The 72,089-nt window shown below is 37.1% G+C and overlaps 2 protein-coding genes across 6 annotated transcripts; one reads left to right on the forward strand and one right to left on the reverse strand.

Moving 5' to 3' along the window:
- Positions 1-21,885: 21,885 nt before the first annotated feature.
- Positions 21,886-36,617, forward strand: LOC133853683 (formyltetrahydrofolate deformylase 1, mitochondrial-like). Of its 2 annotated transcripts, none has more exons than XR_009896703.1 (8): positions 21,886-22,109; positions 22,412-22,524; positions 23,137-23,287; positions 33,711-33,784; positions 33,874-34,033; positions 34,353-34,477; positions 34,560-34,646; positions 36,214-36,353. XR_009896703.1 is itself a non-coding variant. In XM_062289685.1 (8 exons), the coding sequence occupies exons 1-8, from the start codon at positions 21,960-21,962 to the stop codon at positions 36,358-36,360; spliced, it is 981 nt and encodes a 326-aa protein (XP_062145669.1). In that variant the 5' UTR covers positions 21,888-21,959; the 3' UTR covers positions 36,361-36,617. The 2 variants fall into 2 exon arrangements, 1 of the variants encoding a protein (XP_062145669.1); XM_062289685.1 differs by having other exon boundaries at positions 21,888-22,109; positions 34,353-34,451; positions 36,214-36,617.
- Positions 36,618-37,059: 442 nt separating this feature from the next.
- Positions 37,060-46,345, reverse strand: LOC133853789 (VAN3-binding protein-like). Of its 4 annotated transcripts, none has more exons than XM_062289816.1 (7): positions 46,063-46,345; positions 39,679-39,981; positions 38,969-39,347; positions 38,464-38,640; positions 38,088-38,137; positions 37,936-37,993; positions 37,060-37,529 (listed from the first exon to the last, which is right to left on the reverse strand). In XM_062289816.1, the coding sequence occupies exons 2-7, from the start codon at positions 39,940-39,942 to the stop codon at positions 37,300-37,302; spliced, it is 1,158 nt and encodes a 385-aa protein (XP_062145800.1). In that variant the 5' UTR covers positions 39,943-39,981; positions 46,063-46,345; the 3' UTR covers positions 37,060-37,299. The 4 variants fall into 4 exon arrangements, with proteins under 4 accessions (XP_062145800.1, XP_062145799.1, XP_062145801.1 ...); XM_062289815.1 differs by lacking the exon at positions 46,063-46,345 and adding an exon at positions 40,081-40,439; XM_062289817.1 differs by lacking the exon at positions 46,063-46,345 and having other exon boundaries at positions 38,464-38,622; positions 39,679-40,073.
- Between the last annotated feature and the right edge of the window lie 25,744 nt (positions 46,346-72,089).

The following is a 72,089-nucleotide window of genomic DNA, read 5'->3' on the forward strand; positions in this document are numbered from 1 at the left end:
GATGGTGGAAGTCTAAGAAGGGAAATGCTAAAGAGGAGACTCTCATCCCCCCCTTGTCACCCTCTTTTCCTTAACAAAATTGGTTTTTATTAAAAAGTTGTCTCTGATGTGACATCAGAGACAACTTTTTAATAAAAATCAATTTTTTTATTATAAAAGGGTGATAAGGGGGGGATGAGGGGAGGATGTGTAGAAGCTCTCGTCTAAGAAAGGACTCTTAGGAATAGAGTTGGGACATGGGGTTGCTATCCCTTGGGATAGGTTTGTAGAGGAATTCAATGGGCGTTTCTTTCCAAGGGCACAAAGGCAGATACGGGCCATCGAATTCCAGAATCCGGTGCAAGGCACAATGACGGTAGAGCAATATTCCTCTAGGTTTATTGAACTAGCGAGGTTTGGCCTCAACCTAATCCCAGATGAAGAATCGAAGGCGGAACGTTTTGAAAATGGCCTTAATCCTCGTGTTAAGGAGAGAGTTATGTGTCATGAAATCAGAAACTTTGTCAAGTTGGTCGATATAGCATCGATTGCCGAACGAGGAATGCGCCAATCATCCGCCGCTTACGAACTGAAGAGGCGAGCAGCATCGCAGGTGTCATACCCATCCAAACGACCTGCACTTGGTACTGGAAGCAGGCCAGCTGAGAAGAGGAATTTCCCTCCAACAGCAGGGAATCATGCGACTTCATGCCATAAGTGCGGGAAGGTGCATGTTGGAGAGTGCAAGGCTAGCGAACCAAACTGCTTCAGGTGTGGTCAATTTGGCCACTTCAAGAGGAATTGTCCACTGGATGCCCCAGAAGGATCCTGACCCCCAGGAAACAACTTTCCACCAAGGCGACCCGCCCAAGCAAGGGTGTATACCTTAACTTCGGTTGAGGTAGACAAAGAAGAAGAACGAGGTGTTAACGATGTTGTGACAGGTACCATCTTTTTGTTTGGTATCCTTGCGTGTACCTTTTTTGATTCAGGAGCTACACATTCATTCATTTCTGAAGCATACATTAAATTATGTCATGTTAGCACTCAACCTTTAGTACAAAGTCTTACGGTTGAAACCCTTGGAGGAAAGAAAGTCGTATGTGATAAAATGGTAGAGAACTGTCCAATCAATATAAAAGGAAGGAACCTACCCATCAATCTATCAGTGTTTAAATCTCTAGGATATGATGTAATCCTAGGCATGGACTGGTTGTCAAAGTATTATGCGAGTATAAACTGTAGAGAGAAGGTAGTCGTTTTTCAATTGCCAGGTGTTGAAAGATTTAAATTCAACGGATCTTGTACGTGAGCCACTCCACTGCTACTTTCCGCAATACAAGCTACAAGGAATATACGACAAGGAGCATCAGTGTTCTTAGCTTATGTAACTGCAAAACCAGAAGCTGAGTGTACATTGGAAAATATTCCAGTGGCGTGCGATTACCCAGACGTGTTTGCTGAGGTTGTGACAGGATTGCCACCTGATCGTGAGATTGAGTTTACCATCGATTTGATCCCGGGAACTCAGTCCATTCACAAAGCACGTTATCGCATGGCGCCCGCCGAGTTGAAAGAGCTAAAGAAACAACTCCAAGAACTTTTGGACAGAGGATTCATACGCCCAAGCGTATCACCGTGGGGAGCACCGGTATTGTTTGTCAAGAAGAAAGATGGGACTATGCAACTATGCATAGACTACCGGGAGCTAAACCGCATTACCATAAAGAATAAATATCCTCTGCCAAGGATTGACGACTTGTTCGACCAATTAAAGGAAGCCAAAGTATTCTCAAAAATCGACCTTCGATCGGGATACCATCAACTTAAGGTAAAGGAAGAAGATGTGCAAAAAAGGGCGATTCGAACGAGGTATGGTCATTACGAATTCCGAGTCATGCCTTTTGGGGTGACTAACGCACCGTCGGTATTTATGGATCTAATGAATCGTGTTTTCCATATGTACCTCGATTTGTTCGTAGTTGTGTTTATTGATGATATTTTAATTTACTCAACTAATCATCAAGAGCACGGAGAGCATTTGAAAACAGTACTAAATGTTCTAAGGGAAAAGCAGTTATTTGCCAAACTCAAGAAGTGCGAATTTTGGATGGAGAAAGTTTCATTCTTAGGGCACGTTATCTCAAAAGATGGAATAGCAGTTGATCCTAGCAAAGTTGAGGCTATCGTCAACTGGGAGCGGCCAACCAACGTCCATGAAATCCGCAGCTTTCTTGGATTGGCAGGTTACTACCGAAGATTTGTAGAAGGTTTTTCCAATCTTTCCGGCCCTTTGACCGCCCTCACTAAAAAGAATGCTCATTTTCAACGGAATGATAAGTGCGAAGCAAGCTTTCAAGAGCTGAAAAAAAGGTTAGTAACTGCATCTGTCCTTGTTCTGCCAAGAGAGTCTGAGAAATTCGTAGTTTTTAGTGATGCCTCTCTTAAAGGACTAGGGTGCGTACTCATGCAGCAAGATAAAGTTATAGCTTACGCCTCTAGACAGTTGAAGGACCACGAGAGAAACTATCCTACTTATGACCTTGAACTAGCTGCTGTAGTTTTTGCTTTAAAAATTTGGAGACATTATCTTTTTCGTGAGAAGGTAGAAATTTATACTGATCATCAAAGTCTAAAATATATCTTCTCGCAAAAAGAATTGAATATGAGGCAACGTAGGTGGATAGAATTGTTAAAAGACTACAACTGCTATATTCTATACCATCCAGGGAAAGCAAATGTAGTCGCAGACGCTTTGAGTAGGAAATCGCTGGGTGCATCAACGAACTCAACGCCTACCCCTAATCAACTCGCCAAGCAATTGGGAATGATCCAGCTGGATGTGGCGCCAAGCGTGAAGGATGCCATCCTAGTAGCTCTTATTATCCGTCCGTTAACTGCTGACAGAATTAAGATTGCTCAGGAGAACGACCTAGGGTTGCAACAATTGATGGAGAAGACGAGCCAGGGTAAAGCTCTAGGTTTCTATTTCATAGAGATGACCTTTCAAGGACAGGTGATGCCAGAACTGTTATACCCAATGATGCAGAATTGAGAAGAGACATACTCAACGAAGCACATAAAATTAGGTACACTGTACACCCAGGAAGCACGAAAATGTACCAGGATTTGAAAAAGGGATTTTGGTGGCAGGGAATAAAGCATGATATCGCAGAATATGTAGCGCAATGCCCCACTTGTCAGCAAGTGAAGGCAGAACACCAAAGACCAGCCGGTCCACTCCAACCTCTCAACGTGCCAGAATGGAAATGGGATCAAATTGCAATGGACTTCGTTGTAGGTTTGCCAAAAACACTCAATGGGCATGATGATATTTGGGTCGTTATTGACAGACTTACGAAAAGTGCTCATTTCATCCCTATCAAAATTACCGACCCTGTTCCTAAGCTGGCAGAATTATATATAAAAGAGATTGTCAGACTGCATGGAATACCTGCTTCTATTGTATCTGACCGTGATGCGCGATTCACCTCTCGTTTTTGGCAATGTTTACAAGATGCAATGGGGACAAAGCTAACTCTTAGCACGGCATACCATCCTCAAACCGATGGCCAATCGGAAAGAACCATTCAAATTTTGGAAGATATGTTGAGACTTTGCGTGTTGGACTTTAAAGGTAAATGGATTCAATATTTACCGTTAGTTGAGTTTGCCTATAACAATAGTTTTCAGGCAACTATTGGAATGGCTCCATACGAAGCGCTCTATGGACGGAAATGCAGATCACCACTATATTGGGATGAAGTTGGGGAAAGACAGCTAGTCCGGAGATAATCTAGGATACTAAAGACAAAATTACCCTAATTCGAAAGCGGATGTTGGCCGCACAAAGTCACCAAAAGAGTTATGCTGATACACGACGACGCAAGCTAGAATTCGAAGTTGGTGACCAAGTATTCCTGAAGGTATCACCAATGAAGGGAGTCATGCGGTTTGGTAAAAAGGGAAAGCTAAGTCCAAGGTATGTCGGTCCCTTTTTAGTGACGGAGGTCGTAGGTCCGGTCGCCAATAGAGTTGAATTACCATCTAACCTAGCCGGTGTACATGACGTATTCCATGTTTCCACGCTACGAAAATACGTGCAAGACCCGTTACACGTGTAGACTTTGAACCCTTACAAGTTCAAGCGGATTTGAAATATGAAGAGAAGCCGGTGCAGATCTTGGATCGAAAAGTACAACAACTGAGGACAAAGACAATACCACTAGTAAAAGTTCTATGGCAGAACCATGAAGTAGAAGAAGCTTCTTGGGAGTTAGAACAAGAGATAAGGAGCAAATACCCGTACCTATTCCCATGAGCCACTTTGAAGTAGGTATGTTTAATACTTTCGTGATTTATGACGTAGTATTTTTAATTAAATAACTTTTACGGTAGTAATTGTGTTTAAAATAGTTTGCGAGTAGTAGCTGTGAATACATATTGTAGTCGGTATGTCGAGCCCATAAATAGATCATGGTACTATATAAAACCAAATACCCAGGTAAAGATAGTATTATTTGAAAAACATTATTTTCTTACACCCTTTTTGATAATTGTCAAATATCATGGAGTAACATAAAGTTGAAAACTCTGTACATCAAACCATACCTCAAGATCAACCAGAGAGAGAGTTACCTCAGTCCTCCACTAAGCCATGTCTCATTGACTTTGAAGATAATTAAGGTAAGTAACATCTCTGCTTGAAATTTTTCTTACTTAGTGTAAATTTTTTCTTTTAGCATAAATTAGTTTACAAATTTCGGGGACGAAATTCCGATAAGATGGGTAGGATGTAACGCCCAGTAATTTCAAGCTCTTAAGAAATCATTGATATTGTTGAGGAGACAATATCCACATGTTTTTATAAGCAAACCTAAAGTTGTTTTGAAAAATTAAAAGATCAAAACCTAAAAACCCTTAAAAACCTAAAAGTAACATTTAAGCTTTAAACTTTGATTAAACCGAAAACAGGTCAAACAGACTCAGATTTAGATAATTCAAAAACCATTGTGCTTACAAAAGAAAGATCTACCATGTGGCAAAAGTTAGTAAAAAGTCCACCAGTTGACTTTTTGACTCGAGCCTAAATAACCCAACTGTCGATATTAAACGAAAAACTGTCAAGAAAAATATCTCCATGCTTCTAGAAACATTTATGTATAAAAAACAAGAGTAATGATGAAAGGATAGGATATCTCAAGAGTAATCATGACAAGAAAGAAAAAATCAATAAAGCAAGTGTGAATGCAGAAAATGGATAAAAGATATTTTGGCTTTATAGACAGAAACTTTGACTTGATTGGAACTAAGTCAAAACGAACTCGAAATGGGACGAACCAAAAAGAGAAAATGTTTGTCATGAAGTCCTCTATCTACCCTCAAAATTTCACATCAATCGGAGTAGGTTTGACCATTGAAATAATTCTCGGAGTAGGCTGCCCTCTAGTTGGACAAAAATTCTAAAATCCAAATTTGCAAGACATTATCCAATAAGCTAATTCTTTTATTACATTTTGGACTTAAATACCCCCGCTTTCCTCCTATAAATAAGCATGCAAGGCCCTTTTTTTTTTTCCACACAAATCCTAGACAACTTTCAAGAAAGCTTTTGCTTTGGTTTTCTCTCCCTTTTTCTCTCCTTCTACCACACAACCACTTTAGTGTTCTTGAAGTTATTTTTCTCTCCAAATCAAATTGGTGAGTAAATCTTGACACCTCTTCCTTACTATTTGATTTCATTTGTATTTATTACTACGGAGTTGGTTTAACAACCCCCGTATTTATTTACTTGTTTATTTATTGCGTTACTACGGAGTTGGTTTAACAAATCTCGTATTTATTTACTTGTTTATTTATTGCGTTACTACGGAATTGGTTTAACAACCCCCGTATTTATTTTATTTAAAATGCAATCCTACAAAGTGGCTGTGCCGCTAATTTCCCTATCCCTTTACATATTTATCTTAGCGTTTGCATTCCTACAAAAGACTTATAAGTAATTACCTTTTAATTGATAACTAAAAACGATGAGTAAAGTGATGTAAAAATGTTCACAATTTTAATATTGGAAAAATGACTGATGTATATATCATCTTCTTTGTATATATTTGTTACAGAAAATGAGCTAAGAAACTACACCAAGGAGAGTAAGTGTGGATGTACTTACTGAGGAATGATTCTATGTTTCATTAGGACTGTGTGGTGTGTGTTTATTGCATGTGGTTGTTCATGCATTGCATATTGTGTCCAATTAATATAACGGCTGAGGTGATAGCCATCAACAAGCTGATGTAGTAGCAAGTGGAAGGAAGGCTAGTCAGTGGACCTAGGGGTTCAGAGTGACCCAGAGGTGTCCGAAGTCCTAATATATAACTAATGCTGGGACCGGTAGGATTCCAGTGCAAACAGGTAAGACTTTAAGTGTGAGGCAAAGGACATGAACGGGTTTTGATACCTAAGAACGAGGGGTCTGAAGTAAGATGATCATAAAACACCAAATTAAATGGTTACTACGATGCACATTCATACAACCTTTGCATTTATATTATTTATGAACTGTTATTAATCTGATGGTAACTTAGTTATGAAAATGGATGACTCACTTGTTTGTCTATGTAAATATGATGACGTCATATTTGCATAGTTACTGATGCAGATCTGGAGAATGAAGGCATGGACCCATATGCCAGTTTTGATGGTTTTTGAAACCATCAACGAACTATCATGTGCTAGCTTAGAAATTACTAGTTGCGCTTATATGTATTTTGTTTTATGGCATGTAAATATTTATAACAATGTCATGTTTGACATGTTTTATGTTATATGCTTATGTGCCGCCTGTGGCACTAATTTTGATGAACCTAGTGTGCATATAGGATGTAAAGATAAACCTAAGTAACTTTTAATAAACGTATCGAGGTATTTCAGTCAGCTCTAAATGTGTTATGCTATCAATTCCTAAGGCTTTAGAAAGGAAAAAATATATTCTGCTGCAAGAGTTTATCTCTGATGTAGTAATGTCACGTGGAAACCGGAGGTTTCTGCTTACGAATTTGCAGGCTCAAATTCGGGGCGTTACAGACAATGTCCATTTTACTTGAAGACTCTGAATAGAACCGATAATCCTGTTAAAAAGCAACTGTTACATAAAGTGTTTTTGTCAACTAGAATGTTACCAGTATAAAATACTAACAAACTCCCCCTTTGGTCATTCTGGAAAAAAAAAAAACACTTGACCAGTTTGGAAATACATTCCCAGTCCAAAACACAAAATACTCCCATTTATTGTCTCAAAATGACAAAGGGTAAACATAGTATCAGAGAAAACCACAATTACTAAAATTCAAAACAACAAGAATAATAGTAAAGTGTCTCAACAAAAGCTCAAATCAACATAAGTGGAAACCAAAAAACCTCAAGATATCACATTTCCAGAATTTGAGCCACCTCAGCTTCTTGCTCCTGAAGCGATAAAACCATAGACTGAAAATTTTTAGTCACTTGAGTCTTCTAACCCGAAACTGATCATCCGCCGAAAGAAATCCTCTAGACAAGTGGTTTGCAAGATGATAAAGAAGATTCACCACTGAATCTCTAACTGGTGCAGATCTAGAGGAAAAGGTTACGGAAGACTCTTTATGAGCAGGGGAATGAGCTCATCTAAAATTTGAGATCTCTAAAACATATGATTTCAACACTGGTCTATTTTCCAAAGAGCCCTCTGTCTGACACTATGCTGGAAGCCACTGGACAACATATTCCAAAAAATATTTAAATAGAAATCTATCCAAAAATAACACGACAATGAACCCAAATGAAAATAAATATTAGATCTTGTTAGTTTCAAACATAATGTGGTATTATGATGGCTATCTATTGGATGTATAAAGAAATACAAAAGTAGATATAGCAATCCAAAAGGCACAAATTAGTAATATCCATCCAACATAAAGACAGAAAAATATATTCATGCACAATCTCTCAAATCATAATCAATTAAAGATTCCAATATTCTAAAAAGAACCAAAGCTTAAGAGAATAAGGAAAGTCAAAGGAAATACCTGGGAATGAGAAAAGATGTGTAGAGAATGCCAAAATCTCGGGATCAATTTGAGAGAAAACACACACAACACAACATAATAGAATAGGCAAAAAGTAGTGTGTGTGTGTGTGTGTGTGTGTGTGTGTGTGTGTGTGTGTGTGTGTGTGTGTGTGTGTGTGTGTGTGCGTGTGTTTAGCAGAGAAGGCAAAAAGCTCACGTCCGGACGTGGTACATACTCGTCTGGATGGCATGCTGTCAGATAAGAGATCGACAGAGCTGAGCACGTCCGGACCCAAGAACATGTCCGTCCGGACACTTCACACTAGAAGCTAAAAAACAGAGGGAAATATGTAGAAAAAAATTTCCTAACCTTAGCTTCAGAACACACATGTATAAATAACTGATAAAACCGTCAAATAGCATTTCAAAAATATACCAAGATATAATTGAGGTTAAGAGTCAATAAGCACAAAAATTTCCCTACAGATAGAAATTTTTCAATAGTAAACTTAACTCATGCAATGCGTGTGTGTGTGTGTGAAAGCTTTCTCAATATGGTATGAAGTTTATTGATATGACTTAAAGCAACCGGAGTTTCTAAATAAGAGAGAAAATCAATGTTAGATCAGTCAAAAGTCAAACCTTATTTTACTATGGCCTAGCCACTCTCATCTAATACACTCCCCCTAAGTTACAACACTTTTCTTTTACTTTGTCCTTTAGTGACCGTCTATTTCCGTAATGATTTGGTCATTGACTGTTTCTATAGGGAACAGATTTATAGCACAAAAGCAATGGATCTTTTTATTTATCTATATTTATTCAGTTTTGAATGCTTTTTATCACTTGGTGCTGCAGCCTAGAAAGAATGCCAGAATTTATGGATTCTAGGTTCAACTAGCGAGTTGGTCAATTTGACCATCTTAGCAAAAAAAAAATCTCTCTTATTAGAATTTTCAAAAGCTAAAAGTCAGAGAGAAAAAAAAATGTATCTTAAGGGAGCCTTGGATAGTGCATATTTTCATCGCAGTTATATAAAAGTAAAAAGAGTAATGCACCAAGAACTGAGACATCAGGTAAAAATACATAAGATATCTGAAAAGCTAAATACAGGAATAAATATCTGCAACTTTCTCCCCCCCCCCCCCCCTTTTTGAAAAAAAAAAGGAAAAACAACAAAAACATGCTTACACAGAGAAGAAGATAGTTTAGTCCAAGCATGAAAGATAAAAGCAAACCTGACATCAGGGAGAGACGTTTAACTATACCAAGATAGAAAATTAGTGACATGCTTTCTTCGTCATCCCTAGAATGTACCTGCAGAAAATTCTCAAAGCAACCAAGAGAAAATCTAGGGATAGAAAAGGTGGTTCCTCAAACAGAATGCAAGGCAAAAATAGGATATATAAGATATGACAATCAATGCAATGCAAACATACTTGGTATGCACTAGGATTTAAGAACCAAAATCCTAGGCATGCTGAGACTGCACCTATACTAGGTGAGTCCACTCCCCCTCAAGGGGTGAATGGTCTCATCCTTTCTGACCCAATCCTGGTGTACCCGTGGTAGATGTGATCGGGTATTTCTCATACTGTCCATTCTCCTCAACATCCCTTGTAACAAGCTCAGCAACCTTTCATAGGCATGGTTGATATTGGGCTTTTGCGGCTTTTTCTTGCAATGCCTTGATGTGTTCTTCGGAACAGACCACTATTGTTGCCGTTGACGCCATGGAACCTGAAGTCCCGCCGAAGGTAGAGTACCTAATGTGGTCTTAGTAGGCAACTTCCTCTTAGCCTTCTTCTTTTGAGCTTGGACCTGTGGACATTTGGGTCAGATGTGACCGGTGATGCTGTAGTGATGATAAGTAGGCAAGCTTCTTTTGTTGGAATGCTGCTTGACTTTCTCTGCAGAAATATGGTTAGCATTCTTACAAACAATATTACCCTTACCTTTTATATGTCTCCTATGTGGAGGGACATATTTTGATGAGGAAGAATCTTCAATTTCACTTTTCTTTAGAGCAACCTGCTTAATCCAAGGCCTGTGGGAACAATTAACAATTTTGCCTAATATGACCAATCTTCCCACAATTATGACACTTGGGAATAAACTTACATTATATTCCTGATTCCTTGGAGTTAGGCATCACATAATTAGTTAAGCAAAAATTATCCAAACAAGCTGTCTGTAACGACTCACCCCCAATGACACAATATTGTCCGCTTTTGGCTCCCCATACTAGACTTCCCAGGAGGTCACCCATCTTGGGATTGCTCTCGCAGAAGCACGCTTAACTGCGGAGTTCTGATAGGTTCATGACCATCACGGCTTTAAAACGCGTTGTTGTGGTATCAGAGCACGCCGCAGCCATGGTGACCCCACCCACAATATTGTCCTCTTTGGTATCTTGGGACTACTCGAACCCTCAACCTCAAGGTTTTGTTCCTTACACCCAACCATTTAGGCTCCAGACGCGTTGTGCCATAAAGGGTGCATTTTATACATATAAGCACATCCTCATTCCCATGCGATGTGGGACGTCACAATCACCCCCTCTTTGGACCCAGCATCCTCGCTGGCGTCCCTCATTGGGCTTGTGCACGCTCCCACCATCTCAGGCTAGGCAATGGCTCTGATACCATTTGTAACGACTCACCCCCAATGACACAATATTGTCCGCTTTTGGCTCCCCATACTAGACTTCCCAAGAGGTCACCCATCCTGGGATTGCTCTCGCAGAAGCACGCTTAACTGCGGAGTTCTGATAGGTTCATGACCATCACGGCTTTAAAACGCGTTGTGTCATAAATGGTGCATTTATACATATAAGCGAATCCTCATTCCCAGGCGATGTGGGATGTCACACTGTATCTTCTATCACAGGCTTAATAGCAATAGAATCTAATTCAGAATCAGAAGCATGTGAAGTAGAAGTACTTAAATCATTAACAATTATATCAGGCTTGTTAGAAATATATGTATGAATACAAAGCATGCTTTTCAAATTATTACTAGAGAATCTTTCCAAGAGATCCTCTGATTCTTTTAATTTATTCTCTAGTACATCAATAGTATCAAAAAGCATGGCATTCTCAGATTTCAAAGAGTCAATCAAAACATGTGATTAAAATAATTGTAAAACCAAAGACTTTTTTTCTTGCTTAATCTTCTTGAGTTCTTTATTGGATTTCTTAAAGAGTTTACCTATCAAAAATGTATCTTTAGAGAAATCATAAAAATCATCTTCAGAGAACTTAAGAAGATTTATGTTAGAAGAAGTCATGGATCACACTTAGGAAATAAATCCAAACACAAGTGTACCCGCTTTGATACCAATTGAAAATAAATATTGACTTCTAAATAACCAAGTGTGTGTTTGTGTGCAACAAAATATCTTAAATGTGAAATTTAAAGAAGACTATTTGTTGATGAAATGGAAACTCTGTGAAGAGAAAAGCCACTCCGGGGAAAACCAAACCAAGAAATCTACTATCCAAAGACAAAGCAAGTTACAAAGCACTTGTACTCACAAAACTCATTGCAGTAGTCATACCTTTAACTATAACACGAAGCCCATCGTGAACGCTTTCCAACCAAGTCTCCTACTTGAAGGGGTCTTTGATGGATTCCTTTACCTTAGGGCCGGCCCCTAAGATAGACTTCACACGAACAAGGAGCACACACCAGCAACAGCTTGAGAGCTAGCGGATCTTCAATTCTCCCTAAACACCCTCTCAAAGCTAAAAGAATACAATACCAAATTTTGTACAAAACACATGCCTAGAGGCCTCTATTTATAGGCTTCAAAAAACCTAATTCTACTCAAAATCGGAGTTCTCTGGGCAGTGTCCGGACGGCAAGCAAAGGGCGTCCGGACAGTCAACTGTTTTCGTGTGCAGAAATCTTCTTGGAAACTTGAAAAGCGTCCAAACGGTGTTTCCCTTCCATCTAGACAGTTGCTGTTTCCCGATTCGTGTCTAAACATGAAATCCAATTTCTACTCGGATTTTGAAAATCTTGACCTAGCGTCCAAACGGTGTTACCTTGACTTCCGGACGTTATTCAACGCTGAAAATTCTAGACACTGCGGGGCGTCCAGACGCCTTCAAAGGCCCGTCCGGACGGTTGCACAGGAACCGGCTGTTCTGACTTGGAAATTGCATGGAATCTTCATGGAAATCTTCTTAGAAACTTATATACACATGGCATGAAATGAGACACTGTCCATTTTACTTGAAGGCTTTGAATAGAACCAATAATCCTGTTAAAAAGCAACCGTTACAGAAAGTGTTTTTGTCAACCAAAATGTTGCCAGTATAAAATACTAACATAAACATTTGATTATAAAGAACAACCCGTATAACAGTAAGCCCATGACCGCTTTTCCGCACGAAACAATATACTATGTTATATGATGCAATTTAGTTTTCACTGTATTTTACGTGCATGCTTTCATAATCTCATCATTTCATTATGTTTTCTTAGTCACACATTTTCATAAAATATAGTTCATAGTAATAAAAAAATGAGATTTCATCTGAGTTGTAAACATGCATGTTTTGATACACAAAATATTCATGCTATTAACAAGTATCCACGTGAGTTTTACTCACTTGTATCACATGACTCCTCCAACAAGTCTCTTTGATGCTCCACAACCTCAAAATCTAAGAAAAACATAACATCAGCCTTAAACTCGAGCTCAAACAGGTCTTAAGTCTTAAAATGCTCAAATTAGGCTTTCTGTCTGTCTAGTGATAGTTCGTCCAACAAATGGAGAATGTTTGTCTTGGGCATCGTCCATTCATCCTATGAAGGGCAAACGTTCAGTGTTTGGGCAGAATCTCAAATTCGAACCTAAAAGTAATAAAAGTGGTTTAAAATTCTATTGTAATGGAGTAAACGAGCTGAGCTACTCATGAGCTTATTCGGGATCGGCTAAACTCGACTCGTGCTTGAATTGATTATTAAATGGGCTGTTCGTGAACACAAACTATGTTCAATTATTAAACGATACATACTCATATTAACTCAACTCAACTCAACTCACTTAATGATTGTAAACCCGCTCGTATAAGGATCGACTCGCTTGTTAGGGCTCGACTCGTATATATATATATTAATATATATATAGATATAAGTATAAATTAAGTAACACATAAAAATGGTCAATATATATTAAGTAACAATAATTAATTGGTTATATATATATATATATATATATATATTGAATTGTAAAAGTGAATAATATCAATACTTAATCATATGATTTAATGACAATTCATATATTTAGTCCTATTATTCATATAATATACTAGGACTATATAATCATATAATAATATAATATTGTGTGATATGATCATATAATCATTATATCATATGAATATGATCATATGATCTAAGTATTACTATTAGACACTTAGGAATTAAGATAATTATGACTCATAATGCTCATATTTATCATAAACGACCTCATAAGTCATATGATACGATATGATTTGTAATTCATAAATTTTTTTTATATATATATATATATAGAGAGAGAGAGAGAGAGAGAGACAACCACACACACAAATTAAGTTATTGGTATAAATTATAGTCACATGATGTCATATAAGCATACAAAATCATATCAATATAATAATTAAGTATATAGATACTTAGATACAATGATTAAGTATGATTTAAAATTCTAAGTATGTAACAATTCTTAATCATACTTAGATGACAATTTGGAATCTTAATCATATTATTTATATACAATGACGATGTGATTCATATAATCCCAAATTAAGTTATTATGATTGGAATCACCAATGTGTTAATTATAATAACAAATTAAGTATTATTATTAGAATCTAGATCATATGATTATATTTATTATTATTAGAATTTAAATCACATGATCATATAATCTAACATTGCGTCGTATAATCATTAGATTATATGATCTAAGTATCATAAGTAGACTAAATAACAATAATGTATTATCATTAAATACATATGACCATATGATTATATAATAATTATCATTAGAATGAATCAAATGATGAGAGGTGCCAAAAAAATAGGATATATTCTTGTTCGGTGATTTACCACAAAGCCATAATCTTACACATGGAACAGTCATTATGCATTAAAGAAACCTAATTAACCCTTATTGCTACTATTGAATGTTTGGTGCTCGATAATCAAACGTTTGGACTTATGTGACAGCTATTTAAACTAGAGATTTCACCACCAAAATCCTAATCTTATTCAATAGCAAGCTCCTAATCATCACAAAAGTCCTAATGCACATCATCTATCATACATACATGTTTAAATCAGACATAAATTCATACATTGCTCTTAAGACATTACAAATGATAACTTTTTGCTTTCATAATCAAAACTCATTGTAAGATCAATCATATAAGATGTTTGAAACACTACAACATGTGTATTTAGTTATTGTTTTGACTCAAAACTGAATCTATGGTTTTAAAGTTCACGCAATAATCAATCATCTTGAGCTAGATTATTAACTTGACCCGTATTATCAAAAAATAGTTAAGCATACTTTAGATATGAATTTAAATTGATTGCATGCAAGGAAATGAAAGATTGGAGGTTGAGTTTAAGGTTATTACCCTGAGGAAGAGCTTTCCAATCTTTGAGGAGCAAAAGATCATTGAAGAAAGTCCCCCCTCTCTCTCCTCATTTTTCTCTCTTTATAGGGATTTCAAAGGTTATGGACGACTAAAATGAGATTAAGGGTCGTACGAATATATTTATAGTTGCATGGTGCACGAACAAAAGGGCTGAGATGTCAAATTTTAAATTGCTTATAACCGTCATTGATTGTTCGTTCCTCGAGTCGAATGTTCATTGATTATGATTTTCATCAAATGATCAATGGTAGCATCTAACATTCGTTGTTGAAGAACCTTAAAATTTGTAAGGCCTTTTAACACATTTTATGGAATACATGAGCATGGTTGCAAATGCGTTTATATTTGAAGGGAATTTTCACACTAAATATCTTTCTTTCTTTCTTTTTTTTTTTTTTTTTTTTTAATGTTTAAAAGTTCCTGTGAGTTGTAATTTGATAATTATTTTAAAATAATTGCCGTGTAATCATGTGGAGGGTTATGTTGGTTTATTTTATTGGCTACATTATGTCGACAAAAACACTGTCATATCAGGGACACTGTAATTTAAGAAGACTTTCAAGATATTATTACAAGATTATTAATTAAGAAAGGAAATGGCTGAACAAGGAAAGATCTGCAGTATATTTATCAAGAAAGGCAAGTTCCTATTGAAGAAAGAATATTCTAAAGACTTTGAAGAATCAAGAAAGTCGTTTTCCCTGCAGCCTATTCGGAAGGCCATAATAAGCGTTCTGACGCTAGCCACAGAAAGTCAGTGTTCGATACCTGTCCAGATGGCCCAACAGACGTGAACCACAGAGAGCACCTATTTGCAAGGATGTCTAGACGCAAAGTGAAGACTGTGGACGGAGAAGCTTCCCTGTAACCATCAGGACGCTAGGTCAATCCGTTCGGACGCCTTTCAGCAAAATATGAAGATTGTTGTTATCCGTTCGAAAGCTCAATGTCCTGTTCGGATGCCACTACCTAGAAATCCATTCCTGACTTGTTTTAGGATTTCTGAAGCCTATTTAAATGGGCTTTTAGGCATTGTTTCTTTAAGAATTCCTTAGTAGAATTCCATTGTACTAAGAGAGAAGGTTTTTAGGCATAAAAGTTTTATGTATCTCTCTTAGAGTCTTTGTTTATTGTGTTGTAACCGTTCAACCATTTAAAGTCTAACTAGAGATGAGCTTTAGTTAAGGGATCAATTGAAGAACTTTCCAAACGGGTCTGAGAGAGAGGCGTTCAAGTATAGGTACTTGTTAGAGTTCAAGGTATGACTATTGCAAAGGTATTGTGAGTACAAATGTCTTGTAACTAGCTATTTCTTTTGATAGATGATTTCTTGGGTTTAGCTGCCCCGGGATGGTTTTTCTCTTCCGTGCAAAGAGTTTTCACTTCATAACCAAATATTTGTGCTATTTCTCTTTACTAATTTTATATTTGGTTATTTGTTTGGTTACGGTAATTTAAGAGTCTAAATTTATTTTCAATTGGTATCAGAACAGGTTCACTCATTTTGGATTAATTTCCTAAGTGTGATCCTAGACTCCTCTTATCATGTCTCTAAATCTTAATTATGTTCCTGCTTTTGATGGATTTAATTATGGCTATTGGAATTTGACATATTATTGAATCTGGATGGATTCCACCAGAAACTCCAATTGCTGAATGGACTATTCCTCAAAGACACTCTCATGTTGTGAATGACAAAGCCATAAACGCCATATGCCAATCACTTTCTCCATCTGAATTCTCACGAATTTCTCATTATGAAAGTGCCCTAGAAGCATGGGAGATCCTAGAAACCACATATGAAGGCACTAAACTTGTTAAATCTGCCAAACTTCAAATATTGGTTTCTCAATTTGAAGGAATTAAGATGTTAGAAGAAGAATCTTTAAATGAATTTTAAACCAAGATAAGTAATTTGCAAAATTATATGATTAATCTTGGTAAGAAAATTTTTGATGCAAAACTCATTAAAAAGATTTTAAGATCTTTACCTGAAAGATTCAAGATTAAGGTAACCACTATTGAGGAAAGCAAAGATTTTAATAGCATGAAAATTGAAGAACTTGTTGAGTCTCTTCAAACCTATGAATTTTCTTTGCCTCCTGTTAAGAAAGCTAAGTCCATTGCTCTCAAGGCTGCAAAAGGTTAAAGTAAAAATTATTCTGATGAAGAATCTGATGATAAGGATGGTATAGCTATGTTTGCTAGGAATTTTGAAAATTGATGAACTCTAAAAAGTTTAGAAATAAAAATGTTAAATTTTTTGATAATTCTAAAGGGGACCTTAAAGGTGTTGATCAAGAAAAATGTGAAACTGACAAAAAGGATCCACGTGGTCCTAAGTGTTTTGAATGTTCAGGTTATGGCCATATGCGAATTGACTGTGGAAATCTGAAGAAATCCAAAGGTAAGGCTTACAATGCCACTATGAGTGATGATTTTGATAATGAAGAGACTCCAGGTAAGAACTCTAACTATTTAGCTTTTGCTGCTTCTTATGATAGTTCACATGAGTCCAATGATTACTATTATGAGCATAGTAAATCAGAAGACGAGAAAAATAAGCTTTAGAAGGTTTATAATAAGTTGTATGTAAAATTTATGGAGTTAAGGGAAGTAAACCAAATGCATGTGAAAAAGCTTAATAATTTGGAGAGCGAAAGAAGCAAATTAATTGAGAAAATTAAATGCTTAGAAGATGAATCGATTGAGTCACAGATGTAATTAGAAAATTTTGCTAATGATAAGCTGGTTCAAATGCTAAAAGGTCAAAAGTGTTCATCTGACAAAACTGGCTTAGGATTTGATAAATATGATGCATCTTCTTCTAATATTGTTTCTATCTCTAAAACTATTTTTTGTGAAGCCTAAAATTGCAGAGCCTTGGGCTGCCAGTGTGGACAAACCTAAGAGTGTGATTACTTGTGAAAATGCTAACATTAAATCTGTTGTACCTGTCATAAAGCATTCAAAATCTAGAAGTTTGCCTACCTGCCATCATTGTGGCATCATTGGTCACATTCGACCACACTATCCTCAGGTTCGTTCTCAGAGACCTCAGATCAAAAAGCATGATCCCAATAAAAGGTAAAACTTGTACTAGGCGTCCTATGACTCATCATGCTCCCCGACACAAGCGATAACCTTCACATAGGTTTATTCCTACTTGCCATCACTATGGAAAAAATGGTCATAACAAATCCAGCTGTTTCAAGTTGAAGCCCTGTGAGCCAATCACCTTTATGAAGGATTATTCAACGTGATGAAGGATGTGTTGGTCAGATTGAATAGATTAGACAAGGGTCACAACCTTGCACCAAGGGTTAAGAAGGTTTGGGTAAGGAAGGAAGACACCATTTACCCTTTGAGAGGGAGTGGTAGTGGACTCACCTAGGATTAGGTGGTTCTAAGGCATGCTTAGGATCATGGTTCCTTATCCTAGAGCATGTCGGATTTTATGCATTACATCTGATGCTTATTGTCTTATCATTTTGCTTATGCTTTGCATCATTGTCTTGATTTATTTTATCCTCATACTTCTCTTGTTGTTTTGAGAGAATTTCAGCAGGTTTGCATGAGGATGACAACAAAAGCACATCGGGCTGCTGCTTTTATGTTTTGGGTACTTTTTCAGGTGATACCAAACCTCTCATTGGCGGCATGTTTGAATCTCTTAGAAAAGCCATTGATATATGTGACATGTCCTAGACATGTCGCCTTACATGCTAGGATTAGACTTTAGTGTGTTCTTTAGTCTTTTCCACTAAAGCATGTCTTTTTATTTTTTATAACTGCTTTATTTTTTTATTTTTTATTTTTTTAAAAAGGGTGATGCAGTTTATTCTTTATATATTCAATTAGACATCCCATATATTTAGAATTGATATCTTAGTCTTTGTGCATTGATGAAATATCCTAACATATATTTGAGATACTATAGTTTGATATCTGCTTAATTTTTCAGCTGCATCTGAAGCTTGATAGTTTATTCATCTCATGCAATTTGCTCATTGTACATTATCAAAAGCTCATTTAAGGTTTATTTATTTATTTATTTATTTTTCCTTTCTGGTTTAACTCTGTTTTTCCTTTTAAGAGATTTTTTTGTAAGATGGTCAAATTGACTAACTCGCTAGTTGAACCTAGAACCTAAAAACTCTGACATCCTCTTTAGGTTACAACACCAAGAATAAAAAGCAATAAATTCTCTAAAAATATGGATATAAAAAAGATCAACTACTGAATATGTTCTAAAATTGTTCTTATAATTGTCCCTATAGAAAGAGTCAATGATTAAATCATTGCGGAAATAGACGATCACTAACGAACTAAGTAAAAGAAAAAAGTGTTGTTACTTAGGGAGAATTTATCAGATAAGGGTAACTAAGCTCTATTAAAATAAGGTTTGACTTTTGACGCATCAAACTTTAAATTCTTGCTTAAGGCAATTCAGGTGTTTTAAACCTTATCAGTGTTCCTTAGGCCTTAATTGAAAAATCTTTCACACACAACACCCATGGCATGAGTTGAGTAAATTTTCTTGTTTCATATGTTTGCAAAAAAATTTGCTTGTAATTTACTTATCTCTCATTTATATTTTTGGATATTTTTGAGTTGTTTTAAGACTGTTTTCTCAATTTTTTATTCATGCGTGTTTTGATTATCTTTGTAACAGAATAATTGTGTTTGTCTCTCTTATTTTCTTTCTAACAGTTGTTACAGAAATTTCTCTGGTTTTTCTTCTTGTTTTTGCATTTTTGTTTCAGTTATTCTGGACCCTTTGTTATTTTTTGGACATTTGAATTTTTATTTGTGGTTTTGAAACGCTGTTTACCCTTTGTCATTTTGAGACAAAAAGGAGAAGTATTTTTCATTTTGGGGCGTGGGCCGGGTAATCGTTTTTGTCCCATAATGGCCCAAGGGGGGGGGGGGGAGAGAGAGAGAGAGAGAGAGAGAGGGTTTGTTGGTTTATTTTATTGACTACAAGAAAGGCAAGTTCCTATTGAAGAAAAAATATTCTGAAGACTTTGAAGAATCAGGAAAGTCGGTTTCCTTGCATCTTGTCCGTACGGCCAGAATAAGCGTTCGAACGCCAGCCACAAAAAGTCAGTGTTCGATAATTGTTCAGACGGCCCATCGGACGTGAACCATAGAGAGCCCCCGTTTGCTACCTGTTCGGACAGCCCAACGGACGCGAACCACAAAGAGCACCTATTTGCAAGGATGTCTGGACACAAAGTGAAGACTATGGACGAAGAAGCTTTTCCCTGCAATCTTCCAGACGCTAGGTCAAGCTGTTTGGACGCCCTTCAGCAAAATATGAAGATTGTTGTTATCCGTCTGGACACTCAATGTCCTGTCCGAACGCCACCGCCTAGAAATTCATTCCTGACTTGTTTTAGGATTTTTGAAACATATTTAAAGGGGTTTCTAAGCATTGTTTCTTTAAGAATTCCTTAGTAGAATTCCATTGTGCTAAGAGAAGGTTTTTAGGTATAAACTTTTTATGCATCTGTCTTAGAGTCTTTGTTTATTGTGTTGTAACTGTTCAACCGTTTGAAGTCTAACTAGAGATGAGCTTTAGTTAAGGAGATCAATTGAAGAACTTTCTAGATGGGTCTGAGAGAGAGGCATTCAAATATAGGTACTTATTAGAGTTCAAGGTATGATTACTACAAAGGTATTGTGAGTATGAATGTCTTGTAACTAGCTATTTTTCTGATAGTTGATTTCTGATAGTCGACAGCTGTTTTTGGGGTTGGCTGCCTCGGAGTTGTTTTTCTTTTTAGTGCAAAGAGTTTTCACTTCATAACCAAATATCTGTGTTATTTCTCTTTACTACTTTTATATTTGGTTATCTGTTTAGTTACGGTAATTTATGAGTCTAAATTTTTTCTTAGGTTACAAACCTACATCTCACTTTGGATAAGCCCTTATTAATAAAATAAAATTCAAGGGCTAATGGATGATAGTGAGATGAAGGTGTACTTTGTAACATTACTCATGTTATACATTTTTATTTCGTAAGTATTCCATAAAGCTGATGTAACAGTTCTAACCAATTTTTTGTATTTTTCTAAGTAATGCTACATACTAAACCATCATCCTACCCCCAATTCCATTTTGTTGATGTGATAGTACCAATTATGGGTGTACAAGTGGGCGATTATTAACCGCTAACTGCATAACCGCTTTTCTAGGTGGTTGGAAAAAACTACTAATCACCTACGGCAGGACGATTAGCAGTTAAGAGGTAGGCAGAGGCGGTTAATAACTACTAATCGCCTACCCTTATATATAATAATAATAATAATAATATACAAAACGACATCGTTTTGATACGTTTGATATAGGGTTTTCATTTTGAGTTTAATGAAGTTGATCTTTATTATTATATTATTATTATTAAGCTTTGTTACATTTGGAAGCATTCTAATTATTTAAATAAGACAAAAAAAAAGCATATAAAATAGACTCTAAAAAGAGGCTCAATATATAAGTCCAAAACATCAAAAATAGGTGTAATGGCTATTTCTAAAAAGCGGTTAAGCAGTGAGGTTATGAGTTTCAATAACCGCTAACCGACGGTTATTTTAAAACCACTAATTGCTTAAGACAGAGTGATTACGGTTATGAAAGTTATCACAACCATCTTACGGTTGGTGGTTAGAGATAATAACCGTTAACTGTAACTATTTGTATACCTTTAGTATTAATCAACTAATGATTTATTTTTTTTTTTAAATAATAACTAATCCAAAGACTAATGAATACTGTCGCATCATCAACTTAGAGAGACTTGTAGTATATAATATTTCTCTACCTATCCATAGACCAGGCCGTATTAATGGGCTTGTTTGGCAAAGACATGTACAGAACAGAACAGAACAGAGTAGTGGGTTGTTAGTTTTTGAAATTAGTAAAAAGTGATGATGTGATATAAAATAAAAAGAATTTGTATAAAAAAGTGAAAAAGTTTTGTATTATAATGAATTTTTTTATTTGAATAGTAATAAAAAATTATTGATGTGATATAAAAAAGTGAAAAAAAGTGGGAATATTTTGATGTTGATTAGTAGTGAAAAATATAAAAAAATGAGAAAAAAAAGTACGTGAACAGTACTATAATGTATTGTTACTTGACAAACAATCCCAACGTCCGCTAAACAGGAACGACATCGTCTGGGGTACAACGCCATCTTCAAATTGTGAGGTGAGGCCAGCTGCGTGGGTGCTAAACGTTGCAGCAGGGGGGAGAGAGTTTTTAGAGAGAGGGAATGACTCTCATGCGAAGAGTCTCTGCGAGCCTCCCCCAAGTTGTTGGATTTGCAAGCAGGTCCTTCAAATCCTTCAGAATCCCGGGAGATCCCCTGGATTCCTCAAGCTCTTCTGCTGTCACCCACGGAATCCACGTCTTCCAGTGCCCTGTAAGTCCTCTCTTTCACTCTCTCTCGCTTATCCCTCCACCCCATTCATCTCCTTTTTCCCATTGATTTCTGAGAAATAACAAGAAATTTTAAAAAGAATGTAGTAAAACATAATAATAAAATCTTCAATTTCACAACTGCCACTGCCACATTCATTTTCAATTTTTCATAACCTTTCTCATTTGTTTTCATGGCAACCAAACGGGGTATGATTGAGAAACCAGTGATTCCGTGTATAGGATCTTACGTTTGGTTGAGTTTTGGGCTTCTGAGATGGGATATTGAATGGCTATGTAATGTAGGATGCGGTTGGGATTGTTGCAAAGCTGTCGGATTGTATAGCTAGTAGGGGGGGAAACATACTCGGCGCCGATGTTTTCGTACCCCAAAACAAGCACGTGTTCTATTCTAGAAGGTACTTCTTTCTGGTTCTATTTGATCATTTTCCTCAAGAAGTTAATCTTCCTCTATGTTAGTTAAATTTAGTGTGGATTTTTATTGAGTGTAATGCTGTCTTTTATGTTTGTGCTAATTAGTTTGATAGGACGCGGAAAATAAAATAAATTTGTTTTATTTCTTTTTGGTTACAAATGAATGTTGTTAACAAATATGACAGTAAAGAGTTGACTTAGTGGTTTAGATTTGTCATTTGGGTCTTTGTTTTTGCTTCTAAACGTAATTCTAGGAGTTGCAAGAGGTTAAGGGACTCGATTCTTAATAGGAGACACTTTTCAGGCAATGAATCGTGTATATGTGCTTCTTTTGATTCTTGTGGATAAACAGCTGGATTGCTTCAATTTGGCTGCTGAAATACTGGTTTTATTGCATTGGTACGTGGCAAAGGAGTGATAGTTGGATGGATCCTACAAGTAGTGGGTTTGTCTATAATTGAGTGTTGTTTGGCGAGTAAGTTTAATGTTTATGGATACTTGATTTGTATGAACAATGGTTAGAGCTGAATAATTTGTCCTGCATGACAGGGGGTTTATTTTTTACCCTGTTACTAAATATGTGTGCAACATGGCAGTGAGTTTATTTTTGATCCTGTTAAATGGCCACGGGAACAAATGGATGAAGACTTCATTAAGCTGTCAAAAATATTCAATGCTATGAGATCTGTCGTCCGGGTGCCAAATCAAGACTCCAAATATAAGATTGCTGTCCTTGCTTCGAAGCAGGTATATGTTGGCCATGTTCGCTAACAAGTTTGAGATCACTTTTATCTTTTCACACAAAAACATGCTTTTCAGAAAATCGTTACCAAACGGAACACCTTTCAAAAAAAAAAAAAAAAAAAAAAAACACTTTTTTTAGAAAACTTCTCACAACTTATTATGAGAATATTTTAATAAAACATGTGTTTATTTTTTTAAGTGTGGAGGTTGACTTATTACTTACAAAACAAATAAAAAATATAAAAAGAGGGGTTGCGACATCCACCTCCAGCAGATGAGAGGGGGTGGCCATGCCAACCGAATATGGGGTGGCTACATGGTTACTCCCAGATAGGGGCTGTAGTGTGGCCATGCCAATCGAATAGGGACCCTAACTAGATAGGCGGTGGCCACATGACCACTCCAATAGGTTAGAGGTGGCCACATGACCTCCCTAACAAGATAGGATTGGTCATGTGCCCACCACAATCAAATCAGGTGGCCACCCCAACAAGTAAGAGGTGGCCACATGGCCACCTCAACCAGATAGCCACCTCTCTCTCCTTCCCTAGTGATGCGGGCCAGTTTTGTCATTGTTTTGTTAGATTCGTTTTACTTAAAAAATCATATCTTCTGATTCTGACATCGGATTGAGACAAACTTGGTGGAGTTGGAAAGCGTATTCAAAGGGCTACAATTTTGTATTTCATGAATATTTCGTAATTCCAATGCTTACGAGGCAAAAGTTGTAGTTTTGTATTATTTGTACTACAAACCTTTTTTTTTTTTTTTTTTCAAATTTAGGCTCTATATAAGCCTATTAAGATGGCTTTAGCCTCTAGCTTATGTATTTTTATCAGTTTGTCAATATGAAACACTCTATGAGTGGTTTTCTATTCCTTTTGCCTTGATCCTTGATAGAATCTTGGTTTGAGAAGAGTTGAAATTCTGTTGTTGTTTGCTATTGCAAACCCACTATGCCACCCTGCTTTAGTTAGTATTAGAGCCCAACAATTTTCCTGCCATGGCGCAAAGAAAGCGTGACAGAGGAAATAAATATACAAGTTTTGGTGTTGTGCATGAGCGCAAAGAAACAACACGTGATGAACAATTGGCGGTTCATTCGCAGCACGTGGAGGAGCAATTTATTGTGTGATCTAGGTGACTGATGGAGCAAATCAGAGCCTTATCCAACTAACTTGACGCTGTGGATGTTGCTACCAACTCCACGTTTCGTGGATGAGAATGATGTGGTTACTTTTAATGAGGCACGATCTCCACAGAGGAATGTACGGTTTGACACGCGGAGTCCACGGTGGGCCACCTTGATTGTTATTCATGAGCATCAAATTCATCTACCAAATCAATTTTGTGTGGAGGAGGAAGATGAATTTGTTGATGAAGAGTTCCAAGAAGACTAGTTTGTTGATGAAGAGTTTAAACTTGGAGATGTTTATGAAGATGTTGAAGATCCTTCACAAGGATTCGTGGATTGAGATTCTCCACCAACCTATGATATCGATATCAATGATGGAGATCTTGTGGGAGGTTCTTTGTTATATGATCAAGAGGAAGAATTTGTAGTAGATTAGGTCTCTCCACTAATTTATGACATCTATCCTGACAAAGAAAAATCATCGGAGAAGTTAAATTTCTTAGATAATATTGAAAATTTTGTTGATGAGAGTTCTATATATAATGTGCTTGATGAAAGCCCTAAAATTGAAGTCTTTGATTTGGATGTTAATGAAATTGATTTCCTTGGGGTAGAAAATATTTTATCAAATTCTCTTGATGTTAATGCTTTTGATGATTTTTATGCGGAGAAGAATTTTATGTTTAAAAGTAAAGAGATCGTTGATCCCTTTTGAGAGATATTAATGGCGCATGAATGAGAGAAGATGTGTGACAATCGTGTGAAGCTAGAGTTCTTTGCATTTAGTGAGAAAAGTTTCCAAGTTGACCATTGTAGTCTTGTGGTGATTTGTGAAGTATTATTTCTTGTGGGATGTTACATTATTTTGCTTTTGAAGAGAAATGGATGGAATTGATTGATTGGGCATCCGAATAATTGGGGCGAGAATCATTTGAATTTGAGAACGAATTTTCTCAAACCCGAAATCATATCTTCTGATTCTAATATTGGATTGAGACGAACTTGGTGGCGTTAGAAAGCTTATTCAGAGGCCTACAATTTTGTATTTCATGAACATTTTGTAATTCCAACGTTTACTAGGCAAAAGTTGTAGTTTTGTATTATTTGTACTGCAAAGTGTTTTTATTTCGTTTTTTATTTTATTTTATTTTTTATTATTTTTAGGGTTTCAAATTTAGGCTCTAAGCCTATTAAGATGGCTTTAGCCTACATCTTATGTATTTTTATTAGTTTATTAATATGAAACACTCTATGAGTGATTTTCTATCCCTTTTGCCTTGATTCCTTGACGGAATCTTGGTTTTTAAGAGTTGTGATTCTATTGTTTGCTATTGCGAACCCATTATGCACTTTGCATCAGTTGATACCAATTGACGCAGGGCAAAACTAAAATTGTTCTGACAGGGTATGATAGCAGCAGAAACTATGAATTAAAGATAGAAAATAGAATTCAGGATGAGAGAAAATAACAAATAGAAAAGAGAAAACCCCTAATTGCTCCAAATAAGCAAACGGAGAAATAACTCTGAAAGATTTAAAATTTAATTGATACTTCAAAACTTTATTCTAAAATAATACAGATCTGCCTTTATATAGGCAAAGTTTGAGTATTTTCCAAGCTACTTGGAGAAAAAGAAAGAAATAAAAATATAAAACATAACCGTAAACTTGGAGACATAGTAAAGTTCTTGTACAGAAAGTAAAATATATTATTCTAAAAATAATTTTCAAATATTTTGAACGATTCTTTCCACTCTCGGGTTGATTTTATTCAAGAAATAATCTTCAGATTTTCTCTTGCATCAGTCTCACCGGGTTGGAAGGAATTCGTTCTCGAATTCGAATCATCTCCGATCAATGTATTCCATCCCGTACTTCTCAATACCAAAATAACTTGAAACCAAAAGATAAACAACTTGCAACCCATCACAACTTAACTCTGAATAATAGATATGAATTTTCTCACACCAACTTGAAATAAATCAATCTTCTCACTTCTTTCATTTATTTTTTCCAATTCACACTCCATAAAAGTCTTCAAAGAATTATCAATTCTTTCTTGACCACAAATTAAAATTGTCATCCAACATACCGAAACCAACATCCAAGTTATTACTAGGAGAATTTGATACAAAATTTTCAATCTTAAGAAAATCAACATAAGTAATTTCCTCATTTCTCAACTAAAATCCATCATTATGTGGACTTTCATCAAACACATGGTAGTCATTTTTTTCTTCAATAAATTTTATTGCATCCACAAAACTTACCTTATTCAATAAATCCTCTTCGTTAGGATAGATGTCATAGATTGGTGGAGATACCCAATTTACAGAAAAATTATCCTTAATAAATTTGTCCTCTTCCACATAAGATGGATTTGGTAGATGGGCTTGAAACTTGTTAACAATAGTCAAGGCAGTGAGAGAGCCATAAAATTTTGGAAGCTCAACTCTTAAGCTTAAGTCTCCATGCCGCTTATCCCGATCACGATGTTCCCGAAACAGAACAAGGTTGTAATACGGGTTCTCGAAATTGGATTCTGATTTGCCACCGTAAATATCGCAATTCATCTCCATGTTTTGTGCCGCTAGATGCTGAGTTAACTCCGCAACCTACCTTTGCAAGTCTTCAATCATCACGTCTTGTACACTGCGTTCATGGTAGGGGACTTCTTCATTCGGAACCTGTCTACGTCAACCACGATCACGATTACCAGTCATGAAAACTGATGAAAAAAATCACCCCAAGAAGATGCTTAAGCTCTGATACCAACTGACGCGGAACAGAACTAAGATTGTTCTGACAGTGTATGATAGCAGTAGAAACTATGAATTGAAGATAGAAAATGGAATTTTGAATAAGAGAACATAACAAGTAGGGAAGAGAACCCCTAATTGCCCTAAATAATCAAATAGAGAAATAACTTTGAAAGACTAAAAATTTAGGGGTAATTACCTTTTCCCCCCATCAACTACCAGTCATTGTCAACATGCCTCCATGAACTGACACCTCAACCAAAAGAGAGCATCCAACTACCAACTTTACATACTTTGCCTCCCTCCGTCAGGGAATCCCGTTAATTTGGAAGGAATATTCCATTTTTGGGCGTTAATTTTGGTTTAAAGACCAAAATGCCCTCCAACAGTAATTAATAAAAAAAATATTAAAATTAATGTTTAAAAAAGTTGAGGGCATTTATGTCATTTTTGAATTTGAGTTAGGGTATTTCAGTCTTTTTACGAATTAAACTGACGGAAGGGGGCAAAGTATGTAAAGCTGGTAGTTGGATGCTCTCTTTTGGTTGAAGTGTCAGTTCATGGGGCCATGTTGACAATGGCTGGTAGTTGATGGGGGAAAAAGGTAATTACCCCAAAAATTTAATTGATTCCTTAAAACTTGATTCCAAAATAATATAGACTTGTCTTTATATAGGCAAAGTTTGAGTATTTTCTAAGTAGAAGAGAAAAAGAAATAAACAAAAATACAAAACATAACCCTAAACTTGGAGACAAAGTAAAATTACTGTACAGAAAGTAAAATATATTATTCTAAAAATAATCTTCAAATATTTAGTACGATTTTTTTCATTCTTGGGCTGATCTTATTCAATAAATAATATTCAAATCTTATTCTTGATTTTCTTCTGCATCACCTACGGGTGGCCTTGTGGGTTTTTTTTTTTTTAACAAACATTCTAGAGAATAGTAATGTAAAAGTCTCTGAGGTTTAACTTTTTATTGAATCATTCCGTAAGGTTTAAAATTGATCAAATCACTTCTTAAGGTATACCCTATTATCAAATCGCTCCCTTCGTATATCTGCCGTTAGGGTTTTTCAATGGAAATTGTGACACGTAAACATAATACGACGTCAAACTCAATAAGATAGCTTCACATGTACAAAGGTGTCTCCTCAACTTGACCCATGACAGAAAAAGACAAAAATATAGAAAATAGAAAAAAAAAAAATAAAGAGAACGAGGAGAAAAGTGGCCACCACCCCACAAAATGCATGGGGAACTCACCCCACTCACCCACCCACGTTTACTGATAGAGGGGGCATGGGTAGGTTAATACCCACATCCTTCGCCAGTGGGTGTCGGTGGACCCACCCACACCCCTTTCACTAGATAGATTGTGTGTGGGTCGTTCGACCCACCCACGCCCATTGGCAAAGGGGCGTGGGCAAGTCGTGATCCACATCTTCCGCTAATGGGCAGGGGGGCAATGGGGCAACCCCACCCCTCCTCTATTGGTGGGTAGGTTACGACCCACCCGCGATGCCTCCGCCAGTGGGTGGGTTGCCCCACCTACCCACGCTCGTTGATGGCGTCTGCGGGTGGGTTGCTACTCACACCCCCTTCGCCAGTGATGTAGACTAGATGACGTGCCTTCATGGAGGAGTGTGGAAATAATTCGAGGAAAAAAAAAAGTGATGGAAGTGAAGTGCTATTAAAACAACATGAGTTTGCGCGCCAACAAATTGATAACTGATTTAAAAGGCTACAATTAGAAGTTCAAAAATCTTGTGCAGAAATCTCGCTTGACTCACACGACTCTCACTCGAGCGGGATTGCGGTAGGATTTTTGCTTGATGTTTTCTTGACTCTGGCTCGAGAGATTGCAACTAATTATAGAACATAAATTTCGCTTGACACTCGTGCGACGTTCGTTCAAGCAAGTTTGCGATTATTTTAATAAAGACTAGTTTTGTAATTTTGCTTTCAGAGTGGCGTCCCTAACTTCTATTTAAGTACAATAAGGACGGCTTGGCCGCCCAACCGATTTTATTCTTTAGTTTTATCGTTAAGAAACACTGTTGAGAGAGTTTTTACCCTATTCCTTATATTTTATATGATTTATAGAAGAGTTGTGAAGTCTAGTACGTGTAGATTCTACTTCTCACTACGCCACATTACATTAGTTGGTAACTTGGTATCACCAAGTTACTTTCTCACCGTTGTGCAAAGAGAAGGTTGTGGAGGAAGACATACAACCCATTGGCGATGTGTATGAATGCGATGTGGTAGCATGTGATGAGCAACTAAAGGTACGTTAGCAGTGAATGGAGAAGTGATATGAGTAGTTAGGCGATCGATTCGATGCATTGGCTAAACAATTCACCTCCTTAGGCGTTGGGGAGAGCCCATCAATTGGTTGCCTCTGTGGAACAAGGAGGGAGCGTCCCTTGGTGCCAAACAACACTAGTAGATGAGAGGCGAGTTTCAAACTTGACATACCGGAGTTTCAAAGTTGTTTACAGCCCGAAGAATTCCTGGATTTGGCCACTGTTGTGGAGGAGATTTTAGGTTTCAAGGAGGTCTCTAATGATAGGAGAGTTTCTTTGGTGGCTACTAAGTTCAGAGGGCGAGCTGCTATGTAGTGACAATTGAAGCAAAGCTGAGTTAGCCAGGAGAAGTCAAAGATCAATTGTTGGGAGAAATTATTGAAGCACATGAGAGCGGCATTCTTACCCCCACAATTATGTGAGGACGATGTATCAACAACTTCAAAATATCAGACAAAGAACACGTTCTATGGACGACTACACCGCTGAGTTCTATAGATTGGTGGTGTGCATTTATCTTGCAGAATCAAATGATCGATTTGTTTCAAGGTATATCGAAGGTATGAAACAACAATTTTAAGATTCTCTGAATTTCTTTGACCCTATAAATGTGTTTGAAGCCCATCAACGAGTCTTACTCTTTGGAAAAGATTTTAGGGAGGAAGTCATGAGGTATAGTAGGAGGGAACAATAGTGGTAGTAGCACACAAGCCCTACGCCAACTAATCATAATATGGTGCCACCACCTACATCGAATAGAGAGAATAGAGGGCAAGCGAATGCGCAACCTAATAGGCCGCTTCAACTAGTGCCCGTGCCCCACCACAGTGTTTCAAATGTGGTGAAGTGGGTCATATAATGGCTGATTGTAGGAAGGGTGACCGTTATGGTAAATGGATGTATATTGATAAAGAAGAATTTGAGAATAATGAAATGGTTGATACTGAACAAGGGCCTATTGATGCATTTGTTCCTTGGGGATCAAGTAGAAACTAATAAGGAGTAAATCTCCATTTATTTCCAGCCTTTATTTCCTTGTCGAATATGGAAAATATATTCCAAATAAGGTTATATGGTATTCTTGAGTATTCTTTCTCACTAGGGTCTAAGTCATTGATGGCTAAACCTAGCCTTGTAACATGTAGCTATCATTCCTCTAGGGTTCCTGCATGATGTAAATGACGGTTAGACCTAATGGTTATGTCTTATGACCTAGCCGTCTCCTATTTAAGCATAATCCTAACGAATAAAATATCATTCTTGAGTATTATCAAAACCTAGAACATCTTTTGGTGTCTTGGAGGTCACGGCTTCCTCAAAGTAACCCATATCATTTTCCCTTAGTTCTTGTGCTGTTTGGTTCACATCAAGTGGTATCAGAGCAAGGTTGATTGTTTTCTACAACAATCACCGATCCATGCCCATCACCATGTCTTTCCAAATTTTCTTGAGTGCAGAGCAACAAGGAAGGCTAGAAAGATGCAGTCATAATTCCTCGCGTGGAATGATAAATTCACCAAAAAGACGGAGGAACATATGAGAAAAATTAAAAATTTGTCTCCACCACGCCCCTCTCTAGCAAGCCAATCCTTGCCCATAACGCCTACCCCACGGCTGTCACCGTCACAAAAAAGAGGAAGAAAAGAGCTATTGAAGCAACAAAAATCCATCCACACCAGCGTCCCACCAAACCACCGTCAACCGAATGCAGATCAGCCCACCTCAACCGCAAATTTAGAAAGCACTGGACCCAACCTTCCAAACACGTCATCATCAACTCATGCCGTGCCTTCACGCCTATGGGAGTCACTTGTGTTCATTGTGGTGTGAGAGAGATAAAGAAGAGAGCTTTTGTTTGGCTTTGGTTCAGGGAAAATATATATATATATATATTGATGGGAGAAGATGATGATGGAGGTGTGGTCATGAGAGATGAGGATGAGAAAGAATACATCTTGCAGCATTTTCCGCCTTGAGGACAAGGGTGTTGTTATGGGAGGGGGATGATGTATTCGTTCCTTGGGGATCAAGTAGAAATTAATAAGGATTAAATCTCCATTTATTTCCAGCCTTTATTTCCTAGTCTAATAAGGCAAATATGATCCAAATAAAGTTATAGGCTATTCGTGAGTATTCTTTCTCACTAGGGTCTAAGTCGATAACAGCTAAACTTAGCCTTGTAACATGTAGCTATTATTCCTCTTGGGTTCCTGTATGATGTAAATGTCGGCTAAACCTAATGGTTATGTCTTATGACCTAGCCGTCTTTTATTTAAGCATAATCCTAATGAATAAAATATCATGCTTGAGTATTATCAAAACTTAGAACATCTTTTGGTGTCTTGAAGGTCACGGCTCTCTTGAAGTAACCCATATCCTTTTCCCTTAGTTCTTATGTTGTTTGGTTTACATCACCTACGTATGATGATGAAAAAGAATTTGAGGAAGAGAATGTGCATGGAGATGAGGGACCTTTGTTGGTAATGAGGCAAACGCTCTTCACACCTTGTAAGTCTGAGGGGGGTGATTGGCATCGTAACAATATCTTTTAGTCCACCTATACTATTAGGGGTAAGATATGTAGTAATTGATTCTTAGACCATGCCAGCGACCACTGCGACGATTGTGAAAGAGTCGAACGATAATCACAACCACGCAATATCCACAACAAACATCATCGTTGCCAAGATCACCAAAACACCACTGCACTCAGCTCCGGCCACCGAAGACACCACCACCTCCCTAGAGTGACCAAATTACCCCTGTAACAAATCCCTATCACCAACATATTCTTCTAACCCTAACAAACTCTTGTAAAAAGTCCAAACCTTCTTTGGGAAAAAGTACAAATCTCTTAGCAAGAAAAGGGTTCATTGATGAGGTGTAGGAGCCTGCAGAAAAGTTGGATAGGGAGCTTGGTGAAGTAAACGAATTAACTGACCCTACATGCAATCAAGTTTCCATTGGAGAAGATTTTTTGAGGACAGGAGACAACAAAGCTTTTAGAAGCAGAATAACAACTTAAGGCTGCAGAGAGCTTGGATGTAACATTAATGCAAAACTATTGATCAACTAAGGATGGGAATGTAAGGGGTCAAAACTGATTAGAAACAATCCATAGAAGGAAATCAGTAAGGCAGCGCGTCTAGTTATTCAGCTTTAAAAGGTCCCCAAGGTTACTGTCAAGCATATGGTTTGGGCGGCGGCCATTAGGTCACCTATTTTGAGTTATGGACACACAAGGCCAAAACATGTGTGCCGGGCGTGCAACCCATCAACCTACTAGCAATGGGGGAGAAAACATAGCATGTTGCAACAAAAGCTTGATTCGAGGCGTCAGCAAAACACTGCTGTCTGTTCCCAAACAAGAGCCCCTTAGCGCCCCTTTCCCTGCTAACTCATCAGATGACCAGTGTGAATTCAAGGGCGAATTCACTCCAACCCGGGAGGATGATGCAGACCAGAATATACATGGCTTCATGGAGGAGTTTGGAATTAATTCTAGCAAGAACAAAGTGATGGAAGTCAAGTTTTATCAAAATTGCACGAGTTGACACTAGCAAGTTGATACTCATGAAACCAAGCATATTAGTTGGGGTAAAACTGACATATCTTTTGATTTCGATATCAAATGAACACACATTTGGTGGTGTTGGAAAGCTGATTTAAAGGGCTACACTTTTGTATTTCACGAAAAAAATTAAATTCTAATGTCATTTTTTTGCCATCTGCCAAGCTAAAGTGGCAGATCTGTACACGTGGAGCCATTTTATTGGTCTAACCTTCTCTTGTGCCTACATGTCACAATTTCTGATGAGAACCCTAACAACATATGTATGGAAGGAGCGTTTTGATAACGGAGCATATCTTAAGGACTGATTTGATCAATTTTAAACCTTAGGGGTTGATTTGATAAAAGATTAAACCTTAAGGACATCTACAATATTGTCCCATTTTTTGTTAAAGTAATAAGTCAGCCTTCACACCTCAAAAAAATAAGCACGTGTTTTCTCAAAATAAGCATGTTTGAAATGTGGACCCCACCAGAAGCACTTCTCAACTCTCCATCACATCAAAAACTTTTTCGTATTAAAACACAAAAAACACTTTGTTTTTTCCAAATCGTTAGCAGTTGTTTTTTCATTTTTTATTTTTTATTTTTTATTGTTATTGTAACTTGAATTAATATCATGCATATTTAAGCTGCCCGTCTTGCTGCAGGACCATTGCCTGGTTGATTTGTTACACGGTTGGCAGGATGGAAGACTTCCAGTAGAAATAACTTGTGTAATAAGGTGAAGTTTCAGGTCTGCCATCTTTTCATTATAACCTTTTCATTTTGATAATGTTGATTTACAGTCTTAAATGCATTTTCACGTAACAGTAATCATGATAGAGGTTCAAACACCCATGTGACTCGTTTTCTTGAAAGGCATGGTGTTCCTTATCATTATCTACCCACAGCCAAAGAGAACAAGAGAGAAGGGGAGATCTTGGAATTGGTCCAGAATACTGATTTTTTAGTACTTGCTAGGTACATGCAGGTAAATCAAACTTTCTGGTTTAGGCTCTCACTCTATTAATTACAGTATTATTTTGATAATTAAAAATGGAAAATTTCTGTCAAATGATGTTTATTATTTTTGTATTATCATTTACTGATGGCATGGTTTTTCCCAGTCCACCTGTCAGTATCCAAGCCAGTGGACTCTTAACTTAATCAATCATATTCTTCTACTATGTGCTTTTATTGTTGCTCTATTTATTAATTAAAAAAGAAGAAGAAAAGAACTCATAGAGAGATTTAATTGAGTGCCCACTCACTACAATATTTGAAATTTACAGCATCAGTAATCTTTGCAGTTACTATCTGGTAATTTCTTAAAGAGCTACGGAAAGGATATAATAAATATTCACCATGGTCTTTTGCCATCATTCAAGGGCGGGAACCCATCTAAACAGGTTCAGTCATCCTGCGTTCTTCATAGGTTATATTTACTGTCACCTTTCCAATCATTTCTGTGCTTCCTTCCTGTCTATCATGTTTAATATGCTAGATTGTGTTGGCAGGCATTTGATGCAGGTGTGAAATTGATTGGTGCAACAAGTCACTTTGTGACTGAAGAACTTGATGCAGGGCCTATTATTGAACAGATGGTGACTACATAATCTTTTGCAGCTGTTTTGAATTTTTTCCATTAACCTATGACTGCCTGCTAAAGCTTTAATGGTGATTATATGATTAAGGGCAATAATACTCTTGGTGATTATTTATTTGTTTTATTTGCATAACATGTCTTACGACTACCGCATCCCATTCAACCTTTTACCACCCTGAACTTAGGGTTAGTAACTTAAGTGGGGTGAAACCGTGAAAGCAATTAGCTGTCTGATACACCTAGCGAATTTTGCATATTGTTGAGGCTATGAAATCTTAAAAGTTTATGCTACATAAGTCCAGGCTTGTTTGTGCATGTTTTAGGGATGATACCTGTCCTAGCCAGAATGTAAAGCTAACCTTTTTGACTAAAATGATGTAAAGTTGAGGTTTGTTGTCACAGTTGTATCTCTTATGCATTCTTTTCCAGAAAATTTCAGGTTGTTAAATTTTAAGGGGAGGACCATCATGTACTTAGTCTGTACTCTGCTCCATTTGTTTTTATTGACAAGATAAAACGGTGATTTTGAAGAAGCCAATATAATTGCTGATTTTGTAAAATATACATAAAAAAAATTCAGACATTATAATAATTTGTTTTTAGATTCTTCATGCTTGTATTTGTTAGAATATTAATTAAATAATTAAAACTTTCATTAATATTAAATAATTAATATTAATTAAATCAATTAAAATTATTGATTTAACATGGAGTTAGAGCCAGTTGTGGTGTGTGGTATGATGGATGATAGTTAGTTGGAGTGGGGATGGTGTATATGCATAGATGGTGGGTCCTTTTCATAGTTGGAGCAAGGATGAAGGTGCATGGCGCGGATAAAGCCCACACAAGTTATCCTAGAGATTACCCATAAGATTGACCAAGTTTCTGTTTGAAAGGGAATGTAGCAGTGTGGTGCTGGACTCACGTGAGAAGATTGTTGAGTACATGTGTGCGAGTATAAAGACGTCATGTGTGAATAATTAATATAACATTATTGGGCCCAACTTTATAAGCTTAAGTTTTTGGGTTGAGCAGTGTCTCAATATGCTATAATTTTGGTTTCACTAGAAAGACACCTCAAGGTGTCAATCTCCTTAACAGAGACTGTTGAGTACACGTGTGAGTTTAGAAAGGTTAAGTACCACATTGGAAAGATGTTATAAATATGAGTGGTCAATATAACGTAATTGGGCCTAAAGTCATTGGCTTAAGCTTTTAATGTGAGTGGTGTAGGGTATGTTATATTAAGGTCTCAATACTTTTCCAAAAAATATTATGGTCTCACTAGAAAGACTCCTCCACGTGTTTACCTTTCATTTGAGTTAAATATTTCAAAGTTGTTGAGTAGTTTAAACTCACACGTGAGACTTTGTGTTTGAATATTAATTAAGTAATTAAATTCATAATTTCTTATTATCTTAAGCTTTTTGAACAATTTGTGATTTAAGTAGTTTATATCTGTAGCACAAAAGTTGCTATTGTAGGCAATTAGTTTTCATTAATTGTACATGATGGGACTGTCCCATTATCAACATCTCAAAATACATCCAAGTTTTTCTTTGCAGGTTGAGAGAGTTTCCCACAGAGATAACTTGCAGAGTTTTGCGCAGAAATCAGAGAACCTTGAGAAACAATGCCTTTTAAAGGCAATAAAGTCATACTGTGAGCTGCGAGTGTTACCTTATGAGCAAAACAGGACTGTTGTATTTTGAGGGAAAGAAGGGCATGAAGCGGTTGAAAGGGGGTGCGAAGTTCGAACTGTACGTACATTAACTTCTTCATTCGAAATGTTGTAATTTAGGAATCTAATAACATGTACAAGCAAGGTTCCATACTTTTTATTTCTGAATCAATACATGAACGATAAGAAATTTGTGGAAGACTGTTGTTTTGATAAGTAATTATATATACATCTGTGAATTTCTGTGGAGGAAAATTATCAATGATGCATTCAGGCATCTTTTGCTTCTTTTCATTTTTTTCCCATTGCGGAAAGAATTGTCAGGATCTGCAGAGTATCTTTGTAGAGAATCTACATAGCTAAAAGAATTATTAAAAACTCAAGTAAATTTTTACGCCAATTCTTAAGTAAACTTGGTTATGTTTGGTGCGTGAAATAGCTATTACATTTGGAAAAATAGTAGTTTTTATTAAAAATAGAAAACTGTAGAATGAAATAGCCATTCTCATAGCCCATGAGAGAATTACTATTCATTATTTCTTCATGACAATGAAAATAACTATTTCAAGTGTTAGATTCATAACATATACTCTAACACCACACTTATTCTATTTTACCTTCTTCCATTGCTAATAAAAGCTTTTTTTTTTTTTTTTTTTTTTTAAACGGAATAGTCATTTTGTATACCAAACATAACTTTAAGGTACGTTATGCTTTTCATCGGAGTATCTTTGTTCATTTTTCCCCATTGCGGAAAGAATTATTATAAACTCCCAAGTAAATATTGACCTTTATAATTGTCCTGAACCAGACATAAGACCAGGACATTCACTACATTGCATGTGTTCTTTCTATCTGTGTATAGGGAAACGACAATTTCTTCTCAAATGAGATGCGATTATGCCTTTCATGAAGTTATCTGCCCTACTCTTGCACGTACTACATATACACAAAACATAGCATCTACTATTTACTTTATACTTATGAATCCCAGAGAACGTTCGGTTGCTTCAATGCAGCTAACTTGACGAAGAAGATTATGAATTTCATCAACCCATCTCTGCTTATGGATCTTGTTCTTGCACTTGAACTCTAGAAGACCTTGTCCAGTTTTGAGGCCGAAATAGGCCTCCTCTGAAATTTCCCTTTCTTTTCTATATGGCCATGCAGCGCTCTCATCACAAACTCCATAAACAACACCTAGTACCAAAGCGTAGAAATTTATTGTCAGACAACTCTTTCTTTGTAGCAGAGTGCCTGGCTGCCTGCTGTCTACTCTACGGACAAGGATCCTCGTCATTTCATTTGAAATGAATAATATCTATTTCATAGTTAAGATTTAAAGTTGGTGCATCTAATAATGTACATTATGCAGTATTATTATTATTATTTTTTTTTAAAAAAAAAAAGTGTCAACATTGACATCATCTACACCGTTAAATGCACAAACTTTAAATCTTAACCATGAAATTAAGGATTCTATGCCGCTGTGTACTTGCTAAACACGAAAGAACTGAGAGACAATTTCATGTTGTGAAGAGATCGAATAGGCAACTGGTGGATACTAGCAGTGCTGAGTCAAGAGATTTGAAATGAAAATGCTTACATTTATTCTTCTTGGAGAAGGCTCCTCCAACGTGTTTTCTTTTGAGCTTAATTATGACCTGAAAATGGGGTGATATTAATAATAATTATAATGATACAATTCTGCAATCAGACATTCTTTCCTCATTTTTCGGTCGATTTAATTTGATGTACCTGCGATTTCTTGTTGATGTAGATAGAGACATGCTTCCATTGTAGAACTCCTGTGAATTCCAATAGCAACTTCTTAAAATTACTAAAGGGACATTCCCCTGTATATCCTATAGACAAGCAGTCATGCATGCTTTTAATCATGTAAAAGAGATTAAATGCTACTCTTCATATTAATTTATTTCACTCATTTTATATCGATTGACATAATGTATTTTGAGTGATTTTTTATGTAAGAAAAAAATAATCATCTAAAAAATACGTCATGTCGGCCCGCCGATGTAACCGATGGAATATACGAAACTTTAGTCTTATTATAATAATAATAAAAAAAAAAAAAAAAAAAAAATCTAGTCTTGAACTTTTTAGGGCAGATTACCTTTTTGTGTGACTTGCAATAATTCCCCAACAAAGGGAGGACTTTGTTCTACCATTTGACCACGGAAAGCAGCAGCCCAGTTGGTCCCTGCCATGCCTCTATCACAGGGACTTATAGATGCATTCTTCTTTGCTTCTTTTGGCACTCTTGCTTTAAAAGCTGCTTCACCTCGCAAAGCTAATTTAGTCAAAAGTAGAAGTTCTATCAACTACTAATGATCAATGAGCAAAAGAACATTAAGCCAAAAATATTGTTGACATATTGACATTATTAGCAACTGACCAAGATATATATATTTTATTTTCCTAAAAAATTAAAGCCTTTTATTATGTACATCAAGCAAAGAGATTGAGAAATAGAGGTGATAATTTGTATTCTCGTGTTGAGGCGTTAGTAGAAGATTATATATGTCAACTCTAACCTGACTCATTTCACCCTTCAATTCTAACTCGCTAATTTTGTACTGGGCTCGTGTAAAAAATTATTAGCCCTATTGAGAAAGTACCTGTTGCAGCTGCCGCTACGAGAGTCATTAGATCACCAGGACTTCGAATCTCAACTGCCGATCTGACAACAGAAGCCACACAATCATGATCGGCCCCAGCTACTTCAGCTAATTCAATGCAATGTGATGCCAAGAGTTGCGTAGCAGATGCCATAGCCATGTTCATTTTGGTTCCCGACCCATTGGAGTTCTCTGCCGCAGTCACGGCAGCCAAAGCTGAAGCCAGTCCAGCGACTGAGAGAGCAGAATGCACATGTGCATTTTCTACACGTGCCCTGTCTTTCTTCTTCAGTGTGCAAAAACTGGACTCTTTGTGGTGGAACCATTTTCCAAACGACATCGTCCTCCGACCATTAACAGAATCTGTTACCTTCATTGCCTGCAGCAGAACATAGCAAAAGGAACAAATAAGTATGTGAACGGTGAACAAAAAAGCCTATTTGAAATTGCGTTATGGACCTTAAAAAGTACTTTTATTTAATCCATGAAAAATTGTGCCAAACAAAAATAATCCTTGATAAAAAAATTAAGAACATTTTTTTTTTTTTTTTGTACTTTTTTACTCTAAAAATTAAGCTATTTCAAACTGTTTCTATACAGTCTCTAAGCATGTTTTCCCTTAATTATTCTGCTAATGCCATGGGACATTAATTAAGAACCATGAAGAAGAAGGAACTAAAATGTTATGGCCGGTGTACGTTTAGCTTTACCAGTTCTGGCACATCAACTGATTCTGGAGAAGTGTTGGGATTGTTGTCAAGGAAAAGATGTTTGTGGTTTTGAGCAAGAGCCTTGGAAATTTCTGAAGCAGAAAGGCTCCATGACCTGGACAAGTATTCCATAGGCTCCTGTGGTGTTTGTGGTTGAGGGATCGCAGGCAACGATGACGCTACTTTCAGCTCTGTGTCTTCCTCTACATTTTCTAGCCCACGCAAGAAGCTGCTACTCCAACCTGACTGAAACCCACTTTCCATTGATCTTCTTTCTGAAGCAGTATAATTAAGCTAAGCTAGCTGTACGTTCCAAAATTGAACAACATGCATGCAGTTGGATATATCAGTTCAAAAATATGAGATTTAATCAACTGGGTTTTCAGAATGATAGCTAGATACCTCAAAAACTCGATCTCAACTATATAAGAAACTTCTTCAATTCTTGTGGAGAATATATATACATATATATATATATATATATAAAGGAAACCGCGCGCGCGACAGACAGAATAGATTACACGAACACACATCGAAATCTAGTGCTTTGAGCTCCCATGAATTCAGGTCGAATTTCATTAAAGAACCAACAAGAGCCGAAGACAAACCGGCCAAATTCACGAAGCTCGAAAAATTAATTCAAGGGACATATATAAACAAAACAAAACATATTCCAGGATAAGTGGGGGATGGTTTCTTAATATATAAGACTCGTCACTCGTGCAAGCAAGCAAGCGCTGATTTCTATAAGAGAATTAAGCATTATATTAATTGTTATGGAATATTTCTGCAATAAGAAGCTGATTATATATGGTTGTCTTTTTTTCTGTGGGTTTCGGTGGTCGGTAGTTTGAAAAAGTTCGTGCTGGACCAGCCAATGGCCATGCATGAACTTTGACTGGACGGTGAGGACGGTGAAGGGTCCACTTCGTTTCAACCCATGTGGACCACGTTGTGCTGTTCATATCTGTCCGTTGGATCACAAACCATGCCACATGTCATAAATCTCAGGCACCATGGACGGTGAGGACTGTTCAAATCTTCGTCTCACCTCTTTTTTATTTTTTGTCCCCAAATAATTAAAAATAATTTTCTATCGTAATTATTTATTATTTAAGAAATTTTTAAAAGAGTTTTTGTTGGGGAAATTATTATTCGGTGCGCAAGAACCGAACCTTCGGAACTGAGCCCTGAGCCTAGTCGGTTTGATCGACCCGAGAAGATTTGGTCGGATGCGAAATTACTGCCGAGATTTACGGCAATCTTGGATTCCGGAAGATCTAGGATCTACAGAGAGTTATCTCCCTAATTAGGTAACTCTCTTGGGAGATCCGGGCCCAAATTCAGAGATCAGGGACACTGAAGAATCTGGAGAGAAGGCCGCTGATCCCAAGAAGTCCGAAGAGTAAATCACGGCAATCCCAGAGAATCCGGGATCCCCTGAATAATGTAAACGCTTCTATGGCCTTATAAATATGCAGTTATTCCCAAGTATTTACTAGACTGAATTTTTCTCACACTGAATACTCTGAAATTATACTGGGCACTCCCTGAGATCGCCTACTGACTTAGGCATTGGAGTGGGATTGTCGGGCATCCCCCGACGCAGTGTTTGTTATTTTGCAGATTACGAAGAATAAGGCGAATCAAATGTCAACACGTCACCAAGCCGGAAAATTGCATCAACAATTTGGTGCTGTCCGTGGGAACGATTTCATCGTTTCTTACATACAAAATCCACAATAATGGCTACAAGATCAAAGAATCACAAAAGACCCTAGAATGATCGGGACAAGCATGAAAAGAGTAGGAACCAAGCACAACGTGGACATAAGGAGAACCCACCTCCGGAAATCCAAACAGCCGCCGGAGGATTTGGGGGAAGAGGAAAATCTAGCTCGGCTTGGAAGGCCTATGCGAGACAAGGGGAGGACTTCGAGACATACTCGATACAGAAACCTCCAAAGTCGAGAAGGTGCGAGTTTCAGATAAAGATTATGGGGGAGTCTCTCTCCCGCATACTGATGCATTGGTGGTAACATTGGCCATCGCCAATCACAAGATACATCGGATCTTGGTGGATACAGGGAGCTCGGCTGACATCTTATACAAATTAGCCTTCAAGCTCATGAGGATAGACCGGGATAAAATGACCTTGACGACAAGCACCTTGGTGAGTTTCACAGGTGAACAGGTGTTACCGATCAATTCCATATACTCCCTGTCATGGCTGGAACGTTCCCGAAACAGCGGATCGTGATGGTGAAGTTCCTGGTGGACTACTGAACCTTGACCTACAATGATGTAATTAGAAGGACAGCGTTGAATGAGTTGAAGGCCGTGACTTCAACACCTCACTTGTGTATGAAGTTCGTGACTGATGAAGGAGTCGAAATGGTGAAAGGTGACCAAACAGCAGCTCAGTGTTGTTACAACATGAGCTTGAAAGGTCTCCCTGAGCAGACCAGTCTCAGGGAGAAAAGTAAGGAAGATGGAAAATACTGAGCACAATTGGGAGAGCCAATCGAAGACCTTGAAGAATTTGAGGTCGGAGATTTGGAGAAGGTCTGAGAAGGGTTGCAACCGCCCCAAGAAATAAAGGAGAAATTAGTGGCGTTTCTACGATGGAATAGAGACGTGTTTGCATGGAGGCACGAAGATATGCTGTGGATAGACCCCTCGGTAGTATTCCACAAACTAAATGTGGACCCAACCCAAGCCATAGACCGGTAAAGCAACGAAGGCGAACTTTTGCCCCAAAACATAATTAGGCCATAGCTGATGAAATAGAGACGCTGCTACAGGTGTGTGACGACCCTTTTTTTTTTATATACAAACATAAACGAGTCCTCACAGTGGCACGACGATGTGTCGCAAAGCCAACATATGGTACATATCCCATAATATGTACCTGGTAAATCAGAGCATAACATATATCTAACTATGCAGCGGAAACATAAACCTGAATTGCGAAAATCACAACTTATACTATCACAAGTTATTTACAATAAATAGCCATTTAACATCTATCTATTTAAGTCTTATTAACATAATATTTACAGAACAGGAATGTCTTATAGAATAACAAGTGACACAAGCGTCACAAGCCATAAACAAAACCTATAAAACAATGGACACTCGTGGTCTTGCAATTACGACCGTCACGACGAGCTTCGGTCATAATATCCCAAGTGCACATCTACAACACCATCAACTACGACCAGAGTACCTGCAGCCAAAGGAACATCATCTATAGTTGTGGGGGTTTGCCACATCCGTGTAGGTGAAATTATGAGCCCACCGTCTTAGCATAAATAAATACACTAAGACCTCAGAGGTATACTATTCACTGAGTTTTCGCAAAGAACCAACTTTTCCTTTTAAGTCATGCGTACACTATAATAGCCACCAATTTTATAAACTTTTGTTTGAAAACCCCCATAGCTGATATATCAGACACCGACTAATAGAAAACATTTAAAGCATACTACGCAGTTGAGCTTATAAGTAGAAGTTTCATTGTTGGAAACAACTACATACATTCTCACCTACTATAATACTTTTACGATTGATGGCACAATGCTTTTTAACACATGCAATCAGACGATAGAAATATACATAAGCTCTATTCCATTAAAAATCTTATGCATACTAATACGTCTAGCAAAACTATTCATAGTATAAAAACATCACACTCATAAAAACAATGCTATACATGCTCATGCAAGTTTCCTCATGAAAATTAATCCAAGCCTCATGGGAATTAACCCAAGCACCTCATGAAAATTAATTCCAAGCCTCATGGAAATTAATCCAAGCCTCATGGGATTTAACCCAAGTATTGTTTCCCGTGGGCTATAAACCTCACTTCGATGCACATTTAGCGTTCATATGCTTATTCCTCATGCCTTAAAACAATATACATATACTTTCTAATTTCATGAACATGTCTTTAACTCATGCTTCCAATGTAAATTCATAAACAGTTTAACACCTCAATTCATCAATCAACATTTGCATAATTTAAATCTCAACGACAACTCACAATCAAATCCTTCAAATCAGTTCAAATCACACTTTGCAGTCACACATCATTTCTCATAAACATCATTGATACTTCAACATAATTGAAACTACTTAAAACATCAAAAACACATTGTCAACATACAGTCGGTTTGGATTTATAAAACACATATATATTTTGCAATTCTATAATCTATGAAAATAGTAGTTTCTCAGTGAGTAGAATACTCACCTTGGCTGCATAGGACTCATGACTCCAACATTCTCCTGAATTCTAATTACTTGGACTCTACATTGGAAAACCAATTGAAGTCTCCAATCATGACACGATGCTGCAAACATTGGTATCGTTAAACTACACTATTGAACCTATATTATTCTATGACACATAAGCTACTCGCGTGCTCACACGACGCGTTACCTGCTTCTAAAACTAGCCAAGTATCCTAAACTATTATTAGGTTATCATTTAGGTTTAGGTTCATATTTTATCTTGTTTATTAACACTAAGGCGTGTTTACTATTTTCATTAGCTTATATATTATTGTTATATCACATTATCATTGTTAATCCTTTAATGGCTTGTTACTCATTTACTAAATTAACAATATATATATATTTTAGCCATATATACATGTATATGTATACATATATACATATACACATACAACACTTAAACCTAATCCATTGATACACTTAAATATTTTGTATACATGAATATGGAAATTAATTACTTAGTTACCTTATTATCATTATTAACTATTTAACCTTATAATTTGTTTATCCACTTAAGCTAACTAAGTGTATTCGGTCCATATACATATATATATATATATATGTACTTATATGTATAGAATGCTTATTAAGCTAAGCATAACCCCATAATACACTTAGGTACTTACAATACATAGATGAACACACTAATTATTTAGTTACATTACCAAATGAATCCGGAGCCTATTTATGCATATCTATAACTTTACTAATTTATATTTGTTGTCTTTTGGTTATTTTAGGCTATTTACAATTCTCTGACATTCTTATCTTAAACCTTACATTTAATACTTAATCCTTATTTGACATATTAATTTAATAACTCATATTAGATAAGATTATAATTCCATTTGTAACATATCCGTTTACTAAAGCTTGAAGCATATACATATACTTCTAAATTAGGTATTATACCTATTGTTATTAGTTCATATCTATTAGGAATTCTACCTCGATAGTAGTTATGTTAATATTTCAATACCTAACTCGCTATCTATGTCTATTTGATTAACACAATTATCAATTCTTGTATTGCTTTTACATCAAATTATTCACTAACTTTATCCACCTATTCTTTTATTTAACTATTACATTTTCAATTTATTCAATTAGAGACCACAAGATCACATTCTCAATTTCAACCGCATTTGCCCTTTAACCAAGAGGATCTAATTACACCACCTTCAAGCCAACACTAAAATCTCATTTCACATTAACACATACATACTTGGCCCAATACTAACCAAATATCCAAAGCCATACCAAAAATCAACTCAAACCATATTCAAATGAATTCCTAACTCCTAAGTGAGGTAACAATAGATTTTCTACAAAATCACATAGGAATACCCATTTATTTCTATATCATAATTAACTAAACTTTACTCCACCAATACTTTAAAATCCTACTATACACATTAAAGCCAACTTCTCATTTAGTCATAAAACCCACATCACCCAACAATCCATAACAACCTAACCTAACTAAAACTACATTATCAAAAAAAAACTAATCCATTCTAGCAAATCAACCTAAGCAAGCAAATCACCTCCTTCAAAAATACCACAAAGGCAAACCAACTAACCCATAACAACCAATCAATCCAACCACCACGGAACTCAGCCAAAATTCTAACAAACAACCATAAACCAACATCAACACTCAATTTAAAACTCCCAAACCAGATTTGAGTTTCACCAACACATCCATCAAACCAGAATTTCAAACCACTCCAAAACTCAACTTCAAGAACACTAACAACCCACACGGTTCAACTTTCATGAAACCAAATGGAAATTCCATTACCACCATACCATTCCATTTGGCTATACAAGGAGAATACTCAATACCAATTAACAACAACCCAACATCACAACAAAGCCCCAAAATTCCCAAAAAAAAAACCCTAGATTCAGACTCAACTAGAAATCCAAAGAATTAATGTGGTTTCAAGCTATAAACCTAATGGGTATGATGGAATATCAACAATAATCTCTCAAAAATTGGAACCCATTACCATTCACATGATTTCTATGCTCTATAAACAATGGGTAACAAGAAAGTACCAAGAAAGGTTAGGGATTTACCATTTTGTTCTCAAATACCGAAACCCTATGGACCGTCGGCTTCACCGTCTCCTTCACTTCGGCATCATGATCCTTCAGCAAATCGGGTCCTCTTCAATTCGTATGTGGTGAAGAGAATAGAGGAAGAAAAGAGAAAGAAGAGGGAGAGGCAACGTAAGGCTGCTACGTGCAAAGAAGAAGAAGAAAAGAGAAGGAAATGGAGTGGGATCGGGTGCTGCAGCAAGGGGGCTGCAGTGAGCGTACGCTGGAGGAGAAGAAAGAAGAAAAGAGAAAGAAGAAAGAAAAGAAAAAGGGAGAGAAAGTAGGACATGTGGCGCAATAAGAGTGGTTGAGAGAAGATGGGGTAATCTTCTCTTAGCTATTCAGGTGGTGACACATGGCAGGATAGGATTCTTTTTACTTTTAAACCCCAACTATTATTAATTTCATCAGGAGCCCCACTTTATACTATTTCTATCATTTATAAATTGTTATTTAGCCCATCATTTTTAATTCCATTAAAACTTACACTTATAATTAATTATTTATTTAACTAGGACTTATTGTTATTATTTATTTTAACTTCATTATTTTAACTTGGACTTACTATATTTACATAATATAAGTATTATTACCTAGAATATAATTACTAATCCCATACTTGACCTATTAATTGCTAAATGTCCTATTTAGTTTCTTGGTCTTTACAAGGCGAGGTTTATAAGGGAAGTGGACTATCCCGAGTGGTTGGCTAATGTTGTGCTGGTTAAAAAGTCCAACGGCAAGTGGAGGATGTGTGCTGATTTCACCGATCTGAACAGGGCCTGCCCAAAAGACAGTTTTCTGCTGCCTTGGATGGATCTCTTAGTAGATTCCACATTCGGACACGAGCCCCTCAGTTTCATAGATGCCTTCTCGGGATACAATCAAATATACATGGACGAGGCCGACCAGGAGAAGACATCCTTTATTACTAAACGAGGCTTGTATTGCTATAAGATGATGCCATTCGACTTAAAGAATACCGGGGCCATGTATTAGAGACTGATAAACAAAATGTTCCAGGATCAAATCGGCCGAAACTTAGAAGTATACATTGATGACATGTTGGTAAAAAGCACGCAAGCAACCGGTCATATAGCTGACCTCATAGAGACTTTCAACACATTGAGGCGATATAAAATTAAGCTGAATCTAGCTAAGTGTGCCTTCAGGGTTTCATTCGGCAAATTCTTGGGATTCATGGTGTCACTGAGGGGTATCAAGGCTAATCCCGAGAAGGTCAAGGCAGTTTTGGAGATGCAACCACCCCGAACAATAAAGGAGTTGCAGCAGCTAACCTGGAGGATAGCCACCCTAAACCGATTTATCTCTCGGTCCACAGACAAGTATCTTCCTTTCTTCAAGATTCTGAGAAAAGCATTTCACATGGAGTGATGAATGTGAGGAAGTCTTCAACAAATTGAAGGAATATCTGATGAACTTGCCACTCTTGAGTTGACCGACTGAGGGGGAGATACTTTATCTTTACCTGGTTGTATCTTCCTCGGCTATAAGCTCGGTGCTGGTTAGGGAAGACTCAGGAGTTTAGAACCTAGTCTACTTCACTAGCAAAGCACTACATGGAGCTGAGGAAAGGTATCCCAGAATCAAAAAATTGGCCTTTGCCCTAGTTATCTTGGCACAGAGGCTAAGACCGTATTTCCAAGCCCATGCTATACAGGTACTGACCGAGTATCCCATGAAGAAGGTGTTGTAGAAGCCAGATCTCTCGAGAAGGCTTGTGAACTGGGCAATCGAGCTCGAACAATTCGACATTGAGTTTCGCCCAGGCATCAATTGAAAAATAAAAGACTTTTAATTTACCGTGTGTGTGTGATCAATTTGTAACAAAATATCTAAATGCGAAATTTAAAGAAGACAAATATTTTGTTAACAAAGTGGAAACTCAATTAAGAGAAAAACCACTTTGGGATAGCCAAACCCAAGATATCCACTATTCAGAAGACAAAGCTAGTTACAAAGCAGTAGCATTCACATACCTCTGATGCAATGGTCGTAACTTGAACTCTGACACGTAACCCAGCATGAACACCCCCAACCAGGTCTCTTACCTGAAGGGGTCTTCAATGGAATCCTTAGCTTAGGGCTCCTCCATAAGCTAGACTTCAAAGCTGATCAAATCACACAGGAACAACCCTAAGAGAGCTAGCACATATCACAATCTCTGCCTGAATACCCTCTCTTAGTGCAAAAGAATTCACTACCGAATTCTATAAACAATACATGCCTAGAGATCTCTATTTATAGGCTTTTGAAGACCTAATTCAACACTGATTCAGAGTTCTCTGGGCGGCATCCGGACGTAGGAATAGAGTGTTTGGATGGCAAGCTGCAACCAACTTCTATAACGCGCTTCACGCGTTGCCTTATTAAGGACCACGTCTGGACGGTTGCTAGCTGTGATCACCAGACAGTTCTAGACACATGTCAGAGTTCGAGAAGATTCCAGCTTTCCTTCGTAGACACGAATTGGGAAGACAGCTTGCACCCGTTTGGACGCCAGGGCAACACCGTCTGGACGTAGAGATCCTTGATAAGGAAATTGAGTGCATACTCTTTGTATCCGTCCGGACGTCAGGGCAACACTGTCTGGACCAGTCCTGTTATGGCAATTACATGCAGACAAAGTGCAATCGTCTAGACTCTAGGGCAACACTGTTCGGATGCGGCCTTAATATGAAAACGCATGGAGCACGTTATGGAAAGCCGGTTGCACAGAAGACCGCCCGGACGCTCAATGCTTCTATCTGGACACAGCCTAGAGAAATCAGAGACAAACTCGTTTTAGGTCTTCTTAGCCTATAAATAGAGGGCCTCTGGGCATGTATTCTTTACAGAATTCAGTATTCAATTCTTTATAGCTTAGAGAGGGTGTTTACGGAGATATTGTGAAGATCCGCTAGCTTTCAAATTGTTGCCGATGTACTTTTGTTGTCCTCATGTTGAAGTCTATCTTAGGGAGGAATCCTAAGGTAAAGAAATTCATTGAAGACCCCTTCAAGTAGGTGACTTGGTTGGGAGGCGTTCACGTTGGGTTACGTGTTAGAGTGCAAGATACGATCGCTACATATAGGTATGTGAGTGTTATTGTCTTTGTACTAGCTTTGTCTTTTGAATAGTAAATTTCCTGGGTTTGGCTGCCTCGGAGTAGTTTTTCTCTTAATTAAGTTTCCACTTTGTTAACAAAATATCTGTCTCATTTAATTCTGCAATTTTGATATTTTGTTACATGTTGCGTGACACGGTTAAATTAGAAGTCAATTTAATTTTTCAGAATTGGCAAGTCAATCAGCCAATTAATTGTTATGAAATAGGCAAGTCAATTAGCCAATTAATTTGTATGGAATTGGCAAGTCAATCAGCCAATTAATTGGTATGAAATAGGCAAGTCAATTAACCAATTAATTGGTATGGAATTGGCAAGTTAATCAGCCAATTAATTGGTTTGAGATTGGAAAGTCAATCAGTCATTAATCCACACCATTGCTAAGGAAATTATGCCCATTAATAGCTTGGATTAAATTTATTACGCCATCATCTTCCTTTGGGCCAAGTTTAGAATGCCTCGTTTTAGAATCACCATAAATCTCTTGAATTAGCCCATTAAGTGCTTCTTTGATCTTCTTGGATCTTGCTCTAGTAATAGGCCCAACTGGAACATGCAATGGATCCTTTAATTGTGCTTGTTGATTCTCATTAGCTTCGAGAGAATTGAGAGAAGAGAGGTGTGCGATTGATCCGAGGGGTGGTTCCTGTTTTATAGTGGTTTGGACGACCAAGATCGTCCAATTCTGATCGCATCTAACTATTGGGAACGATTGAAAATCGAATATTTGATAAAATATCCAAAACACAGTTGTTCGGCACTGCTGCTGCCAACAGCTGAAGAAGGTTGATCGATCGACCAATATTGTCGATCGATTGACATCGATCTTACAGGGATTCTTTCCCTTACACACACACACACACACACACACACACACACACACACACACACACACACACACACACACACACACATATATATATATATATATATATATAACCTACAACAAATCTGGGCGTTGAAAGGTTACCCCCCTTAGAAAAGGGGGTAACCCGGAAGCCACTATCCTTCCCCCGCACAAAAGGACAGCATCAACAACCACTCTCCTAGAGATAATTTAGTCAAATTTTCAAAAATTTGACAAAATTATAGGGGGGTAGCTTACAAATCTAGTCGTGAGAACTAAACAGGCTTCCATGTTATTTTGGAAATCTTCTTCGGAATTAGTTATCCCCCCTTGGATTGGGGGGGAGCTTTTAAAAGATTATCCTCCTTCGAATAAAAGGGGTAGCTCAGAAAATGACTATCCCCCCTCGGATAGAATCAGTTAACCGAAGTTCGGCCAAAGACAATCCATCAGGAATAAGTTCGAAATTTCATTTTCAAACTTTTTAGGGGGTAGGAGACACTTATCATCCAATCATATTCACTTATTATATTCATCAAGTAGTGAAAACGGATCATCAAATGCTAAAAATACAACTCTTTCATTCAAAAAGAAGTTGCATACTACAAAGTTTGAAAAGTACAAAAATTCAAAAGCAAAGAAACAAGCTAAGGATCTTGGCTCTCGAAACGCCTGGCCTCAAAATCCTCATTCTTAAATGGGTTATTGCTAGTGATAAGCGTCGAATGTTGTACATTCAAGCCCCTTAACTTGCATATGTTAATTCCTTAGCATTGTTATTTGTTTGATTTTGTATTGTTTTATTGTTTTCAGGTTTTAAATAAAGATACAATTAATTCCATTAATTTTAGGCTTAAAGCACACTTTGAGAAGACCTAGAAGATATTGATAAGCTTAACCAATCATAATAGAAGACTTCTATGATGTGGTTAAATTTAATCAAATCAAGTGAAGGATTAAATCAGAATTTCTCCACTAAGAGTCAAAATCGGATTGGATTCAAATTTGGATTATGCACACGTCTTAGTGTTTTGATCGTAACTTTCTGCTCAGATCTCAGATTTCAATGAAATTGGTGGCGTTGGAATAAAAAATGCTGCAAATATGTTAGAAATATCTTTTTTCCAATTCGAACATTTACTATGCCAAAATCGCCACGCAATTAAAGACCATAAATCTGGACGAATTTGGAATCCTTTTCCTACTTGGATTGAAGTTTCAATCTCTTACTTGGACTAAGAGGCTAAGTTCCGATTTTTCTTGGATTTCTAAAGCTTTTAGGCCTCTTCTAGTCTTTATAAAAAGACCCCTAAGATTCAAGAAAAGGTGTGCTTAGATTTAGACAAAAAATTCTTATTGGAGGCTTGACAAGTTGAAGAGGAGAAGAACATGGCAAGAGGCCTCCCAACACCATGATGAGCGACTAAATTCGTACTAGGGTGTTGATGTAGTCCTTTCCAAGTAACAATGGTTTAATTGTATTTTAATTTGAGATTTTTTATATGCATGATGGTTGTATAACTGTGAGAATTGATCTTAATGTTTATATTCAATCATTATAAATTTCTTATATTGTCTTAGAAAGTCTTTTATATTGATTGAACTCTAAAAATAATTTATTGACTTTTAATTTAAACCAAGAGTGTGTGTTTGTGTGCAAACAAATATCTTAAATGAGGAATTTAAATAAGACAAGATATTTGTTATGAAGTAGAAACTCTATAAAAAGAAAAACCACTCTGGGGCAACCAAACCCAGGAAATCCATTATCCAAAAACATAGCTAGTTACAAGACACTCGTACTCACATAACCCTATGCAATAGTCATACCTTTAACTCTAACTGTAACCCAACGGGAATGCTTCCAACCAAATCTTCCACCTGAAGGGGTTTTTCATGAATTCCTTTACCTTAGGGCCGACCCCTAAGATAGACTTCACACAAACAACGAGCACACACCGGCAACGGCTTGAGAGCTAATGGATCTTCGATTCTCCCTAAACACTCTCTCAAAGCACTGTGGAATTCACCACTGAATTCTGTACAAAACACGGACCTAGAGCCCCCTATTTATAGGCTTTAAGAGACCTTGAAATCTGCTGAAAAATGAACTCTGTCTGTCGACCATTCGGACGGAAATTTGCCCGTCCGGACGGGTTTCTGCGATATCCTTCAGAAATAGCGCATATCTTATCCTTATCAAGTGTGCGTCGGGACGGCTTAACCGAGCGTCCGAACGGTCTTCACTGAAATCCTTTCCGCGTTCGAACGAAATTCTGGAGTTATCTGAATTACTGTATATCGTCCGGACGTGTTACCGAGTCATCTGGACGGCTTACAGATAATGAACATCATCCGGACGTGATGCCGTGTCGTCCGAACGGAATACTGAAACTTCCCAATTAGTGTCGATTTCTGAGAATAGACTTCTTGTAGAATACTGATTGACCGAGCGTCCGGACAGTGTGGCTCTGTCGTCTGAACGTCATCAATGTTTATCTGTAGGACACTGCGGGGCTTCCGGATGGAAAGTTCTCGTTGTCCGGACGGATGTTGCTAATTGATGAGAGTCCGAACAGAAACACCACATCGTCCAGACGGTTGCTTGGGATCCGACTTCTCTGAGTTGGAATCTACACAGAATCTTCCTTGAACACTGAAATAGCCTTCATGAAACTTGTGACACTTGCAACTTGTCATAAAACAGCTACTTCCACATCAGAGAAATAAAATCTGAATATCTGAAGACTCTGAAATATACGGCATCCCTGTGAAAGCAGCAACATTACATAATAGTGATTTTGTCAACAGAATGTAGCCAATTAAAATACTAAAAAAAAGAAAGAAGAGAGAATAATATTAATCACTTTGAGCTTTTCACTGAGTAACCAGATCTCTTGCCTCATTAAGCATTGAGTCAAAAGGTGGAAGTTTGCTTTGATTGATCAAATGGCTAAGTTTAGCTTCGTAGCATTTTTGACTCGAGTTAGTAAGTCTTTAGGGTGTTTTACACCTAGTGCCCTAAAACCATCTAGTTTGGGAGTCATTGACCTAACACTCGTTGCATGGGTCAACTAGAAAGCTTAAGGAAGCTAAGCATTGCACAACCTACATATATATAAATTAATAATAATAATATATATATATATATATATATATATATGCCTTGGTTGTTTTATCTAATGGGGAGTTCAACAAATTTTGAGTATTGAACCATTCATGATTGAGATTAGTTTTTGAAACCCCATGACTGTGTTAAGTTCACTTTACACTAGTTGAATCTTGTGATATCTCATAATGCCATGTTTGCAACTTAATTTTTAATTCCCTAAAATTGTGAAGATGGAGTTTATTTTGTTAAGCTTGCCAATGAATGAGAACCATTATTTTTATGATGCTGTATTCTTGGGGATAACATGGTAGGAACAATGTTTGTGGGTATCATTCCTGGTAAACCCTCACGAGACTTCACTCGTCTACTAGGGAGTCCTAGGGGTTTAAAAGGCTTGTTGCATACGCTAAATGCAATCGTACATCCTACAAAAGAATGATTTATCTTGTTTTATATTGTTAAGGGACTAGCAATATGTAAGTTTGGGGGTATGATAAGTGTCGAATGTTGTACATTCAATCCCCTTAATATTGTGAGTTCGTGGACGTGGGAGAGGGCCAACAGAGCAGACCTGATTCTTTCCATGCAAGAGAGCAACGCACGTTTGTTTCTTTGAGAAGGAGCACCACCGAAGACCTGTGTGATTTTCTTTCCTTTGTTGAAGACTGAAAATACAAGGCGTGTTGTGGCGCTGTGAAGAATATTTCCTTTTGAGAGAGAGAAGACACCCACGTCTTCAAGCCCTAGTAGCACCAAAATATTCTTCCCATATCAAAGAGCAACCAACACTTTAGATTCTTTCCAAAGTAGAGGAGCATCACCAAGACATGTTGCTCGATCTGGAGATATCTGGTGAACAGAAAAATGTGAAACGTGGGGAGCACTGGCTCACGCACTCATTGAGTAATCTTCTTTCCAAACTTGGTCAGCAGCTATGCGTGAATTCCTTGAGAGATCTTTTTTTCCATACTTGGCAACAAGAGACAAGAATCACCGAAAGACACACTTGACAAAACTGAACAGACAAGTGACCTAGAACATGTCATGTAGCAAAACTTGGAGAGCAAAATTTTTTGGAAAGTCGTAGCCGTTCGTGCCCAGAAGGTGAGCGCCACATAAAGCATTTTCTTTGACCTAGACACACGTTTTTCATGAAAGGGTAGAGGCGCCAATTTAAATTATTCATTGACCTAGGCATGCGTGAGCTGTATATATGTCTATGAGAAATGATTTTTTTACATCACATTACCATATATCAATTTTACACCAAGACACGTATGGTGTGAGACCTATACATGTGGGTCTCATATATGTGGGTTCCATATACATGGGTCCCACACCCAATGTGTCTTGGTGTAGGTAGTTGCAGTGAACGTGTAACCAAAGGGGAACAAGTTAGAATTGTATTTTTGTCTCTTATACTCTGATTTTGTAAGTCTCTCTACATTATTTCTTCATTGCATTATTTTCTTTTTGTCTTTCAATTTTTATGTTTTCAATTGAAGCTAGCATGTTGTTTTTAGTAATGAGAGGCTAAAATCTTCAACTAAGGTTAAAGATGAAACCTCGTCATTGATAACGCACGTTCTAGTTATTTTATTTACATAATCCCGGTTTTTTTTTTTTTATCAAAATATTGTTCAAATCCAAATTCAATTAATGTATGTCTTTTGATTGAATAATTACTTATTTAAAGTTGGATATTTGATGTGTTTCAATTGATGGATACATCGAATCATTTGATTGAAAGAGGATATCCATTGTGATTTGTTTGTCAAAACGGATACATTGGATGATTTAATTTCAATTGGGTATTTGTTGTGATTTATTTAATGGTTGGATTCATTTAATGATTTAATATGCATTTTTATGGAATTTTGAACAATCAATAAGTCATAATTGTTTATCGAGTGTATGAATAAAATACAAGAATGTGTTGTTTGATATGGCGAGGTGGATTCTAAAACCTTAGAGCTTTTTTTTTTTAATTTTTTTTATTCAGTTTTAATTTAGTTTATTATTTTGCTTGATAAAAATCCTAAAAATTCTGCACTAGGTTAAAATAAGATTAGTTTAATTAGAAATTGATTTTTGCAAACACAATTCCTTGTGGATTCGACCTCGCATTTGCATGCACTATGCTACATACGACTCGTGCACTTGCGAGTAAAATTTGCCCATCAACTTCACTCGGCGCTCACACAGCTCTTGTTGATCAGCGGTTGAAACCTCCCCATCTATTTCCTGAATAAGCGCAGTGCTTGGATCTAGATTATCCAAGGAGGGGGACTTGCCCTAACCTCCTCGGAGATATTTGGATCTTGGTCTCTCTCAAACTCGCCAACCAAGTCCAAGGGAGATCTCAAATCTTCCTTTGCCCTAGATATCTCATCTTCTAATGAGCGAAAATGAGGAGTTAAGGACTTGGGGGCCAGCACCTATGTAGAAGCCTCGATGTTTTATGAAGGACCCTCGGTTGTGACAATCGGAATGATCTCCTTTGGATCGAAACCGTCTTCTCCAGCAACAAGGGGAGTGGGCAAAACAACCAAGCCCGGAATTGGCTCTTTCGAAAGCTCGGGAATGATTGCAATCTGGGCCTCTGGAAGATTGCCTAGGACGGTTGGGATGACGGGCTGCCCAACATTACCTAGGAGGGCGCGTGATTGAGTATGCTGTTTTGAATTCTTCTTCTTTGAGGCCCCCTTGGAGCCCTCTCCCGGGATGATGCTCTTCAAAGCAGTGCTTCCTTTCGAAGGTTTCCCCTTGGTCGTAGAGGACTTCTTGGGACCACCTCCAACAGTGGACTTCTGGGAGGTCGCAGTCTTCTTTTGCATAGGCTTGCCCTTCTTGTCAAGCAGAACCTTACCCTCAGGGATGTGATACTCGAGGTGTTCCCGTAGAGCAGCCTCGGTGACAATATGGTTGAAGTCAATTCCGGCCATTTTCTCGTTTACCCAATTTATCAGGCTTTGGGAGTGGAGTAGCATCTTGTTAACTTCATTCTTCTGGGCCACGCTAAGGCCCGGAAGTATCCTCAAATCGTCCACCAACGGCCTCCATTCCCTCGGAACTCTTTGACCTTCCGGGAGCACCACATCGTGGGGACACTCTCACTCCCTCGATACATGGAAGATCTGATGCTTCCAATACTTGTTGTTGGAGTATTTCCCCTCATCCAAATGGATGAAAATGGGGTCTCGCCGAACCCAGAGCTCCACAAGATTGTCCTTACCCATCGAGGGGCTGTAAATGTTGAAGAACTACTCAATGCTCATTCTAGTCTCGAGCACCTTCTTCCACAAAATATATGAAGCAAATAGGTACCTCTAAAGCGTTGGGCATAATCTAGCTCGGCGTAACCCCCAGGAACAGTGGGAGCTCCTGAGCGATGTCCAGGAATGGGAGTCGGAGACCCGCCATGAACATCTTCTCGAAGAGGGTAATATCGCCTCCTTCTATGATTCGGGCATTCAAACCCCAAAAATGGACTTGGACAGATGGACCGATGTCGTAGTTGTAATGGAGGATATCTTCATGGCGCACGAAAAGGTAGCTTCCTCCCGATTTTCAAGCGGCACAAGTACGAGACCGCCATTGACTTGACCTCTTGCCGGAGCAATTCTGGCGATAGCCTGTCCGCCCAAGATCTTGGGATGGGCACCTATTGCGATTTTAGATCCACTTTCAAAGGTCATTTCAAAAGAAATTTGAATTTAGGAAGAGGGGATAGCTCAATCAGGAAGGAAGAAGATTCGAAGCAAAGGTCGAAGAATGAAAAAAAAGGAGTAAGGAAGGAGTATTTATAGAAGGCAAGTAGTAAGCAGACTAGCGGCCGCACGTGCTAGGAAGCCGAAACGACAACTGTCAAATCGCCAGTCTACATGCATGCCCAAAAACCGAAGTGACGCTGTTGAAATTGCCATTCAGCAGGTGTGATTGGAAGGCGATCCGGCTCCATCATTGTGGATATCTTGCCGAAGTTCAGCATACATCATTACTGTGGCGTTTCGAATCTCGAAACACAGGATTCGAGGCGTCCTTCACCATTATTGCCTTTGACAAAGCGGGAAACGACAAGTTTGAAATTCAAATTTCTCAAAATTTGGTCCTGAACTTCAGATCGATAAGTTAGACTTGAGAGTTAAAGCCTGGTTCTCAAAAGTTCGTTCCCGGATTATAACCCGATGTACAATGCTCGGACTTGTTATATTCCGGGAAGTCCCCAGGTCCCAATTCCTAACTTTTCCTTGGAGTTAATGATCTAAGAACCTTTTTGCCTTCGGAAGATGATCCTCAGAAGAACCCGAATCCTCCTAGAGGTGGTATTCTCGGAACTTCCAACCTCGAATTCCCAAACTAAAGTCACGAAAAATATCCGGGGGCCAAGGTTTGTCGAGTTATCGAAGGCATAAATAACTATAGATCCGAAGACAATTTGAATAGGCCCCTCTATTTAACTTGGGGGGTTTGTTTAGGAAACCCATAGCACAAAATGAAGACAAAAGATCACAACTAATGTGGTCGTTTTGTGTACAAAAATATCAATAATAAAATTACCACTCGCAATATATTGAGGGTGTCAAACCTCAAAGACTGTGTAGGTGTTGTTATCAAGCTTTTCGAAATTAAATAAAACTTAATTTAAAAGAAGTTTGATTTGATTTTGTTTATAACTAAGATAAATGCAAAAAACTAAAGAGATAAAAATAAAGATTATAGTGATGAGAGAAAGAACTTGGATTGATTTCACCACTCACCGCATAACAATGGTCAATCATAAATTAACAAGAAAAATTCATACTATGAATGATATAGGGCTCGTCTCACTCTAGTAGTCAAGAAATTACCTCTAAAGAATAAGTATAATCCATCTTCGGTTGGTACGGACCGTCCACCTAACTACTAAGATGCGGTACGACCCGTCTTCCCTAGGTATGGATTAGCTACGTCTTTAATAGGATACACATAATTAATGGAATGATATAACCCATCTTTGGTTGGTACAAACTGTCTACTTAAATTACACTAAACTAGGGTGTAGTACAATCCGTCTTCCCTAGGCATGGCCTATCTAACCCTCTTGATCATATATTAATTAAAACTGTTGTATAACAATCATTCAAATAATAACAGAAAATATGAAGGATTGAGTTCAATCGATATAAAACACTTTCTAAGACAAGATAAGAAATTCATAATGATTGAATATAAACATTAAGACCAATTCTCACAGTTATACAATCATATAGAAAATCCCAAATTAAAATACAATTAAACCATTGTTACATGGAAATGGCTACATAACACCCTATTACGAATTTAGCCGCTCATCATGGTGTTGGGATGGCCTCCTACTATGTTCTTCTCCTCTCCAACTTGTTAAGCCTCCAAAATGAATTTTTTGTCTAAAGCTAAGCACACCTTCTCTTGAAGCTTAAGGGTCTATTTATAGAGATTAGAAGAGGCCTACAAGCCCTAGGAATCCAAGAAAAATTGGAACTTAATCTCTTAGTCCAAATAGAAGATTGAAAATTCAATCCAAGTAGGAAAAGGATTTCAAATTCGTCCAGAATTGCGGTCTTTATTACGGGGCGATTTTGGCATAGTAAACGTTAGAATTAGGAAAAATCTATTTTTGACATATTAGTTGCAGTTTTTATTAGCTTTCCAAAGCCACCAATTTCATTGCAATTCGAGACTTGAGAAGAAAGTTATAACTAAAACACTAAGACATGTGTAGAATCCAAATTTGAATCCAATCCGATTTTGACTCTTATTGGAGAAATTCCGATTTAATCATTCCCTTGATTCGATTAAGCTTAAACATATCTTCTAGGTCTTCTCAAAGTGTGCTTTAAGCCTAAAATCAATTAAATTAATTGCATGTTTATTTAAAACCTGAAAACAATAAAACAACACAAAATCAAACAAATAACAATGCTAAGGAATTAACATATGCAAGTTAAGGAGCTTGAATGTGCAACATTCGATGCTTATCATACCCCCAAACTTACATATTGCTAGTCCCTTAGCAATACAAAATAAGAAATAAAACTGAAAAATAACAAGATAAATCCTTCTTTCGTGGGATGTACGATTGTATTCAGCGTATGTAACAAGTCTTTCAAACCCCTAGGCATCCCTAGAGGATGAGTGAAGTCTTGTGAGGGTTTACCAGAAATGATACCCACAAACATTGTTCCTAGCATATTATCCCCAAGAATGCAGCATCATAAAAATCATGGTTCTCATTCATTGGCAAGCTTAACAAAATAAACTTCATCATCACAAATTCCAGGGTATTAAAAATCAAGCTACTAACATGGCATTATGAGATATCACAAGATTCAACTAGTGTAAAGTGAACTTAACACATAGTCATGAGGTTTCAAAAACTGATCTCAATCATTAATAGTTCAATACTCAAAATTTGTTGGACTCTTCATTAGATAAAACAACCAAGGCATATATATATATATATATATATAGGTGCCTCCCATTAGCGCTAAGTTTAACGTTTTCAGCCAGACAAATCAGATCTACAAAGACATCAAAAACGAGGAAGGATAAGAAAAACTCCTGGGATCCGTCAAATAGATGGAAGCAACATCTCCATTTTGTTTAATGCCCTTTATGTAGGGCTGCAATCATTGCCCTTGGTAACTTTATCATTTACCTTTTTGGACTACCGGGAAAGAATGTTACCTGGAAGCAGTAATCGAGACGTTCTGGATATGGCCAATGGAGGAACGTTGAGTTTGGCAATAGTGGGAAGCCAATAATTTGCTTGGCCTATGGATTGCCCTGTATCACAATTATCCACCTTGATGTGCGTCATACCAGCCTCGAAAGGATCTTTAGTAAGAATGAAATGAGGGGGCTCTGCAACCAAGTTCTCTATGGGTTCTAGAAAGAAGCACTCAGCTTTATCCGGTGGTTGTTGGAAGGTATGGAATATGTTCAATTTTACCTTCAGATTCCCAAACCTAATCTTCATAATTCCAGTCCTACAGTTTATGTTTGCATTAGCTGTAGCTAAGAAAGGGCGACCGAGGATTACAGGGATCATCTTTGTGGGATTAGCCACCGGTTCAGTATCAAGAACAATGAAGTCCATGGGGAAATAGAAATTGTCTATTTGGATAATAACATCCTCGATGATTCATTGACCTAGCACTCGTTACATGGGTCAATTAGAAAGTTTAAGGGAGCTAAGCATTGCATAGCATGCATATATAATAATAATAATAATAATATATATATATATATATATATATATATATATATATATATATATATATATATATATATATATATATATATATATATATGCCTTGGTTGTTTTTTCTAATGGGGAGTCCAACGAATTTTAAGTGTTGAACCATTCATGATTGAGATTGGTTTTTGAAACCCCATGACTATGTGTTAAGTTCACTACACTAATTGAATCTTGTGATATCTCATAATGCCATGTTAGTAACTTAATTTTTAATTCCCTAAAATTGGGAAGATGGAGTTTATTTTGTTGAGCTTGCTAATGAATGAGAATCATTGTTTTTGTGACACTTCAATCTTATATATAACATGATCTTGCATAATGTTTGTGGGTATCAATTCTGGCAAACCCTCACGAGACTTCACTTGTCCACTAGGGAGTCCTAGGGGTTTAAAAGGCTTGTTGCATACGCTAAATGCAATCGTACATCCCACGAAAGAAGGATTTATCTTGTTGTTTTTCAGTTTTATTTCTTGTTTTGTATTGCTAAAGGACTAACAATATGTAAGTTTGGGGGTGTGATAAGCGTTGAATATTGCACATTCAAGCCCCTTAACTTGCATATGTTAATTCCTTGGCATTGTTATTTGTTTGATTTTGTGTTGTTTAATTGTTTTCAGGTTTTAAATAAAGATGCAATTAATTCCATTGATTTTGGGCTTAAAGCACACTTTGAGAAGACTTAGAAGATATGTTTAAGCTTAACCAATCATAATAGAAGACCTATATGATGTGGTTAAGTTTAATCAAATCAAGTAAAGGATTAAATCAGAATTTCTTCACTAAGAGTCAAAAATCGGATTGGATTCAAATTTAGATTCTGCACATGTCACAGTGTTTTGGTCATAACTTTTGGCTCAGATATTTATTGCAATGAAATTATTGGCGTTGGAAAGCTAATAAAAAATGAAACAAATATGTCAGAAGTAGCTTTTCCCTAATTTGGACGTTTACTATGCCAAAATCTCCCCGAAATAAAAGACTGCAATTTTGGATGAATTTAGAATCCTTTTCCTACTTGGATTGAAGTTTCAATCTCCTACTTGGACAAGAAGACTCAAGAGACAATTTTCTCTGAATCATAGAACTATAATGAAATATACGATCAACCAACATTTATCAAATTTGAAAAAGAGCCAGAAGAAATGGTTCAATCCTTGTATTTTTATTTCTCGAACAGAGAGATCTATGAATCGGGATCCTAATGCATATAGATACAAATGGTCCAATGATAGCAAGAATTTCCAGGAACATTTGGAACATTTCATTTCTGAACAGAAGAGCCGTTTTCATTTTCAAGTAGTGTTCGATCGATTACATATTAATCAATATTCGATTGATTGGTCTAAGGTTATCGACAAAAAAGATTTGTCTAAGTCACTTCCTTTCTTTTTGTCCAAGTTACTTCTTTTTTTGTCCAAGTTTCTTCTCTTTTTGTCTAACTCACTTCCTTTTTTCTTTGTGAGTTTCGGGAATATCCCCATTCATAGGTCCGAGATCCACATCTATGAATTGAAAGGTCCGAATGATCAACTCTGCAATCAGTTGTTAGAATCAATAGGTCTTCAAATCGTTCATTTGAAAAAATTGAAACCCTTCTTATTGGATGATCATGATACTTCCCAGAAATCTAAATTCTTGATCAATGGAGGAACAATATCACCATTTTTGTTCAATAAGATACCAAAGTGGACCATTATAAAGACTCGTTATAACAAAATGACATTATATTATCTATAACATTATCTCTAAATAATCTAGAAAATAATTATCTATAACTATAAATAGAAAAATAGAATAGATGTTTAATTAATTAAAAAAAATTATAAATTATCAAAATAACATATACAAATTTATAATAGATTAGATAAAATCTCAATGAATCCCACGATTCAGTATATTTTTCATTAAATACATGTATATTATTTTAGAATTGTTTCATTCGCGAGGAGCTGGATGAGAAGAAACTCTCATGTCCGGTTTTGTAGTAGAGATGGAATGAATTGATAAACAACCATCAACTATAACCCCAAAAGAACCAGATTCCGTAAACAACATAGAGGAAGAATGAAAGGAATATCTTATAGAGGTAATTGTATTTGCTTCGGTAGATATGCTCTTCAGGCACTTGAACCCGCGTGGATCATATCTAGACAAATAGAAGCAAGGCAGCGAGCAATGACACGAAATGTGCGCCGTGGTGGAAAAATATGGAATTGCAAAAGCTTCTAGGCCTCTCCTAATCTCTATAAATAGGTTTTTCAAGGAAATAGTGTGACTCCATGGTGTACCTTGGACTATTGTTTCTGATAGAGATGTTAAATTCCTTAGCTACTTTTAGAAGGTTTTGTGGGGAAAATTAGGTACCAAACTTTTGTTTTCCACTACTTGTCATCCACAAACTGACGGACAGACTAAAGTAGTCAATAGGACTGTAACTCAACTCTTGCGCACTGTCATTCAAAAGAATTTGAAAACTTGGGAGAACTGTACCATTTATAGAGTTTGCATATAATAGGACTATGCATACTACTACTACTAATTCTCCCTTTGAAATTGTTTTTGGTTTTAATCCACTTACTCCTTTAGATTTGATGCCTTTACCTATTGATGAAAGGAGTAGTTTGGATGGACACAGGAAGGCCAAATTGGTGAAGTAAATTCATGAGAGGGTACGACTTCAAATTGTGCAGAAGAATGAAAAGTTTGCTTCCCGAGCCAAGAAAGGGCGAAGGCGTGTCATCTTTGAACTAGGACATTGGTATGGGTTCACATGCGCAAAGAAAGATTCCCAAGCCATAAAAGGACTAAATTGCATCATCTAGGCGATGGACCTTTCCAAATTCTTGAGAAAATTAATGATAATGCTTATAAAGTGGATCTTCCTGGTGATGCAGGTAACGATTCGAGGTCGAATCCTTTTGAGGAGAGGGAGAATGATGGGCACCATGGTAGACCGAATCTTCAAGATCCCTTGCAAGTTCCAGATGGGCCAATCACAAGGTCAAAAGCGAAGAAGATCAAGGAAGCAATACAAGGATTGGTGCAATCCACTTGGGCCAAGTTTACAAATTTATTGAGCAAGACCCCAACATTCAAGTTGGGCTTAAAAGTAGAAGAACCAGCTTTAATCCATGTGATACAAGCGACAGATGGGGGCGGCATAGCCTAGTGGTTTAGTGCAGACTCTTTATTTCATTAAGTATATGCGTGTGGGCCTATTTTTATGTTTCTATAGTTATAGGCTTTTAGGCCTATTTACTTCATTAAGTGGACATCTTTTATTAGCCATAGAAGTGTAGTTTAGGATGTTTTGGGCTTGAAGATGTTCAGCCCATGTCTTTTAATTGATGTAGGCCTTAGTAGGTTTAGGGTTTCATTGAGAGGTTTTAAAAAGACTTGTAGCCGCATTTGCTAGACAAGTTGAATGTGAATGAAGTTTTTGTTCTTCATAGAAAACTTTTCAGTTTTCTCTACTTGTTCTTGATTGAACTAAGAACTTATCAAAAGCAAATCCCTTTGTGGCGTTCTCACCGAATCTAGGTTCTTGAAACAAGATTTCAACTGGTCTAGATCTTCTTGACTTGATTCTTGGCTTTCTTGTGTAGGTTTCAATTTGATTGTGGGTTCAAGGGAGTTTGATCCCACGAGTTCACATCATTTGGTATCAGAGCTCAATTCCAAATATGGTCTGATTTATTCTTTTTAATTCTTGCATTTGGTTTTTTTTTTCCCTCTCTCTCTCTCTTTTTCTTGTCTTAGGCGTGTTCTATGGTTCTCCAGTCTCATCTGCGATTCCTTCTTCATTCTTGTTAATTTCGTGTGTTTGAATTCAGATCTGTGATTTTCACAATTGATTATTCGTGTACATGATTCAAGAATTCAAATCTAAGAATTCTTTAATTGATTTTACAAACCTTTGCTTTAATTTTAAGATTTGAATCATTGCTTTAATTTCCAAATTTGACTCTTTGCTTTAATTTCAAGATTTGAATCATTGCTTTAATTTGCAGATTTGAATCTTTGCCTTCATTTCCATATTTGAATCTTTGCTTCGATTTTCCAGATTTTAATCCTTGCTTTAATTTCCATATCTGTAATTTTCCAGATTTGAATTTCATTTTCGTTATTATTTGTCCTTTGTCTATTTCCGTTTCTTGTTGTTGACATCAAATCAATTTTTTTTTCAAAAATTGCAATTCAATATTGTTGCTTGTGACCGAATCTGTATTAAAAAAAAAAAAAAAAAAAAGGAGTGTATTCAAAGGTTGCTGCATAGTTAGTATTCCAAGGTTGCTGCAAAGTTATAAAATAAATAATAATAATAATAAAAGGAAGAAGAAAGAAATTTCAGAAATAGCTGTTTGATATACTATGCAATCCAAAAATTGAAGTGATTTGGTGTTGATTGATCTTTCTCTTCAAATGGGTCAAATGTATCATCTTTAGTATCTTGTTTCCTAATTGCTCTTTCCTCGTACAAATTCGTTTAGATCTGTGTCATTTTATTCCTTTCTTGTATCTGGAATCTATTGCTAGTTGGAATAATACAAGGTTGTCTTGATTTAGTTCAACTAGTTCTTAAAGAACTTGAAAGGGGAAACAGGTGAGGTGAAAGACCAAAAGAGTGATGATGAGGAAGACATAGCATCTGAAGTTGGAATGGGTGGAGTTGACAGACCTAGAGGAGGTAGGCGTGGAAGAGGACATGGGAGAAATCCAAGGGGTCGAGATGGGGTAGATAGGAACCTTGGGAGCATCAAAATGAAAATATCATCTTTCCTAGGTAGGACTGACCCTAAAGCCTATTTAGAGTGGGAGAAGAAAATAGAGTTGATTTTTGATTGTCACAATTATTCAGATGAAAAGGAGGTGAAGTTGGCAGTAATTGAGTTCACTGATTATGCAATTATTTGGTGGGATCAATTAGTGACCAATAGGAGGACGAATCATGAGAAACCTATAGAAACATGGGGTGAGTTGGAAGCTCTCATGAGGCAGAGATTTGTACCTAGCCACTACTATAGAGACCTTTACCAAAAATTACAAAACCTTACACAAGGGTCTAGGAGTGTAGAGGATTATCATAAGGAGATGGAGGTGGCTATGATTCGGGCTAATGTAGAGGAGGATCGGGAGGCCACAATGGCCAGATTTTTAAGTGGTTTGAATAGGGACATAGACAATGTAGTTGAGTTGCAACATTATGTGGAGGTAGAAGACATGGTGCACATGGCTATGAAGGTGGAGAGGCAGTTAAAGAGAAAGGGGGCAGCAAGGTATACTTCAGTTTCTATTACTCCTTGGAAACCAAAGTGGGATAGAAATGATCAAGCTATAGTAAAGGGGAAGGCCAAACCACCTAAGGGAAAAGATAAGGGAACTAACAAGAACAAACCCAAGGTAGATTTCCAACCTTCAAGGAATAGAGATGTTTTAAATGTTTGGGTTCAAGGCACATCGCTTCTCAATGTCCAAACAAGCGGGTGATGGTTACGCGAGACAATGGGGAGGTGATGACTGATAGTGATGAGATGCACTTTCCCAATGGGTCTTCAATATTTTGTTCATTGACAGTCTCTTCCACTATTTCCTCTATTGTGCAGGCACTTCTGACCACTTCATAGTCAAATGGCTGCCTACTGATATCAAAAATATTTAGCTCAACCGTCATGTTCCCAAAGGACATCTTCATGACTCCTACAATTGATCAGAGCATTAGCCGTAGCCAAACAGGGATGCCCTAGTATTACTGGAATTTGAATCTTTACATTTATAATTGGTTCTATGTCTAAGACGATGAAGTCCACAGGGTAGTAGAACTTATCAACTTTGATCAGAACATCTTCAATGATTCCCCTAAGGACTTTCACAGATCTGTTGGCTAGCTAAAGTGTCACTAAAGTGGTGATGCAAACCTCAACCTACACACTTTGAGACCCAACAAACAATATAGGAATATTTGCTCCAGGAAAGCTAAAATTCAGATTTTTGATAACAACAAAAAAAAAAAAAAAAAAAAAAAAAAAAAACCCAACCCAACATTTATAAATGAAACGCGAACCGAAGGTCTAAAGTAACAAACCCTGACTCAATGATTATAATTGAATCACGAGCCGAAGGTATAAGATTTGAACGCCAGTGAAAGGAAAAAAAAAGAGTGAAAAGAAAAAAAAAATGAAAATAAAAGAAAACATGAGGTTTGTTTCCTCTATTGGTTCTTCAGAGAACTTGTGAACTTATCAAGGATTTATTCATTGTGACGTTCAAATTTTATACCTTCGTTTCATGATTCAATTATAATCATTGGGTCGGGGTTTGTTACTTCATACCTTCGATTCGCGTTTCATTTATAAACGTTGGGTCGAGGTTTTCTATCAAAAATCTGAATTTTACCTTTCTTGGGGTTATTCCAATATTGTTTGTTGGGTCTCAAAGCGTGTCGGTTGAGGTTAACATCATCTGGTATCAGAGCCAAGGTTCTAAAATCAAGTTTACTATCCTTTTATCTTTTGTTTTATCTTATCTTGTTCTGTTTGTGTTCATTGTTCCTTATTCTTGTTTTGCTTCCTGCACCAAGTAAAAATAAAAAATAAAAAAAGGTGTTACTGAAGCAACAGATACTCATTCACCATGCTTATCAAAGTTAATTTTTTCTTGAATCGTGACTTTTGTAGTTTTAGTTTCTCTCAAAAACATCTTATTTTTGTCTTCTTCCTTTGATTCATTATTTCTGTAATATTTTCTTGCCGACGGTATTGGTTTAAATACTACAAGTTGAATTTCTTGATCAAGTTTATTAGTTTAATAAAGAACTGAAAAGGTGAAATGGAATCCCAAACTCGTAATCGTGATATTAAGTGTTTTCGTTGTTTGGGAGTAGGTCACATAGCTTCACAATGCCCAAATAAGAGGACTATGATCGCACGTGTTGATGGAAATGTGGAAACCGAAAGCGAGGGCAATGATGACCGATTTCCTGAGGATGCTTGTGACGATGATATGGAGTATCCGGTAGAGGGTGAGTTACTTGTGGCTAGGCATGCTTTGAGTGCCCAAATCAAAGAAGATGGCATGAAACAACAAAGATATAACATTTTTCATGCTAGATGTGACATCAACAACAAGGTATGTAGTATGATCATTGATGGGGGAAGTTGTACTAATGTGGCTAGCACTACTTTAGTTGAAAAACTGAATTTACCTACCTTGAAACACCCTAGACCGTAGAAGTTACAGTGGTTGAATGATTGTGGGGAGGTTAAGGTAAATAAGGAAGTGCTAATTTCCTTTTCAATTGGGAAGTACAAAGATGAAGTACTTTGTGATGCTGTTCCAATACAAGCGGGTCACATATTATTGGGCAGGCCATGGCAATTTGACAAGAACGTCACTCATGACAGGTTTAAGAATAGACATTCTTTTGTAAAAGACAATAAAACTGTTACTCTTGTACCGTTGTCTCCAAGACAAGTGTATGAAGATCAAATGAAATTGAAAAGAGAGAATGAGTTGAAAAAAAATTGTGTGGCCGACAATTTAAAAAAAGTTGATGAAAAAGTGAGTGAAAGGAAAAAAAAATAGTGAAAAGAAAAAAGAGAGTGAAAATAAAGGAAAACGTGAGAATTGTTTACTCTATTGGTTCTTCAGAGAACTTGTGAACTTATCAAGGATTTCTTCCTTGTGGCGTTGAAATTTTATACCTTCGGTTGGTGATTCAATTATAATCATTGGGTCGGGGTTTGTTACTTTATACATTTGGTTCAAGATTCATTTATAAACGGTGGGTCGAGTTTTTCTATCAAAAATCTTAATTTTAGCTTTCTTGGGGTTATTCCAATATTGTTTGTTGGGTCTCAAAGCGTGTCGGTTGAGGTTCGTATCAAGTGGGCTTCAGCTCTCCCAATCCCAACTAGACATAAACTGAGTATGGCAAGAGATTCACACTAGCCCTCAAATCCAACAGAGCTCTTTCAACTTTGTTATCACCTATCATGCACGTTATTGTAGGACATCCAAGGTCCTTATACTTGACAAAAATCTTGCACTGCAGAATAGAGCTGACCTACTCAGTTAGGAAAGCTCTCTTAGGAACATTTGTCCTTCTCTTGATAGTTACCAAATTCTTCAGAAATTTGGCATACGAAGGCACTTGCTAGATGGCATCGAGGAATGGAATGTTGATCTGCATGTGTTTGAACACTACCAAAATGTCATTGAACTTTGAGCTTTTCTTGGGAACCGTCAATCTTTCTGGAAACGGAGCTTTGGGAACAAACTTCTGGCAACTCTCCTTAGCAATGGGAATGACAGTGTCTAGTCCAAGATCTCTTTCAGGCTTGTCATGGCTTTCCTCCTCTTTTGCCGCCTTAGTGGACTCTTCAGGCATGACCACTTGATTATCTACTCGTCTTCCTGACCTCGAAGTTGTGATGGCTTGCACATGCTCCTGCCCATGAGAAAGGGTGAATGTACTCCCAATAACAAATTGTCGTTTCGGGTTGGGCACTGTTTGACTCGGGAACTTCCCTCTTTCTCTTTCCCCCCACTTGATTTGTTAATTGGCCAATTTGTTGTTCCATCTTAGCAATAGCTTGGTGCGTGAACTGCTTTCCCTGAACTCATTCTTAAGTTCTTATATATTCTAGCTATTTCTCATAGTGGCAATCTTAAGCTCTTGTAAAGTCTGGTTGTTGCTCATGGTGACACTCTTAAGCTCTTGAATATTCTGGCTACTTGCTTGTATGAATGCTTTGACTGTGTCTTCAAACAATGATTGTGGTTTCGGTTGTGGCACTTGAGTGGTAGACTGAAAAGCAGGAGGTTGGGCTTCGTGAGATGACCGGAACTGATTCTGAGCCTCTGAAGGGAATCTAGGAGGATATCGATTATGAGCTTGATTTGAGGTTCCTCCTTGATTTAGTGGTTGATTTTGCTTCCAAGAGAAATTGGGATGGTTCCGCCATCCAAGATTGTAAGTCTCAAGAAAAGGTCCACTTGTTGGTTTCCTATAATCATTGAGGCATTTACCTGCTCCAACGGATATTCAACAATTGTTGATAGAGATGGACAGCTTTGAGCAAAGTGCATAGGGCTGTCGCATAAAGAACATATGTCGACTTGGTAATTATTTGCTGCAGTTACTAGTTTGTTTAAAGTAATGGCTTCAACCGTACGCATGAGATCTTTGAATTGCCCCCTGATATCATTATTGTCCTTCACCTCATAGAGTCCTCCCTTCTTGATGGTAGTGGAACCTATGACCTGACGACTTGAAAAATTCCACTGTTGTGAATTATCGGACAGTTCATCTAGAGTCTTATAAGCTTCTTCCCCTGTAAGATTCAAGAAACCTCCACCATTCGTGGACTCGATCATGTAACGCTCTGGTTGAGTTAACCCATTGAAGAAAAATTGAACGAGCCTCCACTCTCAAACCATGGGGTGGACACTTCATAGTCAGTTCTTTGAATCTCTCCCAGCTATCACAAAATTTCTCTTCCTCCTCCTGACTGAAACTGCTGATATTTCAAAGAAATTCATTAATCCTCGAGATTGGGAAGAATTTGTTGTAGAACTTGCCTAGTAGAATTTCCCAAGAGGTGATAGATCCAGGCATGTTGGAATGTAGCCAGGCTTTCGCCTTATCTTGTAGGGAAAAGGGAAATAGCCTTAGACGCACCGACTCATATGAGAAATTTTGAAACTTGAAAGTATTGCACATCTCCAAGAAAGCCTTCACACGAGCGTATGGATCTTCATTCTCTATACCTTTGAAAGTAGGAAGGATTTGAATCACATTCCGCTTTAAATCAAAATGAGTGGCATTAGTAGCCGGCAACACTATGCAAGATGGAGTGATGGTAGTGATGGGTGCAAATAATTCCCTAAGGGTCCTGGGTGGATCTCTATTCCCAAGCAATTCTCCCATCACCTTTCCTTAGTAAGGTGAGTCGGCTGCTACTCTTTCCTTAGTAAGGAAAACTCGTGTATGTTGTTTGGTGCCCAGGTATGAAAAGGATTTGTGAAGCCCACGTATGGAAAGGAAGACTCGGTGCTGCAGGTTTTCAAGTCTTCGGTGGATGAAGTTCTGTGGAAAGTCTTGGGTCTTGTGTGGAAAATGTGCAACACACCGCACCACTGCTATAGGTCGAAATTGATGAGAATCAACATGCACCATTAAAGGATCCATTGCATGTTCCAACTGGGCCTATTACAAGAGCAAGATTCAAGAAGATCAAATAAGCACTTAATGGGTTGATTCAAGAGATTTGGGGTGATTCTAAAACGGGGCATTCCAAGTTTGGCCCAGAGGAAGATGAAAGTGTAATAAATTTAATCTAAGCTATTGATGGAGCTGATCTTGCTTAATTAGGCGTGGATTAATGGCTATAATTTCCTTAAAAATGGCGCGGATTAATTGCTGATTATAACTTGATTGGGCGTGGAATTAGAAGGAGAAGGTGGCTGATTACTTTCTAATTTCAGATCAATTAATTGGTTGATTGACTTGCCTATTCCATACCAATTAATTGGCTGATTGAATTGCCAATTTTGTACCAATTAATTTGCTAATTGACTTGCCTATTATTAGTCCTAAATTTTAGGCTCCTATGTTTTTAGTCCTTTTTTTATATCTATTTTCTTATTTTTGAAATACGTTAGTTTCCTTTTTCTTATAGTGGGCATGTAGGGCTGAATAGGTTATAAATAGCCTGGACTCATTGCAATGAAGCATCATTAAATCGAAAATGTAAGGTTTGTTTTCATCTATTGGTTCTTCAGAGAACTTGTGAACTTATTAAGGATTCTTCCTTGTGGCGTTCAAATTTTATACCTTCGGTTCGTGATTTAATTATAATCATTGGGTCAGGGTTTGTTATTTTATACCTTCAGATCGTGATTCAATTATAATCATTGGGTTGGGATTTGTTACTTTATACCTTCGGTTTGCATTTCATGTATAAACGTTGGGTCGGGATTTTCTATCAAAAATCTGAATTTTAGCTTTTTTGAGCGTATATTCCAATATTGTTAGTTGGGTCTCAAAGCGTGTTGTTTGAGGTTCGCATCATTGGGTATCAAAGCCAAGTTCTAAAATTAGGTTTACTATCCTTTTATCTTTTGTTTCTTGTTATCATCTTATCTTGTTCCGTTTGTGTTCATTATTCATTGTTCTTGTTATCATCCTATCTTATTCCATTTGTGTTCATTATTCCTTATTCTTGTTTTCTTATTTTTGAAATACGTTAATTTCATTTTTCTTATAGTGGGCATGTAGGGCTAAAAATGTTATAAATTGCCTCCACTCATTAAAATGAAGCATCGTTGAATCGAAAATGTAAAGCTTGTTTTCTTCTTTTGGTTCTTCAGAGAACTTGTGAACTTATCAAGGATTCTTCTGTGTGGCGTTCAAATTTTATACCTTCGGTTCGTGATTTAATTATAACATTGGGTCGAGGTTTGTTATTTTATACCTTCGTTTTGTGATTCAATTATAATCATTGAGTCGGGGTTTGTTACTTTATACCTTCGGTTTGCGTTTCATTTATAAACGTTGGGTCGAGGTTTTCTATCAAAAATCTGAATTTTAGCTTTCTTAGGGAAATAAATATTCCAATATTATTTGTTGGGTCTCAAA

This window comes from Alnus glutinosa, chromosome 13 (genome assembly GCF_958979055.1).
Source record: "Alnus glutinosa chromosome 13, dhAlnGlut1.1, whole genome shotgun sequence".
In the NCBI taxonomy this organism is placed as follows: domain Eukaryota; kingdom Viridiplantae; phylum Streptophyta; class Magnoliopsida; order Fagales; family Betulaceae; genus Alnus; species Alnus glutinosa.

Excerpts from the sequence above, each read along its gene's own strand:
- LOC133853683 (XM_062289685.1), top strand. The coding sequence starts at position 21,960 with ATGACTCTCATGCGAAGAGTCTCTGCGAGCCTCCCCCAAGTTGTTGGA. Across the intron at positions 23,288-33,710 it reads CTGTCCTTGCTTCGAAGCAG|GACCATTGCCTGGTTGATTT; the intron begins GTATATGTTGGC and ends GTCTTGCTGCAG. Across the intron at positions 34,034-34,352 it reads TACTTGCTAGGTACATGCAG|TTACTATCTGGTAATTTCTT; the intron begins GTAAATCAAACT and ends TAATCTTTGCAG.
- LOC133853789 (XM_062289816.1), bottom strand. The coding sequence starts at position 39,942 with ATGGAAAGTGGGTTTCAGTCAGGTTGGAGTAGCAGCTTCTTGCGTGGG. Across the intron at positions 39,348-39,678 it reads CAGTTGATGTGCCAGAACTG|GCAATGAAGGTAACAGATTC; the intron begins GTAAAGCTAAAC and ends GTTCTGCTGCAG. Across the intron at positions 38,641-38,968 it reads CGTAGCGGCAGCTGCAACAG|CTTTGCGAGGTGAAGCAGCT; the intron begins GTACTTTCTCAA and ends TGACTAAATTAG.